Below are 62,928 nucleotides of genomic sequence, written 5' to 3' on the forward strand. Positions count from 1 at the left end.
CCAATCATTACACAGTCTAGTACAGCGCTGCGTGCACAGCGATAGATTGGCATTCGTACGTACGTGCCGTTTGCCAAAAAATAGACGTGAAATCAAGTCGATAAATTGTGTTTCGATCAGCAGTCTTCGTGTTTCTTCTACAAATCAGTTAATACAACTTTTTGTACTTTTCAAGTCATTTTATGGAAACGAGCAGTGGCCGTTTGTGGAATTCCCAGTTAATTTCTATTGGGCAAAAGTGTTAAATTGGACCTGATTCAACCTCTATTCCTTGCTATAATGATTCGATCGAGCCTTTTTGGACATTCAGAACTGCAATTTCACCCAGTTTAAGTTATGTGTTCTGCAGACTTGAATCGAGTCTGTATAGTGACGAGTCTAAATAGTATTATAAGGACATTGACGCGCATACATGTAATGAGAATTTAGCAAGATCAAAGTACGTTGTGTTGCGCGGTATGCTTTAAGTGCGTGATTGTTACTAAATTCTCACAACGTGGCTTACTACAGAAACGAGCGCGTGAATGCCCGGCGCTTGTCATTGCAACTACATGGTGTGTATTATGGATACGTACGTACGTAAACATACATACTGTACATGTACACACGTGTATGTACCGTCCACGTGTTTGAAGTATAGTCAACGCGGCCTTTTGAAAGTTCGTCTCGCAAGGTTTCACAGAGTAATTTACTTGGGAAAAAGGACGCATTTCAAGTTTTCAATCATGAAGAGAGCACTATCTACAGCCGATACTGAGAAAGCCAAGAGACGGAAAGTCAAGCATGATACTTTTAAGAAATGGGTGTCACAGTACGATCGTGATTCCCAGACCATGACGTGGCTTGACTGCGAGACAGAGGTCGAGGGAGGTGTGAAAGTTGTGACACAACTGAGATGCCGTATGTGACCTTCAAATTTGGAACGCTAAATGGCAGATCAAAACTTGACAATGGCAGAACACTTTTGATTGTGCTCGGATATTTTGTCTGACCACTTTTTTTGTCTAATTTCACGCACTGCAGATCCCTTTTCAGAGGATACCATCACCTTAGGAGAAGAGCTCATCTCCAGGATATCTGAACGACATAGGCAGATGTGGCAGCACAGATTGAAACGACAGACCTCAGACACAGCAGCAGGAAAGCATGGGCTACCATACGCAAGCTTGGCATTGACAACACCCGAGCTGAACAGCATTACAATGTTACAGCTGACCAAGTAGCAAACCAACTGTTGCTGAACGGAAAGGCCCCCAAAACAACAAATACAGACAGGCACAAGCTACCTGGAGCTGACCATAACCTGTCATATTTCACCAGACCTCTCTCTGCTGAAGAGCTACAGAAAGGTATCTCCACCCTACAGGTCAATAAGGCAGCAGGCATCGACGACCTAAGAACAGAGCAGATCGAACACATGGGCCCTGCAGCCCAACAATGGCTACTAGACATGTTCAACAACTGCATAGAGAACACCTGTGTCCCAAAAATAGTGGCTTCGAACCAAAGTCGTTGCCATCCTCAAGCCAGGAAAGGATCCAAACGAAGCAAAGAACTTTCGACCGATCTCACTCCTGTGCCAAACTTACAAGCTTCTCGAACACCTTATTCTCAACAGAATTGTACCCCATGTTGACAGCCAACTAAACTGTGAGCAGGCAGGCTTCCGACCAGGAAAATCCACCACAGGACAACTTCTTAACCTGACCCAACACATCGAAGACGGCTTTCAGAACAACCTCATCACCGGCGCAGTATTTGTAGACCTTTCTGCTGCATACGACACTGTCAACCACCAAAGGCTACTGACAAAACTTCATGACATCACAAATGACCTTAAACTCACCAGATTCATCCAGAAGATGATGCAGAACAGACGCTTCTTTGTCGAACTCGATGGACTGAAGAGCAGATGGCGGAAACAGAAGAACGGTCTTCCCCAGGGTGGCGTCCTGGCGCCTACACTCTACAACATCTACACTGCCGACATTCCATCAACTGAGAACACTCGAAACTTCATCTATGCAGATGACACCTGCATCACATCCCAGCATAACACCTTTGAAGCTGTTGAACACCACCTCAACAAAGCGCTCGCAAACCTGTCAGAATACTACCAAGCAAACTACCTGCGAGCAAACCCGTCCAAGACCCAGGTGTGTGTCTTCCACCTCAAGAACAGGGAGGCCAAGAGGGAACTGAAGATAGAGTGGAACAATGTGCAGCTAAAACACTGCGAACATCCAGTGTACCTAGGCGTGCAACTCGATCGCACCTTATCCTATAAGCAGCACATCCAGAAGGCAATAGGTAAAGTGGGATCTCGAAATGCCATCATCGGGAAGCTCGCAACATCACACTATGGTGTTGACCCCAAAACCGTACAAACAGCAGCTGTTGCCCTCTGCATGTCATCCGCAGAATACGCTTGTCCCGTATGGAGCAGATCAGCTCATGTGAAAAAGCTTGACACCACACTCAACAACACATACCGAAAGATAACAGGCTGCCTGAGACCAACAAAAGCTGAGAAGATATACCATCTCTCTGGGGTCGGATCTCCAGACCAAAGGCGCACTAACATCTGCCTAAAGGAACGATTGAAACAGTGCACAGATGACAGACACATGCTGTACGGACACCAACCGCCTCACAAGCGCCTTGTATCCCGGCACAGCTTTCTGGATTCTGTCCCACCACCTGAGCAGAATCCCCCACCACCAGTCAAGCCTCTACCCATCAGAGGACTCAACTTGAAGTGGCCAGAGTGGCAATGTCTGAACCGGCTGCGGACCAGAATGGGGCGGTGCAGGGCCAACATGGCAAGATGGGGGTATACCGATAAAGAAGATACCCTCTGTGACTGCGGACAGATCCAAACGATGGATCATGTTCTGGAGTGCGGCGGAATAAACTGCACGGACGAGGACCTGACCCTTGTCACTGAGACGGCCATCACAAGCATCCAGAGATGGAAGGACATTATATGATCTATGGAGGAGACACGAACGAACGATACCATACACATACATGTAAATCACGTTTTTCATTCATACCCACACACAATGAACATGTATCTCAGCTGTACGCACCTTTAAAGTAACTTCAGTATTAATGTACCATTGAACCAATGAGGTGGACTACATGTGTACATGTACGTAGTTGAAATCATGCGATTTTTTTTTATCACTGATTCCATACATTTTGTCCAAAAACATATATCAATTTATGGAGTTTTGTGGATGATGGGTATTGTAGAAACCTGTAAACTCCTTAGTGATGGGTGTAAGGGTGCATTGGGAGATTTACACACATTTTTATATCAATATTGTAACGGGCGCGAAATCACTGGTTCAAGTACTAAATGACTAGAGACTAGACAAGAATTCTGACTGGAGAGATCGTGTTGTTCTTCAAATAATAATAACGGTTTTATTGTCTTCCAATACTGTTGGCACACACCGTGCCCGATGCGTATTATCTAATGTCTATGTGGATAACGATGAGGCGGAGCGCCGATGTGCATTGCAATCGAACGTTGAGTACGACGCGCTCCTTATTCTGGATGAACTTCCTCACCGGGCCAGAACCAGTCACGATCTGAACACCGAGCCCTGACTTGGCTCGTCTTTTATAGCGTTTGGGCGCGTACATAACGCAAGGAGCTAGCGCATCATAACAAAATGCCTCTTGCAATGCTCTGATTGGCCATAAACCACTGCGCCAAATATTATTCTTAATCATAATAATCATAGCGTCTTGACCTATAAAGCTTGAATTAAACTTGTACAAGTCATTTCATTTAACAGTTATTCTACCATTAGTTTATCATAGGCCCTATTATCAGTACACAGTCAACTGTATTGGCATTAATTCTTCTCATTGAAATACAAGTTATTAACTTTAAACTTATCTTCTTATCTTCCGTAAGTCCTATCAATTAAGTTTATGAACGGAACCTGTATCTTATCAGAGTGAAGAATAAAGTGTGCTAACTGGAAATTAATCATGACTTGCATTTTCGTTACATTCTCCCCAACTTAAGACACAAATGCGCCCTCGCATTTAACTACGAATGAACCAAATAAACGTTAACGAAAATGCATGTGTAATTAAACTACCTATGACTTGACTGCACCAGGCAGTCTTACAATGTTCTCAATAAAAGAATCATATTTGGTTTCTTATGCCAAGCTCACGGCTTAAAAAGTCCTGTCACTTTAAATTAGAATTGTCCGCCACACTGAAAGTAATTTATGCACCCCAAGATATTCCAACAGTCGTCCTCAGCAATGTCCAAAATTATTTCAATACAATAAGTAGTCCGCAACAAATATCCTCAACATTAATAAATGAAACTAGAAATGGTCCGCAACAAGTATCCTCAACAATAATAAATAAAACTAGAGATAGTCCGCAACAAGTATCCTCAACAATAATAAATAAAACTAGAGATAGTCCGCAACAAGTATCCTCAACAATAATAAATAAAACTAGAAATGGTCCGCAACTCTGAATATCCTCAACAAAACGTTTACTTAATCTAAATAACTTAATCTCTATTTTTGGAAAAACCATTCTGATGTTTAAATCAGCAGCAGCATCACAGTTTTCAAACATCGTCTAGTTTCCGTAGTCTGTACAACTAACACGACAGTCATTATTGAATGCATGTACATGTACATTTATACACACCGTGCAGAACAATTTACAAATTTCGCACAAATATTTATCTTTGTCCTACATACATCAACGATACATGTCTTCTACAAAAACGAACTGTTCCTGCGTCTACCATACTGAACAGACACAGTTTCCGTCTGACGTTATTTTTTTTTTTTTTACTTCAAACAAAACGGCAAAATTTCTTACCGCAGTTCTACTCGAGCCGTATACACTACACATGGTACACAGGCCGAGCTATAGGGCGCTGCCATTAGGCTATTCGCGCCTCGACTTTTGAGGGCGCTACACACATTATTAAAGAAACATGCGTTTCGGACGCATCACGTCCAAAAGCGGCAGGCTACTTCTATTAAAATTTAAACTCCCCAAATTTGTATTTCAAGACCCATTCTTCACTGTGTTCGTTTTTGTACCAACTTGTATCTTACCAAATCTTCTCTAATGATCACTCTGGAACCTCTGAGGTTGGCGGACCCTGGTACCGGCTAGATAAGATTGCTCCATCGATGAACTCTATGCTGAGGGTGGCTAACCCTGGTGCGCTGGATAGCCGGGCTAGATAGCCCCATCGATGAACTCTAAAGCTGAGGGTGGCTGACCCTGGTGCGCTGGATAGCCGGGCTAGATAGCCCCATCGATGAACACTTGATTATCTTGTGCGGAATAACTCGATTGACTGAAATAGTTGAGGCTAACTTCCTGATGATGGTGACGACATGTCGATCCGCGCAGCTGCATTATTAGACTGGTAGACCCGGCATTGTATTTTACACCCCAAGCGACAAGGTGTGGTGGCTGACTTCAGATTACTCCTCAGTCGATAAAACCCAAAGGGTTCGGCGATGCAGGTACACCCCCCTGCTACACCTGGCTGGGGCAGTAGAGGGAGCTTAACCCCTCACTGGTGTTAAACTAATAACACCCCCTCACCTAAGAAGTATAACTCTCCTGAGTTATAGTGAGCTTTACAGGTTACCGGATGTGCCTGTTCACTGGTGCTAATTTCGATATCTTTCTGGTTGGCACCTGCTTCGCTGACTTCTTCGTAGATTAGTTTCTTGGTTTTCTGCCAAAGGTTTATCTTGTCGTCCAGTCCTTCGCCGCTTTGTTACTTGTACTTTCGTCGAACTTCTTTTGTTTCTGTCTTGTTCTGCAGAATCCATCCTGACTTCTTTTTCTTCCCGGCTACATTTCGTGTCTTGTTTATTGCTTGTTTCTTTCCAAAGCCATTTGACTTGCTTGCTTCCACAATATGGCTTGAGTCGGTTACTATGTACGACCTTTGGTTTTGTCTTCGGCCCTTTCTGAAGCCTGTAAGTGACATCACTCAGCCTCTTGGTAATCAGGTACGGGCCTTCCCAGTATCTCTGCAGTTTAGGACTTATCCCTTTCTTCTTCGTTGGGTTGTACAACCATACAACATCTCCTTTGTTGTAGCCACCTGCATTTGCTTTGTGGTCATAGCTTTTCTTTTGTTTTTCTGTCGCTACTTTCAGATGTTCTCTCGCATACCGTCGTGTGGTTTCCATGTGCTCGAGTAACTTCTCTGCGTTCTCTGTATGCTCACTGTACTTTTCTTCTAGGGGTCGCTCAATTAGCAAGTCCGCAGGTAATTTCACATCACGGCCTAACATTAGCTCACTTGGCGTGCATCCCGTGGTCTCGTGAATCGAAGTTCGATATGCCATCATGATATAAGGCAGACGCTGATCCCAATCACGCTGGTTGTCTGAAACGAACATGGAGAGCATGGCTTCCAGTGTTCGATTAAACCGTTCAACCATTCCATCAGATTGAGGATGAAGAGCAGTGGTTCTAGTTTTGTCGATGCCGAGTAGCTGACAAACTTCCTGGAACACATGTGACTCGAAGTTTCGACCCTGATCTGAGTGTAGTTGTAACGGGACACCGTATCTGCAGATAAATTCTTCTGTGAGAACGTTGGCGACAGTGGTTGCTTCTTGATTTGGAATGGCGTATGCCTCCGTCCATTTCGTGAAGTAATCTGCAACGACCAGTATGTACCTGTTCCCTCGATCTGAAACTGGCAGAGGACCCATCACATCAATGGCTATTCTTTCCATTGGTATGCCGACATTGTACGTCTTCATATGGCTGCGACGGTGCTTCAGCGGTTGTTTACGAGTTGCGCAGATATCGCAACTTTTGCAAAACTTGCTGACGTCACTTCGCCACTCGTACCAGTAGAACCTTTTCTGAACTCTGTCAGACGTCTTAGTCCGTCCCAAGTGTCCGGACGTTGGTTCACAGTGAAGAAGTTTCATCAAGTCTTCACGCATATTCGAAGGAAGGATTAATTGCCACGTTATCTTATCACCTACAGCTGATTCCCATCGTCTATACAGCACTCCATCACGTACTTCTAGACGCTCCCATTGCGTCCAATATGATTTAACTACTCTGCCCTCGGGAGAGACTTCTGCCCAGTCTGGTCGCTCTTCTCTTGACTCTTTCCATCGGAGTATCTGCCCGATGTCTCTGTCATCCAGTTGCGACCCTCTCAAGTCTTTGGCTGTCCATCCGAGGTCTCCTGACCTCCAGCCCTCTTCAGACTTTTCCTCTGGGGTTTCTTCTCCGGCCTCGGTAGTTCCAATTACGGAACAGTACGTTATTGGTACATCTTGCGCCTCCGTATTTGCGTTGGGGTCAGTGCTTACATCTTGTATCTCTTCGTTTTTATCATTTTTATTTGTGCACACGGGTTGGGCTGAGCAACCATGCACTTCATCATCATTGCCATTGCATGACGATTTTTCTTTGCCGATACACTTTTCTTTGTGGCTCATCACTTCTTCTTTCTCTTTGCAATTAAGCAAGACATCATTTGGTTCCGAAATATTAGTGGCTGTCGGCTTCGGTGTGATGACATGAACATGCATTTCATGGTCATTGTGCTCAATTCTTTCGCACTGTTGACATTCGTCACATGGCCGGCGAGATAAGCCGTCTGCATTACCGTGTTGTCTGCCGGGTCTGTGTTGTATGTCGAAGGTATAAGTACCCATCACTTCTAGCCATCTTGCCGTCTGACCTTCTGGGCTCTTGAAGTTCATTAGCCATCTCAATGCCCCATGGTCGGTACGTATCAGGAATTTTCTGCCGTAGAGGTAGTGATGAAAATGCTTCGTTGCACTGATTATAGCCAGGAGCTCTTTTCTCGTCACACAGTACTTGCGCTCAGCTTTGCCAAGTGTACGGCTGAAGTATGCAATGACTCTTTCTGTGCCGTTTTGCACCTGCGATAGCACTGCACCAATTCCATAGTTGCTCGCATCAGTATCCAATATGAATTCATCTTCTTCCGTTGGATACGCCAAAATTGAAGTGGAAGTGAGGGCCGTTTTAAGCTGCTGAAATGCTCTGTCACTCTCGTCTGTCCAGATGAACGGCTGTTGTTTTTCAGTCAGCTGATGCAATGGTTTTGCAATGCCTGCAAAGCCTCTTACGAATCTTCGGTAATACGAGCATAGGCCCAGGAAACTTCTCAATTCGGTGACATTCTTCGGTGTTGGCCAGTTCCTTACTGTAGCCGTTTTGGCATCATCGGTAGCTATGCCCTTTTCACTGATGGTGTGGCCCAAAAAGGACACGCTTCGTTGAAATAGATGGCATTTCTTTGGACTCAGTTTCAGCCCAGCTGTCTTGAGTCGGACTAATACTTCTTCAAGTCGCCCAAGTGCTTGTTGAAAATTGCAGCCATAGGATACGATGTCATCGATGTATATCAGGCACGTTTGCCATTGCAACCCGTTCAACACTTTTTCCATCAGCCGTTCAAACGTAGCGGGGGCATTACAAAGTCCAAATGGCATAACTTTGAACTGGTAGAACCCTGTGCCTGTTGCAAATGCCGTCTTTTCCTTATCTTCATCAGCCATCTCGACTTGCCAGTAGCCGCTCTGCAAGTCCAAGGTTGAAAACCACGTTGAACCGGCCAGTGTGTCTAGGGAGTCGTCTATTCTCGGCAAAGGGTAGGAGTCTTTTATTGTCACTGCATTGACTTTGCGGTAATCGACGCAGAATCTGATACTGCCGTCCTTCTTCTTTACCAGTACTATTGGTGATGCCCATGGGCTAGCAGACGGTTCGATAATACCTCTTTTCAACATCTTGTTTACTTCTTCCGCTGATTCCACCCTTTGATGAATTGGTAGTCGGCGGGCTCGCTGGCGAATTGGGGGTACATCACCAGTGTTTATTTTATGTTGATACACGGCCGTTTTTCCCAAATCTTCTGATGAATTCGCAAAAACATCATGGTGTCGCTGTAGTAATGTAGCAAGCTGTTGCCGCTGCTCAGTTTCAAGATGAACGCTACATCTCTTATACAGATCATCAAGGTGGGAGGGCATGTAATTGGTGTCATTGTGAACTGACTCTTTAGGTGGTGATTCCTCGGTGTGACAAGTTGCTGCTCTTACATCACAGTGGTCTACATTTGTCACCACTTCTTCTATTAGCTCGCAAGTAGCAACGTTGGTACCTTTGTAGAGTGTGGCATGTTTCTCTGTCAGGTTCAAAATGCGAACTGGAATCTTTCCACTGTCGGTGTATACCAATGACCTGGCGGTTATCATCTCATGTCTCTCTATCAAATTAGCCGTTGGTTCAACTACAGCCAGTCCCGTAAGACCTGCTTCTCCTTCCAGTTTCCCTGGTAGCAATACCTCTCCGCCTGGTGGAATGCTCACAGTAGTATCTGCAGTGATGCGGCATGATGATGCTGGTGCCCGTGCAGTGGCTGTGCACGCTATGGGTATGTCGTGCAATTTCATTTCTGCCCTACCCACATCTAGATTACAGTTGTATTTCATCATGAAATCATAGCCCAGGATACCGTCTAGGTCGATCTCAGCCACCCATACATCATGTTGTACCTGAGGGCTCTGCTTGCCGATTTTAAGTTGAAAACTCCCACGCCCAATGGAGAGTAGGGGCTTGCCATTTGCTGTTACCATGGTGATTTCTTTATTCTCTAGTCGCGGTCGCGTTGATTCTGGTATGGCGTAGTAAATCTCTGGCCTCACTATCGTTATGTTGGCCCCTGTATCTACCAGAAAATTCACACCCACCCCTTCTAGATGTCCGGCCACATACATGCCACATGCCCCCACTGTCGATCTGATGCGTGGCTTTATTGTTGTTGTTGTTGTTGTTGGGTCTGTTGGCCCGGGCCTGGGTGCTGTAGTCGATCTTCGGCCCACAAGCTCGACTGTCCGCCGTTTTCCTGAAGGGAGCTTGTATCATTTCTCCATGAACCGGCTTTTGGGCATTCTCGTCGGAAATGGCCGGTCTCGTGGCAGTTCCAACACTCCACGGTGCCTTTGTCTCCCTGACGAGCCCATCTTCGTTGTGTTGATGATCTGGGGTTAAACTTTTGGCCATTATCCATTTTCCCTTCCCCATTTAGTTGTTTCTGTAGATTGTTGAACCCTTCGGCAATAGCATTACCGATTGTAGAGGTAAATGCAGCCAGCTGTCGTTCCAGGGGTTGTGCGGCTGTTGTATCTGCTGTGTCAGAGGATATCACTCTGGCAGCCGGTGCTGACCGTCTTATTTGGCCCCGTTGTCTCTCTGCCGTATGAAATGCCTCAAGCTCAATGGCAACTCTCACAGCATCATCAATGTTGATCGGCCTGGATTGAAACACTCGCCAACGGATGTCAGCATCATCTAGAGCATCCATGAAATGCTCTCTCGCTAGTGTTTCTTGTAGCTCGTAGGGTGCCGTTGGGTATGCCCGTCGTGTCAACCGCCTTATGCTCTGGGCCAACTCGGGAAGTTTCTCATCTCGCCCTCTCGTTCGGTTCTTTAATTGAACACGAAACATCTCCGTCTGGTTGTCAGGGCTAAATCGTCGACTGAGTGCCGTGACGAGGGCGTTATAATCTCGTCGTCTAGTGACATCTAAGTCACCCAGCACGGCCTGTGCTGCGCCCCGTAGATTAGCGGCCAGGTACATCGCCTTCTCCCGTGCACTCCACCCGTTGAGCTCAGCCAATAGCTCAAACTGCACAAGGTAGTCTTCCCAGGGGCTCATACCATCATACGTCGCTGGCCGAACTCTCGGCTTATTGCCAGACAGGGCTGACATGTTGTTCTGTGTCGATCTCTGTTGTTCCATGTTGTATGGTGACGGTTCTTGTCGTTCCATGTTGTACGGTGACGGTTCTTGTCGTTCATTATCGGCAGTGCCCATTGCCGCAAGTTGCCGCCGCAACCTATCGTTTTCTTCCTTCATCAGGTTGATTTCTCGTCGTTCACGTTGAAATGAACCGTCACCATCACCGCCCAATGCCGGTGAACTATGTATGGTGTCATCTTCTGGCGTACTTGAACGGCCCGCCCCGGCGGTGGGTCCGAACTGGATTTCTTGATCAGAAGTATTCATCTTCTTTTGTCTTTCTGGTAGCGTGTACAATACCTCCGTCGAAGTCCGGTCACCGCTGCCACCAAATGTAACGGGCGCGAAATCACTGGTTCAAGTACTAAATGACTAGAGACTAGACAAGAATTCTGACTGGAGAGATCGTGTTGTTCTTCAAATAATAATAACGGTTTTATTGTCTTCCAATACTGTTGGCACACACCGTGCCCGATGCGTATTATCTAATGTCTATGTGGATAACGATGAGGCGGAGCGCCGATGTGCATTGCAATCGAACGTTGAGTACGACGCGCTCCTTATTCTGGATGAACTTCCTCACCGGGCCAGAACCAGTCACGATCTGAACACCGAGCCCTGACTTGGCTCGTCTTTTATAGCGTTTGGGCGCGTACATAACGCAAGGAGCTAGCGCATCATAACAAAATGCCTCTTGCAATGCTCTGATTGGCCATAAACCACTGCGCCAAATATTATTCTTAATCATAATAATCATAGCGTCTTGACCTATAAAGCTTGAATTAAACTTGTACAAGTCATTTCATTTAACAGTTATTCTACCATTAGTTTATCATAGGCCCTATTATCAGTACACAGTCAACTGTATTGGCATTAATTCTTCTCATTGAAATACAAGTTATTAACTTTAAACTTATCTTCTTATCTTCCGTAAGTCCTATCAATTAAGTTTATGAACGGAACCTGTATCTTATCAGAGTGAAGAATAAAGTGTGCTAACTGGAAATTAATCATGACTTGCATTTTCGTTACAATATTTTGAAAGTAAAAAAAAAAATTTAAATTAAAAAAATCTGATTTTAAATCAAATAAATCCGATTTTTTTTTTGATTTAAAAAAAAAAAAAAAAACAACCCTGCCACATTGTTATCCATTGTGTTTGTTCAGCGATGATTCCATAAAACCATAGAGTGTTGGGGAGGTTTGGGGCATTACAGGGAGTAATAGATGGGTCAGTGACCGGCTCGCAGTGAGCGAGGCCGGAAATATGAGTGTGCTGCCTAAGGATGATGGCTTCATCAACCCGCCTGTATTGAGGTTGGGTGAAAAGTAATCCTGTGCCTTGTTCCGTTCTTGTCAAAATATACCCGGCGTGAACTGGTTAAGTAGAAGTGGAAATTCAAAAGTCACCTGTTTTTTGGTTCCTATTTATTTTCCAAAGCCCTTGTGGTAGGATCGCGACCCCAGGAATCGCCAACCAAGCAGTTCCACTACTACGCTGGCCCTGCCTGCGCCCACCAGCATAAGTCCAGGAGTAGAACCACCCCAGCTGAAGAGGAGGACGATAGCTTGAAGGAGAGACAGAGAGAAAACAAGGTGCTAGAGTTGCTGATCAGGTCCCGGAGGAAAGCCCTAGCCAACTACAAGGCCAGGCAGGAAACACTGTATCCTTGCTTTTCACAGTAAATGTACATGTGATGTGTTGATTCAAAAGCAGGTATCTCCGAGCAGCTGGTAAAAAAAATAGATGATGTAAGTAAGTACTAAAATATAGATCTTACTCTTGACGTGATGTCCGGTTTGAATTGTTGCAGATTTGATGTATGTGATGTCGCAAGAAGACAACAGAGAAATTACATAAGGATTTTCCTCTTGCATTTATCATGTTTATTATACCCCATTTATCCTAAAAAAAATCACATCTGTGGCACAATTATTGTCTTCAACATTAAAGGCAGTTTATATGTAAGACATATTTAGGATCCAAAATTAATAAAAAAAACAAACAAGCTCAATCGGAAATATCTTGGGAGCTGCATGCAAACGAAATCTGTGTTTATGCGTGAGTCACGTGATTGTACCATGTAATTTCTGGAAGGAGTAGTGTTATGTTTTGAGTAAAACAAAATCAGTGACTCCATGATGACCTTTGACCCCAGTTTGGTCTTGTGACATATTGGGGCTTGGCTACTTATAAATGCTTTTGACAAAGTTTTGTTGAAATCGGTCCAAATATGTAGGAGCATAGACAATGTCAACGTTTATTACTAATGGACTAACGAGAGACATGATGATTTGTTGAGCTGCTATCCCGCAGCTAAAAAAACAAAACTAGAGATCTGTGTCTGTTTGCAACAGAACATAAGGCTTTTCCGCATTATGCTTTTTGTTTTTATCAGTAAGACGTCCCAGACTATGCATGTACAACGTTTCAAATTATACAGTACCAGAAATTTTTAATTTAGCATGTAGCCTCTGTGAGATATACATGTATTATCATCAAAAAGAAATAAATCCATATTAAATCAGACGTATCGGCCTCCCTTCATACGCAATTTTGAACCATTCGGACTGATAGTTTTCTCAATAAAAAAAAATGCACCATTATGATGACGTCACATGCCTTACGATGACGTCATCTTGATAACACTTGTCAATGCACATTTTTTGCATTGTGGTCTTGGTTTGTACCAAGCTTGAAGTCAATCCAATGAAAGGAAGTGTTAGATTTTGGAAGGGGAATGAAATTGTACATAGTAAAAAAATCATACAAAATCATGCGAAGACGTTATGGTGACGTCATTTCAGATTTAGCATTCTAGTACCATTATCTAGCTATCTACCACGTTTCATGACGGTCGGATTTTCCCTTATATGTGTTTTAAAAAATTGCATTTTTGATGACATCATGATGACATCACACATTTTTCAAAATTTTGTACATATACCTGTTACCTAACAAACATAATACAAAAAGAATTTTGCATCTTGCATTCGTGAGATATGGCTTAAAAGTCCAAAAATTCAAAAAAATCATATAAAATTGCACGATGACGTCATCATGATGTCACCTCAATTTTTACCTATAACACATCCCGGTCTACCTACATACAGAGTTACAACCCAATCGGACTTACAGTTCTGTAGATATAGGACTTCAAAATATGCACATTTATGATGACGTCACGTGACCCAGGATTACGTCATCATGACGTCACCTTCGGGGCACATCTCTGCTATAAGAACTATGACTATGCTTACTTTGAATGATGTATGACAAAGATTAATGGCAAGAGTGGCACTGAGAAAAAAACGTGTACAAAGTCTATGGGATTTAGGGGACAAAAAGAAGAAAAAGAAGAAGAAAGAAAACGAGAGATCTAGTCTGTTTGCAACAGGACATAGGGCTTTTCCGCGTTATAATTTTTTTTTATCAATAACATATCCCTGACTATGCATGTACAATGTTTTAATCGAATCAAACTTGGCGTGAACAGGTTCCTGTATTGAAAGAAAATGTGACAATTGTAAATTTATCGAAATGTTTTTCCTCACAAACTTTTTCTCTGTATGACCGAAAACACAAAGTATAGTATACAGATACATCTATACATGTGTTGTACAGCCTAAATGCACCATTTGTTGTCTAGTTTTCAAGTGAATTTTCCAAAATTAAACCAACTGTCTTCATAAAAAGCACACATTCATAGCTGGATATATCCCATCTATAAATAAGGACAATTGCAAAACAAAACATACAGAAAAAAAGGAATTTAACATGCATGACATGAAACAAATTAGCATCCTCAAAACGAGCCACCCCCCCCCCCCTGAAATTATATGTGTTCGTGTGCGTGATGATTTGCTGTACACCGTCCTCCGCCCGCGTCCAAGCTAATAGGCAGAAAACCTACGAAAATGTCGCCACAAGGACTAGCACAAGCTAATCAAACGAAAGCTCGTTGCTTTCTTTATCGATGTGTGGTGATCATTTTTTGTCCTAATCTAGTCAATTAGTCACGGCGAAGGAACTAAAAAAGAACAACAAAATTCATCCTCAAATTCACACCCCAACTTCTAGTGAACCAAATTCTGCCAAAATATACTGAATCTATTACTGAATCCACATATCATTCAGAAAAGAAAAAAAATGTTTGCTTTCAACAACCATGCATGCCATCTTGGAGAATCGCTACTTCTTTTGTAAACATGTAGTTCGTAAAAACAGAGCTGTCGAACACTCCGGCCGATTCGTGACGAAGCCCTGCAGATAAAGGTCGGGATTTGACCTCGGCAACACGTGCGCTGCGGGCACTGCTTCGAAAACTTCGAAATGTTTTAGACCTACCCTTAAATCGAATTAAATTAAAAATTAATATAAAAACTGTCATGGTTGATTTTCAGGAATTTTCAGAGGAAAAAAGGTCTTTTCTTTATAATTTCTGGGCTGATGACGTCATCATTTTTTTTTCGCGTACAGGTGTTGTCTGCATTGAGGTCATCATATACACCAATTTTGAAGCGATTATCGCAAACTTCGTCACAGACATTGACTGAAAATTATTTTTTTTTCACTTTTTTCAACCTGCCCATAGAGGGCGCTCTAACATGTTATGACGTCACCTGTGTTTTTTTCGTAAAGTACAATCTAGCCACAGACTAACATCGTTGCAAGCAAGTTCACATCTTTTTTCCAATTTTAAATTATAAGGCTATTCGAGTTACTTCCGGTTTAGACCGGAAGGAAAGGTCACATGATTTTGCTCACACGAGATAAAATGAAGATCCTGGATTATTCTATCGATTCCCGCAAACGTCAAGTTCGGGTCTCTCACGGCTGATTTTATACTGATTTCCAAAGATTTAATCTATTAATCTTTAACGTGACGTCACGTGACCCACGATGACGTCACGATGACGTCACTCTTCGGGACACAACTATGCTATAAGGACTATGCCTATGTTGACTTTGAATGATGTACGACAAAGATTATTGCCAAAAGTGGCGTTGAGAAAAAAAACGTGTACAAAGTCTATGGGGTTTAGGCGACAAAAAGAAAAAGAAGAAGAGGAAGAAAGAAAAATCTTAACAAAAAGAAAGGCTTTTCCGCTACTATGCGGAAAAGCCAATTAGTTTCTTAAGTGTGTAATTACTCCTTAAGAGCAATTTTTCCAGTCTTGACGAGAATACTAAGCTGAGAGAAGAGATTGAAGGCAAAGAGAAAGAAGTGGTGAGTCGTTCGTATGCAATCCAGGACGTTTCTTACTTTTAAGTTTTTAAAATCAATTTCGAGCAAGCTGTGCCAGAATTGAAAAATCTTAATTGTAATATTGTACAAAATTGAACAGTTATTTTGTTTGTCAACAAATTAAAACTTAAACAGGTGGGTTTTGCTTTTTCCAAATGTTGATATACTTGTTGAGTAATTGTCTTAAGATAAGGATGGAAAGGAAACAGATCCTATGATTTTTAATTTCATTCCTTTCATTATTTTTTTCTCCTTTCCTTTCCTAGCATGATGAGGTGAAATCATTACTACGAAAGTATGAGAGATTTAGGGTAAGATTGTAGTTTAATTTTACAAAGTTCGGAAATTATGTACAACTATGTACTTTGATGAAGAGAACTTCAAGTCGCTGGTCCAATATGTCCTCAATTAAGTGTGTGATCATATTTAAAATAACTGTACATATCTATTCTTTTTTTAAAGAATTTTTAAGGAACTTTTACTTTTACTGCTCTGATGTGGCAGAATGAAGAATCTATTAACCCCCATGCGAACATACATTCTGTGCCAAGTTGTGCCTTTAGTCAAAGTCGATCGAGTGACTGCTTGCAACAGTTAGAAATTCCAAGCCTTATTTCACAAAGCCGGATTGACTGGCTGTGACTGATAATAACTTTATACAGCTTTACTTTGACTGTGGGTAATTGATAAGCCAGCTGTGCCCACAACTTGCCGGCTTTGTCTGTTCATGGTCTTGGACTGAGTTTGACTAGTCATGGTGCTTGCTTGACATATGATCTGACTGCTGGTGACTGGGGGAAAGTGGATGGAAAATTTGACTGTCTGTGACTGTTTAAATAGCAGGAGAGTTAGCATGATTTTTAAAAATCTGTAAATTTTGTATTCATTTTTTCAGGGAGCTGTTTCAACACTGACTTCAAAGTTTGAAACTGAAAAGGTTCTTGCAAGAAAAGCTTACGACGAGGCAAAAGCGAAAGTGGCCAAGGAGGTCGAAGGTAAAATTAAACCCCAAACGCCAAAACAAAAAGTTGAAGGCATTATTCTTGAGAGCCTGTAATTTTCACAGTGTATGAGTTTATTACAGCAAATCTGGCATTTACATGTAATCCAAATTATAGCTGTTACTCTTAAGGGTACACAGGATCATTTGCATTTGTTGTAGTTTCGTGAAATAGACCGATTGGTGTTTTTTAATTGTGGTTTTGATTTTACTATGGAGGGGGAATCTTTGACTCTGTTTTCATTTATAGCCACATACCAAGATGCAGAATTCTCTGAATTACTCACACTTTGTCGCAATCCTGAGTAACATCTTCAAAGTTTGTTTTGATCATCTTGTCTTCAATTCTAGCACTTGAGAAGCAAGGCCAAGCTTTGGACAACAAGCTGAGAGAAAGAAAGACGGAGCTGTCTGTCCTGATGAGTTACAAGGACAAGGAATACCCAGTCAGAGCAATGAAGATTGCCGAGCTACAGAAGCAGATTCAGTATCTCTCCACAGAATATGAGGTATTAACCAGTTCGCGCCGGAAACCGTGATGTACACGCATTGGCTGTTTTTGTACACAGGCAAGACTGACAGGTTAAGACTTAGATTGCCTCGACTCGCCTCTGGGTGGCATCAAACTCGCTAATCCCTCATGCCTGTTGTACACACACTCAAAGTCCATGTAGTCTGTGGAGCGGACCGTGTGCTGACCATTGTGTGGGCCGTTGTGCATGGCATGCACACCCTGGAGTGTTGAAACTATGACGTTTCAAATAATGTTGAAATCACTCTTGCGAACCAGTATTTGTGGCGTGTGGCTGTATATCAGAAGTTGGCTGGAAATTTTGCCTTTTGAAATTTTGGGCAAAAATAAACCCTGCACGACGTGGTTAAATCGTTTACAGGAGGGGTAATTCCAGCGCTATGAAAGGAAGTGTAATGTCCATGACAGAGCCAATTAACCATAATATATATTAATGATTCAGAGAAATGATCCAAAACTCCTACTCCTTAATCTCCTTGAGTGAAACATTACTAGATGATGGCAGGCGCGGTTCTAGAACCAATATTTTGGGGGGGCTAGCACGGTGGATCCAGAATTTTTTGGGGGGGGGGGGGCTCATGCCGTATTTTCAATGGGGAGCGCCAATAAAATCCTAAAATCGTTCACACTATATTAACTAATGCACCCTTGTCACGGCTATTTCTTCTTTAGGGGGAGACCGTTCGCATGTACATCACAATCCTTCTTTTTGCTAATGCAATTTTTTTTTTACGGAATTTATTTTGGGGGGGCTAGACAAAATTTGGGGGGGTTACAGCCCCCCCCCCCCCCCCCCCCCCCCCCGCCCTATCACGGTAGAATAGCAGTAGAATCGCATCAAGGCAGCTTGTGAAATAATGTCCAATTACGTGATATACTAATGGACAGGGAACGCGCAAAATCTGAGACAAACAAAACTCAGCGTACAAAAATTCCATAGGGTTGTCTAAGGGCGTGGCTAACTCGAAAATGGCGATAGGTCAATTGGGTATAGGTTGCAGGATTCAATGACCACTGCAAGCCTGTTCGGTATGACGATATTTCACAATATTTCGATTAGATTTTTTTTTATATCGGAAATCGTATCGATCTCATAAAAAAAAATCGGCACATCGTGAAGTTTGATATGCCGAAAAATATCGCGATATTCTTTTGAGGTACCGCTTTTGTAACCATAGTCAATCCCTTAAGGTTTGAAACTGTCGCTAAAGCGCTCCCATGAAAAACCGCAAACCACAAATTCACTGTTACCGCATTGTACCGCGAGGTCTTACCTATTCAGGGGCGGAACCAACTGACTAATGTCATGTGTATTGGATTTTGCGTCTTCCACGCTGCACGTGGCAGTACAAACAACACAATTTCACCCCACATACCAAGTGCCAAAATCGTAATCACGTGCATGGAGTTAACCGAGGGGAAACAAGTCTCTGACATTTCCCAAAGCAAATACGAAGCCTGTTTTGTTTTGACGGAAATGTGAAGTTGTACAGACAAAACACCACAAATACATGTACTTGAATTGTAGATTACGACGTTGAGAAGTGAATGTTTCGTTTCGGCACGCGGCCAGAGGAGACCACGCCGAGCCCGCAAATTTTCTTTTTCCAGCCCAAACGACATACGCACGTTAAGCGCCCACTACAATACTTTTATAATACGTGGGCACTATATATTTATTAGTTTTCCACCTTTGAAGCAAGCAGTGCGACAGCTCAGTCGATAATACATTGTGTTTTACACCGCAAGGTTGCGGGTTCGAATGACAGTATTGCATATGATTTTTTTTTTTTTTTTCTAACCTGAGGCTTGGGAGGATTTTTTTAAAAAGGGAAATAAAGCCCGAATTTCATATATTTATATTTTTGATTTTCTTCTCATGTTTTTAGAAAAGTATAGTCCAAAACGCCATAGCGTATTGCGGATGTCGTTTGGGAGAGAACAAAAATCGCCGCTGGGCTGGGCCGACTCCGCGCAGGCGAACTAGATCAAATTTTCCTGCACGTATTTTCCTGACTCGTTCCTTCTCTTCCGTGGTTGTGCCTGGGCACTTACACTTGCTTAGTGCCAAAACTGTCCCAAACTTATGAAATCTGTTCATATTTTCAGCAACAAAAAACGTCGAAAACCAACTGTTCAGTCGTGCCTTTTATTTCGTTCACAGAACAGAAAATGCGTCACAAGAAATTGGACTGATCCATTAATTTTTGTAAAGGTGTGCTTCACCCTCATTTTGGAGTTAACATCGTTTTTCGAAAAAAATCTTTAGAAAAAAAAATATTTTGCTCTTTTGTAACGATGAAGAACTTTTTCTGAACCAGGAAATATTTCGGACTCCATTAAAAAAAATATTATTTGTAATTCTGAAAAGGTGGAAATACTGGTAAATTGTTTTCAATGAAGCACACCCTTGACTGCAAATGGTGTGGGCTGTACTATGAGTGCACGTGGGGATCAATGCGGCGTGCATTGCGTGCTAGTGCTTCATTCTTTCCTCGATATGGATTTCTATTTGCACATTTTTATCCAACATTTCAAGGTAATTTTGTTTTCGATATTTGAATGTGGAATCTGTTTTCTACCTAAATTGGCAAAGTAAATGAGACTCTAGTCAAATAAAATTTACGATTTTGTTCAGGACATATTGGGGGTTTTTTCGCGGCAGTGGATCGTGACTTCGGTCGTGTGTTTTTTGTTTTCTTTTGTGTATTTTTGTTATTCCATTGTTCCATGAATGGAAAAATGACGTCATCATGATCATATCGCGATATCCGATATTTTTTTCACGATATGCCGATTTAAAAATAAATAGATATCGAACAGGCTTAGACCACTGGGCCTTTACAAAAACACTCCAGAGTTGTAATGTTGAAAAACTGGGTGTCAACTGTTTTATAAGTCCAATGGGTAGGCTAGTCATTCACTTGAAGACCACTTGCAAGTGAATGCAGTAACTACATGTATCAGAGACCATGGGGCAAATTGGGAGATGTTCCAGTTTCTTCTTCAGCCTGTGTCACAAAAAAATGGAAGGCTTAATTGTTTTGTAAGGTTGGTTTTGTATGTCCAATTTCCAAAATCGTAAAGTGGGATTCAAACCGAATTGTAAAAAATCCGGATTTAAATCCTTCCTCTATGCTGAAATTGCCCAAAAATAGAAACAGCAAACAAATCAACAAATAGTTCTGAAACAATGATGATTGCGTGGGAAATTTAGAGAACTATGGAAGTATTTTTGTGCTTCCAGAAATCGGGCTTGTAAAACATATGTCTAGTGAACCAGCCAACAAAAAAATTCTGACTGACTTCATTGAAAAAGCACTAAGGCCAAAAACAAAATTATTCTGCTTCCAGTTACCCGACCGACCCTATTTTTAGGCCGCAACCCTAAAAATTTTATAAGCAATTCCAAAAAAAAATAAAAAATTAATGATTGAATAAATAAATATAAAATGCTGTTGTCTTTTCTGTCTTCACAAAATACCTCTCAACAACCCTTTTGCGTAAAAAAAATTTGTATTTATTTGTTTTCTTACTTACATTCGCTATTTTTTTCAAAAGAAGCCTCCGTTTTTTTTACAAATTCGCTTCGCGATATAACTACTTTGCAATTCGATGTCATGGTGACTATAATCACGTGTGTAAACCTAGCTCAATGCAGCGACGACTGGTTCCCGCTGCGCCGTGCAGGGGCCAATTTAGAAGACATGATGAAAATGCGGTAACCAGTCTGTGCATGGCTATGCGATCTATAGCGCTAGCATGGCTATGCATTGCAGGCCGGTGCACTGTCAACTGGTCGGATTTGACATCGTAAAAATGCCAAGAAAACACCGATGGAGAAAGAACCATTTGTGCAAGTTAATGCACAGAATTGATCTAGCTTGTCCGTGTATGTATTTGCCGTGTTCAAGAGTTCATTTTGTGATCGCACTACTCGTATATGGTGAGATACATGCAACGTGTTTCCCGAAATTTTCGACTGTAAAAAAGAGGTCTGTCGGCTGCGCGCCACACATGCACAGTGCATCACACACTACGGAGTTTTGGCCAGTGACTAGCGTTGTGCATATGGTGCGAACGACCTTAATTTTTCCATTATTTTTTAAGAATTATCGAACTTAAATTTATTGACAATAATTAAGGTAGGTTTTTTTCACTTTTTGTGGCCATTTTGTGTATATCTTTCGTAGTGCAATGGAAATAGTTCAGGCAAAAACTTCGCATATAAATGAATGCCCCATTCAATCTGCATAAAAAAAATTGGCCAAAAAAATAATAAATTCCGACCGACCCTATTTTTGTAAGGCATGTAAGCCTAAGCTCAATCACCCAGCAAACGTGAACACAATGAATTTTTTTGACAGCTCTGGATAAGAGCTTTGTGTCATTTTGTCGAAGAGGTCACACTGGTGTTCCAGAGGCTCACACAGCGCGACATGAGGTTTATGCGCATGCGCCAGTTTTTCCAGGCTGTGCTGTAAAATGGATATTCATGAGCTCGTTCATAAAAACAAGTCGCTGAGAACGGCCTTACAAAAAAAATGCTCATAAATGCACGAAATATGTCCCAAAGTAGGTTAAAAACTATATATCCTTAGCATCTACATCGAATATTTTAAATGCAATATAGTTATTTTCGCGAAATACACAAAAACGAAGGCCTCTTTCACTGAACGAAAGCCAGCAACAAGCGGAAGAAAGGGTCCAAAAGAAAGCATTTTTTCTGCAATCAAGTAAGTTCAGCTAGCATTAAGCCTGCCATGAAAACATCAATTAGACTTTAAATTTTGTATTAACGGTGATTTCAAAAGAGCAAACCCCTAAACTTGCTTGCACATGGGGGATTCCCTGGTGGGTTTACTGAACCTGGAGTGTGGTTTTCCCACTCAACTGCACAATATAACTCATAACTCGGGGTTTGCAATTCAAACAACCATGCCAACTAGTGATTGGCCTGTGCCCCGCGTGTATACATTTCACAGGGACGGGGATATACCGTACGCGTAGTGCCGCGCCTGCATGCTATATGGATTTGTGCACACATGGCGCAGTTTGTTTACATTTAGTGTACGTATTTAATAGCTACGTACGTGGCTCCAACAGGGTTTGCTCTCAAAAGTCTTCCACATTGGTATTCTCCTTTATTTACTCTTTCCAATGGTAATTTACTTGATTTGGAATGAATTCCCAGGATGACAAAAAATCCTACAAAACGTGACCATTATTTTCGTTCCGATTGAGACATCTATAAACGTTGCAATCAGAGGTAATTTTCCGGAGGTGTTTTCTCATCAAGTGTCTTTGTCAAAAGTTTACAGTCCCATCTGATAAAAAAATATAGTCCTTTTTCTGTCGATTTATTGTTATATCTCTAATAATATCAAAAACTTATTTGTAATATAAAAAGGTGATTAAAAAGACGTCCTCCGTTGAGCTGTTTGTTACGCAAAATGTGACTGGATACATTCGGTCCCAAGAGGGCATTTCATACGAGCTGAAGCACGGACATGCGCACAAACTTAGTGTCGCCCTGAAAACAGCGGTGGTCACAGTCAAAAGGGGTATTTTATGTGGGCGAGGGCATATATTTCTAAGTGTCAAGTCTCAATGAATTACTGGAACACAAGGAAGCTAGCAAAATGTTTTGTCTGGCAAGCTCAAAGATAACTTTATTGTGGTTCTGTTACAGGCCGAAATAAACAACCTGATCAGTATAACGGCCATTGAGAAGGACAAGTACTATCAGGAGAGTGAAGAGAGACTCCATGGCATCAAGGAGACGGTGACAGACAACGCCATTGACTCTATGCATGACAGCCTCAAGGAAATGGCCATGCAAAACATCGTCATGAGAAAGGTCAGTCTCTCTTAAATGCATATAGATAGGATCATTTGTGACCGGCTCCACAAAAAAGGGTAGTATGTTGCAAAAAAAGTAAAATGAGTAATGTACATGGTTCGGAAGCCCACAAGCTCTTTATTTGGTATGCTCCATAGCCTCTCCTGTTCTGGAGATATGACGTATTTGCGTCCTTGTCGTTCAATTACACAACTGAGAAAACAGGTTTGAAATAGCTGGCTCTTTGGTAGAACAACAGAATTTTGCACACAAAATGGTTGTTTTTTTCCACTTCAGTTGTTCATAAAAATCAACATATCTGTGAATAAAACTTGAAACTGTAGGTATTGAATATTTTATGCTCAGTGCGACTTTATACCATTTTTGGGGAGCCGGTAACATTTGCGTGTCATGTATTTTGTTCGTTTCCAATAATAGGGTACTTCAAGTTACAAATTGGTATATTAAACAGTTTGGTATATTCAATCATACATGTAGGTGCCGGTACATCATTCGTTTTTACCCCTCAGCCGAGAGGCTCAAGGGGTATTGTCATCGCCTAGGGCGTCCGTCCGTCCGTCCGTCCGTCCGTTCTGACCATACCACCCTTGTGGGGTGAAGTTCCTTTCAGGACACATCACCCCACTTTTTTTTACAATAGAAAAACATCACCCCAGAAGGGAATCTTTAGAAAAAGGGATAATGGGAACACAATGCTATCACCCCACAATTCCGTCTGGCTGGAACGGACGCCCGTATGTCAGTGTGTCCGTCCGGGCAGCTTAGTTTCCGGATGATAACTTGAGTTAGAAATGTTGTTTGGGATTGTAACTTCGGTAGGGGGTTGCCCTTGGGAGTAGGCAAGTTGGGATTGGTTTTGAGGTCAAAAGGTAAAAGGTCAAGGTCACTGTGGTGAGTTAAAGATAAATGGTTTCCGGATGATAACTTCAGTTAGAAATCAGATTTTGGTGTCAAACTTTGGTAGGGGGTTGCCCTTGGGAGTAGGCAAGTTGGGATTGGTTTTGGGGTCAAAAGGTCAAAGGTCAAGGTCAGTGTGGTGAGTTAAAGGTAAATGGTTTCCGGATGATAACTTGAGTTAGAAATGAGATTTTGGTGTCAAACTTTGGTAGGGGGTTGCCCTTGAGAGTAGGCAAGTTGGGATTGGTTTTGGGGTCAAAAGGTCAAAGGTCAAGGCCAGCATGGTGAGTTTAAAGGTAAATGGTTTCCGGATGGTAACTTGAGTTACAAATGAGATTTTGATGTCTAACTTTGGTAGGGGGTTGCCCTTGGGAGTAGGCAAGTTGGGATTGGTTTTGAGGTCAAAAGGTCAAAGGTCAAGGTTACCGTGGTGAGTTACATGTAAATGGTTTCCAGATGATAACTTGAGTTAGAAATGAAATTTCGGTGTCTAACTTCGGTAGGGGGCTTCCCCATTGGTACAGGCATGTTGGGACTGCATGGTTCTGGGGTCAAAGGCCAAAGGTCAAGGTCACCATGTTCAGTTAAAGGTTAATGGTTTCCGGATGATAACTTGACTCTGGCTGAGGGGTTTCAACAGCAACGCTGTTATTTTTAGTAGTAGCGTTACAGTCTGTAAAAAAGTGTTGCCAAATAGCTTCAAAAGTGTACATTTGGTGCATCAACATTGTGATGCAGGGATGTGTAGATTCCACAGAAGGATGAATCATGATTGGAAAAATGTACGTCTTCAAGGGGGTCTGGGGTGCACCTTATAGGTGCAATTTACCTTGTCCACTGAAGCTCAGTGATTACAGTCCATATTATGACGTGTATCTGTACTGTTTGCTTGGCAGGAGATTGAAGGGCACAATGGTCTGCTGGAGGAGTTAGAATCTACCATCCAGGACCTCACCCAGCAGGTGTCGCAGCTGAGGGTGGACCCCAAGACTAGCACCAGACAGGTCATGTTCCCGCATTTATTCAAAGAAACACCAAAGTGAGTAGAAAGGCTTCTTTGTTTCATTTCTCACTGAAACTGAAAGCATGAGTGTTGACAACGCCGTTAAAAACGTCACAAGTGAAATCGCAAGTCAGTCTGGAGTCACAAGTGACAGGGCATGAATTTATAAATGTAACCCAAGGTTTTCTTCCAAATAGCAGGAACCAATTACATTAATTAACTCCTTTTAGGAAAACAAACTCAGTTCAGCAATTCAAATATGCACACACAACAACTCTGTTTTATTTCATAAAGTAAATTCAAGAATGAGAAGCAATGCAATAATTTCAACACATGATTAGGATCCTGTAAATTCAGATACAATAGTGCAAATAATACCGGTATGTAATCTAATGCGCCATAAAAAAATAGTTCAGTCCTCAATGAACTTGTAGTGGTGGTCGTTCCCAAAGCAGAGGCTCGCAGGGAAAATGTCTCGACGATTACCGGAAGGGTAACGGTATACTTGCGGCAGGGTTACGGTGTAACGGTGTACTTGTGGCGGGGTTACGGTGACTACTTTTGTTCTCGGACGTCACGGAAGGGATGCTTGTCCTGTGCGCCGGAGGCAGTAGTGGATCTTGAGTTCAGCAGTAGCGGGTGGATCTCTGGGGATACTGGAGTCCTCTTTGGGATGCTTGGACGGCGGATCAGGAACGTCTAGATGGCCAGTCTAGTCCTCCTCGGAACCAATGCAGCCCAGTATTCTGATGCTAAAAGAGAGCCAACATTCGAATATCGTGGAAATCTACAAGTCAAGTCGTTTGTAGAATCATTCGTTTGCAGATTCTTGCACAAAGCAGTGGAAATGTGCTGACGAGCAGTTCAAATGATCAGTTGTTTGCAGTACGATGGCAGGGTTCGGAATGCCACATGTCCCAAAATTTGGACAGACTGTTACTACCACAAACAGGTGGTTCCCTGATTGGGCATCTCAGAGGAGAAATTAGGTGATGGAGGGTAAGCAGAGGTGCCAGATCCTCCCACTTCCTTAATCCAAACTTCTCAGAAGGAGGTTGTAAATCTTAAGAAGGAAAGGATGTCACAGTTTAGAAGAGCAGAAAGGAAATCACACCTCTATTGTGCAGGTAAACTCTTGGTGTTTATTTCACCACTGAGTCACCTTGGCTCACTCAACCATGGGTGTAACTCATAGTGAAAACAGCTAAACACAGCTTGGGCCAATGACCTATACAGACAGTCATCATTGGCAAACCAGGAAATATTTAGGAGAAAATAGGAAATATGAATAATACAAAAGAATACGTTCACCTAGTCAATATAAAACATAGAAACCTAAGACCTTAATGAGGTCTGGGTTACACAACAATCACTCACCTTTCTAAGGATGGACGGAGCACACTGTCCAAAACGTCGAGTTCTACACTCAACCAACTGGTTCGTTTCAGAACCACACTTCTTCCAAGAAGAGATTACTTTCCACATGGTGTTACCTGCAATCTTTCCACTTTATCTCATCCGCCATGAAAAGCATCAAGTCGTATATAGGGCGACCCAAATAAAATGCAACCCTAAAACATTTGCCTTTTAAAAACAACAGGATCAGTGGATTTTTATGTTTCAAATATTGAACAAATCATGTAAATAGCACTTTGGGTTGTTGAGAAATGCCAATTATGTAAAAGTAGTATTTTTCATCCTGTACACAAACAATTACCACAGTGAGGGATTTTCACTGTACCTAAATTTGTGCATGTCATAATCCTTACAAACAACACGGCACATAATATGACAAGATTACATATGAATTTGATGGAAATACCTTTTATTTGCCACCTGAACAGGTATCGCATCCTTTTTAGTCCTGTTTTAAAGGGAATGTACATCATTTGCTTTTGCTGGAATTTTCAGAAACAAATGGATTTGGAGGATTAGTATGTTAGAGAAAATATTGTTAAACTGACTTGTTTCACGTTTTGGGCTTGTAGATGCTGGAAAAACCAAGAAAACCGATCATGTTCTTGTAGTCTGGTTCCCTGACCCCACTTAAGATGAAACGGAGCAAGTAATTCACTTTGGGGAATTGTAAGGTCAAAGAATCAGTCTAGCAGGCTTGTACCCCTTCATAGGAGTGTATTCAATTGCAAAGAAAAGTCAGAATAACTAAATATGAAAAATTAGGAACAGTTGTTGGGGAAAAAAAACAGTTTTCTCCAACGCTGGTCGGCCGACCAGCGTTGGAAAAATACAGTTTTTCTTCAAAATGTCAGCACACCAGGAGCCACGATTTTAAAGGATGCTTTAGAATGTCAGTCCCTAACAATTCAGTAAGGTATTTCGTGATAATTTGATCATTTCGTGTTTTGATGTTTGCAAATGTTGTATCTTTCCTTTAAACCTTTTCAGCATCATAAATATGTCAAAATATTAAAGAAATTGCACAAATGAAGGATAATTGCATAGTAGGCTGACAGTAAAATGTTTCACTGTTTGAAGTACTTGTGTACAGGATAAAAAATGACTACTTTGAAATAATTGACATTTTCCCAGCAACCCAAGGTGCAATTTTCATGATTTGTTTTCAGTATTTAAAAGAAAAAGCTCTCAGCTTTAACCTGATACCCAAAACATAAAAATCCACCAATCCCTTTTTGTTTTAAAGGCAAACGTTTTTAGGGTTGCATTTTTTTGGGTCACCCTGTATTAATAATCACAATACAAACTTCTTGTCACGGTTTAAATTTGAATAGCTTGACAGTTGACTTGAGACTGAACGACAAGTGACAGACTAGCAAGGACTTGGAGACAGCTGCAAAGTAACTAGCGACATGTATAGACCATGCGCAGCACCATCCTAGAAGAATGAATATTTTTTTTACTGTTTAGAACAAAAAAAATCCATTCTTGATTTGTCATTTCAAATATTTGTTACACATTTTTAAAAACCTTTTGATTTTCACACGTTTGTCTTCTTTTTCTTCTTGTTCAGGTGCACACCAGATATGGACGTAGTTCTAGATATCCCAACCCAACAGTGGCTTCCAATCTAAGGCACTGCACTCTACAGATAGACACTTGATTCTTGCTGGACTGGCATACATTGGCCATGGAGAACTGATTTGGTTCCGTCTCCAGTAACACATGTGCAAGTCCACAGACTGAACAGAAGAAGTCCACCTTCAGCGTAATTATCCACAAAGCGTGCATAGTGAACCGTAAGCCCTGCCCACTTTTGGCTTGCTACCAAGTTTGACCGAGCTAATGAAAACACCTGACCAAGTCGTGATCTAATTGGTCAGTGGTCACTGTTTGATTAACAGGCAGGAAGGGTCCATTGAAATACCATATAAACTTGTGCAAAAGGTCCAAAAAGATCTTGGCAAACAGTGGGTTAACCCTTTAGTCACTGTGGCGCCCGAAACCGCCCCGCCTATTACTTACTGTAATGCATGAAACCGCCCGAGCACTCCAAGGATTCTTCAGTGAATAAACACAATGTAATTCACTAATGGGTTAATTAATACTGTACCTGTAGTCTGTCATGCAGTAATCAGGCTAAAGCCCTAAAAAGTACTGCAAAATTGGTTCTGGAGTTTGATGGTTCACTTTCAGATGCCCTATTTGCATGTTTTATCATGAAGGTGACCTTTTAGGAAGGGATTCAAGTTTTATGTATTATGTATATGTGTATATATACCATGAGGTTGCCTTTTAATTTTTTAGATTTGAAAGTCAGTATTTAAAGATGTACTGTCTGTGCTCTTCAACAAATTCATATTTGTTTTTTAATTCTAATGAATTTACAACTAACACTGTGATTTTGTCCCCTATTTTTGAGATCTTTGTGGCACACAAAACAGATAAGCAGACAAGTTACAAGTTGGTTTCAATGGAGAGGGGGAACAGACTGAGACTACCCTGCAAGAACAGAATTATTGTCAGCCGCAAAAAAAATGTTTGCTAAAAAATAGCAATTGAAAGAAAAGATCAATTTTTGGGTGGAACTAAAAATAGCACAGACAATACATTTTAAACAATTTCCTAGTTGTACTTGACACAGTTTCACATTATTCCATTTCTCATGCTTTTGGGATAGCATGCGAGATAGAGAAATAACATCCAGTCAAATATATAATCCACCAACTATACATTACTCTGTTAAGAACTTCTGTCTATAATCTTTGTAAATTGCTTGGTTCACATGTAAATATTTCAAAGAAAACCTTTTTAATAAGAAATGCTATCATGGAAAATTCACAAGTTGTCGAAGTGGTATTTTTGGGTTTGTAGTATTCATACATCTATTAATTCCTTGGTCAAATGGTTGGGATTTCGTTTCTTTCAACTTTTCTATTAAAGCTATAGTCCATCATTTGCAGCCATCCGCATGGGCGTCGCCAGGATTTTTTCTAGAGGGGGCAAAAAAATTTTGCCAAAAAATGCTTGTATTTCTCGACACATTTTCGATTTATCAGTTTTAGAGGGGAGCGGGGACATTTTGCCCCCCCCCCCAACTCATTAAATTTACACCACTTTGTCTTCGCGCCTCTTTTTCTGTTTTCTTTTTTCTTTTCTTTTTTTCTTCCTTTTTTTCTTTTTTTTTTCTTTTTTTTTTGCTTTTCCAGGGGGGGGGGGCAAGTGCCCCCCCTTGCCCCCCCTCGCGACGCCCATGGCCATCCGAAAAGTAACACGCGTAATTATTGCTGAAAAACATACTTGGTTGAAAGATAGTAAGTGGACTAAACTCCCTGTGAAATTATTCTTTCTGGCTAGCTGTCATTTTTAAGTAATCAACGAAAGAAGACCTTTCCAACGGTGCGTCTTAAGACACCGTAGGAAAATTTAAATTAGTAGTTTGTTTTCTTATTCGGCAAAGCGCAAGCAATGGCACGACGCACACGTGCGCGCAGTTGCTATAATTCGTCGGATCGGCGCACAACATCGCGTAGCTGCAATCGGCTCGGTGAGAACGCATCTCGGACGCTGAATTGCTGTTTTTCTCGGAATATACAGCTGAAGCTGAGCTGAAACTTCATCAGGTTAGTTGTTCAGTATCCTTCATTAGATTTTGAACACTTTTGTTGCTTCAAACGAACAAAATGTACAAATTACAAATGATGGACTATATCTTTAAAAGGAATCCTACAGGGCGAGTCAAAAACAAGGGCGGATCCAGAACACAATTTGGGGGGGGGGGCAAAAAAAAAATCGTCCCCCAAAAAAGTGGGTCTAAAAAAATTACGGCGTGGGGTTCGGGGCCCCGAAAAATGTTGGGATTCTAGATGCTCTGTGGTGCGATCTGAGGCAATTTCTGACCACTTTAACCAATTTATTTTGAGGAAAAGATGGTGGTGTACTCATTGCCTGCCTTTATTGCGATGTCACTTTAAAAAAAAAAATTGGTTTCGTTTTGGGGGGGGCCATGGCCCCCTTTGCCCCCCCCCCCCCAGATCCGCCCTTGGTAAAAAAAAAAAGCGGAACCCAAACCCCAAAAATTATATTTCATATTTAAAAAAATATGTAGCACCAAACATCATAATGACTGGAAAGCCAATTTCATAAGCTACTTTTAGATGAAATAATTACCAAAATCGCTCCACGTCCGTGGAAAAATGCGGAGGGTCGTCCTGATTTTCCCGTACGGACCGGCGATCCGTTTCGTCGATTTTTCGTGACTGCGTTTTTGCGCAGGAATTTGCCGTCGTGTGCGCTTTCACGTTGACTGCCTGGCCGCCCCCTGTGCTGGCTTTTCTGCGTGTCTAGACTGTGCGAGGTCAGCGGCTTCGACTTAGGGGTTGCGTTTACGTGTTCTACTTGGCTGTTCTGCAAAAGTGTTCACCAAACGGTAGCATGGGGTGACCTTGGCAAAATATTTTTTCTCCATGGTGCGTGGCCATCAAGTGTCCCTACTGTTTCCTATGCTTTGCTTGCTGCCCCTGCGCCGAGTGCAACGAATACTCAGAAGGACTACACATTAGTACGCCTTGCGCGGTCTGACCAATTGAAAGTCTACACTGCGTAGTACTTCCGGGCTATGCGTAAAACCGTCGATGGCAACGCGTACTGCAGCCTGCTCAACACCCTGGAAACGAGGTTGGGTCTACAGTGCTTGCTATTTGAAGCACAAGCGTGTGACGTGATATAGTGATCTGTTGCTTCCAGCATGTGCGTGTTTATAGCTTCATGCTTCCACCACCAAGGCTGAGCGTTGTGAGTTCGCTGCCCGCCACGTATAATTCAGTGTCGCGTTGATAATTTCGGGGGCCTGTTTGGGATCAACGAAGGATCGATGCATTGCTTCAACAATTAATATCGCGATCTTAAACGCAGTCACAAAAAAATCGACGAAAAAGTGTCCGACCCGGCGGAAGACACCCTCCACATTTTTCCATGGACGTGGAGCCATTTTGGCGTCGCGGGAGACCGCGGTCTCGGATCCTTTCAGGAGCAAACATTTCTCAGACTAGAAAAGGTCGAGTAAAACTTGCTCTCATACAGATGGTTGAACCAACTTGAATAAAAGTTGAATCGAATTTTTCCTCGCAGACGGTCTCGCAAATTGTAAGAAATTCAAGTTTACGTTTGTTGAAGAGTCCAATACTGAAAGTTAATTATGACCTTCCTCCACGATTCAGACTTTGTAATTTTATGGTAACACTCAAAATTTTCATTTCAAATGACACCTTCACGTTTTATTGCATTATGATTTATTGTCAAAACTGTACAATCAGGCTTCGCCTGTGTACTACGGTAACCTTTTCACTACGTTTTCCAAATGCGACTGCCTCACAAAATGCCAATTTAACAGACCAACGGGAACATTTACAGACAGTTGCCATGGTACATAATTATCATGTGCATAAATCGACGGGGGACGGGGACCCTCCCCCCACACACATTTTTCAAGCAGGGGACATTGTTTGGCCCCCCTTCCCCCACTTTTTCTTCCCCGAATAAAAATTGTAGCCTACAATAATGATCTACTGCTCAGAATACATGTAGCTGATTCAATTACTCCAAACTCAAAACTTTAAAAGATGATTTTCGCTGAAATTGATTTTAGTGGTCAGAATTTGCCTCAGATCACACCACAGAAATTGCTTTTCTATAACTGCATGTCCTCAACTATATCCCCCATTTACATTTAACTCCCCACATTTTTCATCCCCAACACAACGCCCTACCCGATCTATGATCGGGTAAATCAGCTTGTAAATCCTAATGCCCGGGTCATACTCCACGCAAAAGCAAATGGGGATGCGAATTTGTGACGTCGGGGCAAATTTTCACGCCCTAAAATTCGCATGAACCGGGCTTCACTTCCTCGGATGCAACCTCAACCCTGCAAATCTTCCAACTGCCTCCATGTATCAATTGCAAAGCCTCAATCCTGCAAAATCTTTCAGCAATCACTGTCAACTCAATGTGTTGAGGTAGAGCCGGTGACATCCTGGAGCAGTGCAGAGGATTTCAAGCATAATTTAGGCCTAAATTTATGCATGGCTCAGCATATACAACAAGGTCCGGCCCAATGTCTTGACACAGTGCATCCTCCAAAATAGGATTTTGGAGGAATTGGGAAGGTTACGCTTAATTAATATATTGTGTTTAACAAGATTCATTTTCAAGCCAAGACACTTCACTTATTAAAGAAAAACATCAAAAATGTAAGTTTTTGAACAAACGAAAACATTTTATTATGTATCGAACACTGCACACGTAAATAAAGTTAAGTGGTTAAAAGTGTATTGTGTTCAGGATGGATCAAATAAGGTTTAATCTCTGCAGTCAGTTGCCCTAAAATCAAAGCATGCATCCTTTCTCAAAAAAATGAAAGATTTGGTAAGAGAATTGTCATTTTGTTATGAAGTGGTGGCAATGAATTTCATCTTCAAGCTAACTTGAATCCTTGTTCCTGATCAATCCATGACAACCCCCCATGCTACATTATCCCATATACCACGGTCCACAGCTTATCATGCTATTCCAAGATGTGCATACCATTCTTGCTGCACGCACGTGTAGTATAACCGCTGAAAAGCATGCTCGTGTAAAGCGTGCTCGTTCCAACTTTACAGTGCGTCAAGTTTGCTTGAAGATAAATTCGCTTTTCCACTCTCGCTCGTGGAACACGGAAAATGTAGCGCGTCTGTGTCCCACACACTGACGCACTACTTTATTCTGTGCTCCATTCGCGGGATAAGATTCCAGTGCTAAATGCATGTACAAAACAGTTAAATATGTTTTGGGGTGACAGGTGTATTACAAGATGCAAAAACACGGTTTTATACTCGGAGTTTGAAATGAACTTTGCATCCCTACATAGTTTAATATCCACACGAGTAGCATCTCACATTCAAGGTACACTGTAGTAGGCCAAACAAAAACCCAGTTTACATTTGTAAATTTTGTTTCATATTCGTTAATGTCATCACAGTTGATTTCATAGTGATTTTAGAGGATATGAAAGCACAAGTCTTTTTCCAAATCTATTCAAATTAATTACGAAAAATGACGTGTTCTAAAATCTGTTCTAAACATTCAACACATTACAACCAGGATGCCCTATATAAAATCCGCTCATATCTGGACAGTAATTGTACCTAAATTGAAACTTATTCTTCCTGGGATTCTCCTGTCATCACTTCTTCCAGTCGTTCTTTTCGTAGTCCCATTTGGACGCAAGGCCAGTGACTGGGTTATTGCGGATGGCGATGTTGTACTTCATCTGGTCCTGCTGCCACTCTTTAGTCATCGTTATCGGCAGGGGCGGGGCAACTGCAGGGGGAGGGGAAACAGTAAAAAGGACCTGTTGATTGCACAGTACATAGCCCGACAGAAACACGCCACCAACATGATTGTGATCGATCAACGGCTGACTGTGCCAGTCAAGCTCTTAAGAACAACGTTATAGCCCACAAGATTATTGTCACCAAGTTTGGTAGAGATTGAAGTCTGACTTCTCATATGACAGCACTTTTCAGTTAAACAAACCAAAAACAACAATGACCTCATTTTGATCTCTAGATGACCTTCAATGTCTCAAGTGATCTGAATTCCCCCCCCCCCTACCCAAAGATTATTGTCACCAAGTTCGGTTGAGATAGAAGTCTGACTTTATATGACAGAACTAAACAGTTAACCTAACCAAAATGGAATATTCATACAAACGGACACACAGAAGCAATACACTATCGCAAGATTTCTTGGCTAAAGCCAGGGGCATAAAAATGAAATGTTAAAAAAGCATTTTTCATACTAAATTTTTTCTGTAGACCATAAAAGAAAATAGCGACGGAGAGCAGTCCAAAGACCCCGCCGATGATGTACTTCCATTCGCCAGTAGGCGCTCGCATCTCGGAGTAACTCTTATCAAAACTCAACCTGTACACTGATAGAATACAAACCAAAAAATAACAAATAAAAAAAAAATAAACTATGCAATTTAACTTGCTGTAATGTGATACTTGCTAACAAAACTGGCCCACGAAGAATTTCAGGTACAAGTAGTCCATTAAGGTAACATTTTGCGAATTTCTTTTGTATGCACATGTAACTTGAAAATGTAACTAAGCAAATTTTAAAGAAAAAAAATAAGACAACTTAAGAACTCAACTTTTGCACACAGCCCATACACTTTTATATCGCAACTAAAACGGCAGTTATGCACCCGTCAATTGTACGATGCACCCTCGGACCCCCGGGGCATGTGCGTCAATGTACACAGTACAGTCAAACTTTGGGGTCCAATGACGCACCCTTGCGTCTTGTTCATGACAAACCATTCCCGCATGTTGACGCTATTTATTGACGCACCATTTCTGGATAACAACTCACCAATGACGCACATGTGACGGACATAATGATCGACGAACAAATCTCGATAGCACGGCATGGAACACGCACACTGTGTGGACATGACTTGTGTGGGTACCGTATTGTTATAACGATGTTTAATTTCCATTGTGGCCCATGGGCACCAGTGGGGCTGGGGCGAGCGTCCGAGCGAATGCACCTCCAACTGAGTTGAGAAGAGGAAACCAGCGAACCAATTGTGGCGAAGGCTTTCAATGCGTGCAGCGCAAGCGCTGCCAGGGTGAAATTTCCTAAAATCCAAAGGGATTTTCCATTCTAGTAAGAAAACTCTCACCTCTGTTTACCTACATTTGCATATCAGCGCGCATGTGCACGAACATTCGCTGAAAAGAACCCACTTCATGTCCCTTAAATAGCCCTGTTACACAAAGAAAACTCCTAGTTTTTTTGGGGTTTTTGTTTTGTTTTTTTTAATTGGGAGGGATGGCAAACAGAGGTGAGTGTTTTCTTACTAGAATGGAAAATCCCTTTGGATTTTAGGAATTCCATTACAGAAAACATCTCACCTCTGTTTACCTACATTTGCAGAGTAGCACCGAAAGACTCTAGGGAGGGAAGGGACATGTTAGGCCTGTCTGTTTACGGTTTTGACTGGAACCGGGTACCCTTTCCCGGTCAAGGTCGGGTACCCGTAAAAGCCCCGTGTCATATGAAAATCAGACTCGTATGAAAGTCGGACTCTTTTTCCCTTTTATTGGTTAAACCCTTTCACGTGACCAGTCCCTCTCCTAATTATCTATGCATAAGCATGCGTAATACCACCAATGAGTCCGTATTTCATAAAACCTAAATTCATGCTACACCGGCACGGCAGTCAGTACTATAAGCGGTAAGTGAAAGCATGTGCAAAAATGGTGTCGTGCTTTATCACAGGGACCCGGCGCATGCGTCTTGTACTACGCTAATCGCTAGTCAAGTTGCACTTCTTACGTGCGTTGTGATTGGCCAGTTCCGCAGAAAATATGGGTGCGCGGTTATTTTTTTTTATTATATCATTTGTTGTTAAAGGTATATTTTTTATCTACACTTTGTTCGATCATAGTTATAAATGCCCTTAAAACTTTCTCAGACTTTGAGACATCGTACATCAGAAAAAAATTGGGTGTTTTGGGATGGATTTCGCATACGCGACATTTAACAGAGGGCGCTAGATACCCGGAAGTAAAGGGGATCGCGAAAACCACGTTTGTCAGTTTCGTAGAACTCACTAGAAGAAATCATTTAGTTTGTCAAGGTTTATAGGACCCTGGATCCCAAACTAGCGGTAAGGAGTTTCCCTTGTTTTTCTAAATGCTCTGTATAGTGGACATTTTGTAGTGTGGTAGATTTAGAAGGGAAATTTGGGAGGTAAAATTAGCTGTGTTTTGTCGTGGGATGGGTTTATTGTCAGTTATAAAACTAGTGCATTTATTGTATGCTTGCATCGTGACACTTTGTTAGACTCTGGTATAATTTCTGTCCTCATCGGGGCCTCACTTATTCTTTATCTAATTATTCCAACTCATAGGCCGAACATCTGTAGTAAATTTGTAGTGATTTTGGATAGATTTAATTATCATGGGGCTCAGTTCGTAACGTACGTTGCCGTTTTAGGCAACAGCGCCCTCTTGGGGTGGAGTTCCATACTTCCTTGCTTTTGGGAGCTTGTTCCTTGCTCTATGTTATACTAATTTTGGCTGTTCATTATACACTTATTGTTTACTTCTTTTCTGTATTTTGATTATAGTTGACGTGGCATCAGGCAGCTGTAGTGGCATTAAAGGGCAGTTGTATGTCGGTACCCAGAGAGAAAATAAACAAGTATTTTCATTTAAACCGACGTTACATTGGGTTAAAGAAAAATAATTAATTAATAAACAGTTTTGACTTTTTCTCAAAATGTGACCAAACATGGCTACTTCCTGAACGTGGCCTGATGATCACCGGACAGCAAGGTTATGAGACAGGGAATGTCAGGGACAAGAAATAATTTTATTGTTCGTGACTGCAATTAAAACGCCAATCACTTAGTATCGTTTGTTTATTCCGCCATCTGCGGTGCATCAAAGAAAATCATTTCCTGGCGGCCCGCTACGAGAAACTTATTAAAAACATGATGGGTCAACTTTCGTGCTTCTGGAGACACATCAATTCAAACTTCAAAGATAGTCAACAAAACTGAATACAAACTAAAAACCGCAAGATGGAGTTTTCAGTGAATGATCGGTAATTCACTTTGAACTTTGTAAATCTTAGGTAACAGACTTGTTATGGGTACTACCCGCCATCTGCGGCGCATCAAAGAATATGATTTCCTGGCTAGCGGCTACAAGAAGCTTTATTACAAACACAAACAATGGGTTGATACTATCGTGTTTCGCCACTTTCGGGCTTCTGGAGACGCATCAAAGATAGTCTAAATAAAACTGAAAACAAAATACATGTATAAACCGCAAAATGAAGTTTTGGAATCGTCGGTAAACTCACTCTGAACTTTGTAAATCTTCTGTTGGTGATATTTGAATGCACGTACTTGTGGTTTTTTTGTCTCGGACGTTGCGTCGAAATTTATAAATTCGGTTACGGGTACCTGACCCGATAAAATGGAACCGGCTCTTGGCCTCCGCGGGCGGGTACCCGGCTTAGGACATGTAGCAGCAACGGCAAAGTCTAAAGTAGGCCTACATGCAATTCTAAATGGCATGAAAAGGTTGCTGCCTATCATACCCGGGTGCTGCATATCTATTCTAAAGGAGCTTTGCGGGCTGCTGATTGTGCAGTTTCCTGGAAGAATTTCTGCTAATGCAACCCTCTGCTTTGCACAACAGCTATAAACAAGGTGTGACAGTGTAAGGGTTCTTCCAGCAGTCCGCTTTTCTGATACCTGAAAAAGAGAGTCCTGTTCCCTGTATCTGAAAAGGAAGCTCCAAGCAGTTGAGTTCAGGAAGTTGTCATGCTGGGTGTTTCCTGAGCTTGAGATTTTGATCCTCGATTACGGGAGGTCACTCTATGGTGGCACCGACAATCGAGCGATCATGGTCACAGAGGCTTGAAGATGATGCTAGATGACTGTACGAGCATTTGCTTGATGATGAAGCCTCTTAAAGGCTCAGTGCGAGCATTGTAGTTCTGCAGAGCTCACATGGGGCACCACCATATCCTCTGCTACTAAAGAAGAGGATGTCAACTTGGCCGGAAATATCTGGTCTGGAAATAAGTTGATTTATTCCATGTGTTGAACTTCACCTATGGAATAAAGTAAATGCGGTCATGTGCCAATGGCTATGACCAGGTAAATTAGTGAAATTCCCTTCTTAAGGCAAGCTCCTGCAGCAGCCAGTAAGAATATGGGTTTCGCAAGCTGACAGAAAGGAGAGCTTCAATGTACCCGTTGGTTCCAAACGGGGCTTAGGCGAGTGACCCAAGGATGGTGCTTGGATCCAAAGATGGTAGGCCTATCTACCGGTACTTCACAGTAGGAGGTCAACTGATAAACCTGGGGTAATTTTGGTTCGACGACTAATGCGAGCGCGGAGCGCGGAGCCCTTACGGCGTGGGGTCCGGGGCCCGCTTAAGGGCCCAGGAAAATTTTGGACTCTAGATGCTCTGTGGTGCAATCTGAGGCGATTCCCTACCACTTTCCCCTAATTTTTTTTTAGCAGAAGTGTTTAAAATTATAAGAAATTTTGTTTTATTTGTTTCAATGATTGATACTCTTGCTCCTGTAAAGTTTCTCCTGTTTTCAATTTTTAGAACATGTTTACAATGTATAAATTGTTCCAAGATCGATGCTTTCTGTTTAACCATTTTTAGTAGTTCCTCAATGTTTTATAAAAAATTGAGATTTACTTTGTCAATATTAAGTGTGAGAACAAATCGCATGAACATTTCATATTCATGTAACGATTCATTGAATTCAAGTTTGAAGTCAGTGTAATTTAATCAATCTAAAACTAAAACAGGGAGTAATTAGGCATGCGTGTACAAGGTTTTACATGGAGGAATAAGAACCATCTCATTCTCATGAGACACTGACAGCCCAGTTTCAATTTCAAGAAGCCTTGTGTTGTGTAGCGCTGCCGTAGTAGCAGTAGTTCCAATTTTAAATTTGTAAATTATAAAACCATCCAGCATCCGATCGGCAGGGAGAGAAATTGTAAAACCATGGACATGATGGAGGTGTCAGACAGAAAAAGTCGTCGGCGATTGCAATTTCAACATGCTACAACACAATGTGAAGGAGAAATGTCATTTTTGTTGTGTTAAAAAATATAATTGTAGATAATGACGATGAGAAATAATCACCGGGAATTGCTTCCTATCCCGGCCGCGGCCGGCCCAGCGTGCGGGCGCGGGCCAGCCCACGCTGGCTACGTCGGCGAACTACGCGACCAAATTTAAATTTAAAATTAAAGCACTAAAAAACTTGCTTTGTTGCAATACTTGCTGATTGGTTTTGTCCTAAGAACAAACAGATCCGTTTTTACTACCAAACTTATCGAACTGTTATTATCAGCAAAGAGTAGTGTAGTCAAAAATCCAAATTTTCGACAGCGACATTCTTCGAGAAGAATTCTTCACGTGCGGCCATCTTTGTGGACGGATCCATTGATATCATAGGTGTGCTTAACCTTTCTTTGGACATCGTTTCTCGAATAAATCCTTTACGAAAATTATGTTCCGACGTTGAAGAACTTATTTTCAAACAGTAACATGTTTCGGACTTGATAAAAAGTGTTATTCATAATTTCAAAACAGTTGTAATGCTTGTAAATATTGACCTTAGGAAAGCACACCCGATACCGCAAAATGGTGTGGTCCACAGAGCGTTCTGTACATGACATGTTGGTGACACGTACGTCCGTACGGAGCGCTGTATCTACGCAGCACAAAACAGCACGTGCTAATTGCTTTCATAGCGAATGCGTGTGGCGCAGCATCACGGTAGGGGTATTGTACGGGGTACGTGCGGTGGGATCGTTGTTTATTTTTCGCTGTGTCGTACGGCCAGTGCGCAATGCTCAAAGCCGCTGCGCTTGTATACGAACACACGGCAGATTTTTTTTTTCGCAACCAAAATTTATAGCGTAGCAGTAGCGTAGCGGCGCGATTTAAGAGTAGCGCTTATTTCAGAAAGCGTAGCAGGTGCTAGCGCTATTTGATGCCTGGCTAGAACACTGACTACAATTATGGCTCATCGGTAACCCTGGACAGTAGTATATCTGTAATTGGTGTGAAAGATTGTCAGCGAAATCCCAAATGAAGGTGCAGATGCAGATCGGGGATTGGCAGCTTCTATCATACCCCATGGGGAATCAAATAGCTTCTGACTGTAAAGACTGTAGCTTTCAGATAATGATAGCATCCAGGCACAAAGATGGAGAGTACATGTAGCCGTGTCTGCGTGTAGAATTATTGTTGTGAGACCAAGGTGGTCCAGGAGTAAAGGGATTATGGCTGCTGTGGCCAAAAAGGAGCTACATGTATGAGTGCTACAATTATTTTCATAACTCTGTCTATCAAATGCATGAGTTCCTGTCGCGTTGAAGCTGAAGGATTCTTCTAGACCAGAGGACCATAGGATGAGTATAAACTTGGCGAAAGACTGGAATTGGAAGCTGGTAGCCTGGAAGGGATGCAAATACATGTAGATAGGTGCAAGTACCGGTAGCATTCTGAGAATGTTGAGGACCTTTATCTGAATACTGATGGGAGAAGAAATCATTCTGTTGAAATGAATTCAATACCTTCTTTCTGGCCAGGTGGAACGTTAGAAGGAACAGCCAACTGGGTGGCTCTGAAGTGGACAGGCAGGAAGAAGAGTGAGTTCCTCGGACGAAGCATGTAGTACACTACGTCTCAACTGTGGAATTGTCCGTCTGGACCAAGACAAGCTTGATTAGGACTCTGGATATGAGCAAATGCAAGGCCTTGAGCACTGTCAAAAGCTCTGGTTGAAGGAATGCAACTGGCTCTCTTTAGTTGGCCAAGTGCTTGGTACTAAATGACCATCCAGATGGAATCTCAAACCCTGTCCGAGGTACCCATTGCGATGGTAGATGTACACATAGTTACCCAGTACATTGTCCTGAAAAGGCCATCAGTGCAGTAGGTCATAGCTAAGATGGGTAACTGGAATCCCTTTGGAGATGACTCTTAGTGTAGATGGGAAGACAAAGGAAAGGCTGCACAGAGCGTCTGTGTGTCATGCACTAGGGAACTAGGTCTATCATCAAGATGCCAGAAGGTTCTGATGCCATCACGTTGTGTCTAACGTTCCCCAGTAATGCCTGAAACAAAGTTGCAAAATGTTTCGAGGTAGGTCAGCTGTCGTGAAGGAGCTTGATACTGAAGATGAAAAACAACATCAAGTGCGAGTTAGGCAGACTGTTAAAGGCTATACTGGAGATACATGTATGGTCTGTTATAGCCTATTATCTAAGTACAAGAGCAAATTGATCTGTTTTGCTGTAAAAAGGTGACAACGGTGATTCTTATAAAGACCCAACGGAGCTGTGAAAATCCAAAAGATCTGTAACGAACCCCTGTAGGTATGCGAAACTCCAACTTCTGATGATCCACGTATGGGTACTGTACAAGGACATTAGTATCCCAATTATTGATGGAAGCAGCAAACCAACCGTCTTAAGAGACTGGAGGGAAGTAGAAAGCATTTCCATCTGAATTCCTTTGCTGCGTGTCAAAGTTTGATAATGGGCCGCCATATGTCAGACTGCTACCGACTGGGAAAAGGGTGAAGTAAGTCAAAACCCGATCCAGTTGGAAGTATCCTGATCTAGTTCATTCCTTAAGGGAAGATATCCTTCTCTAAAGCAACAAACAAGAGTATGTTGAGGCAGAAGCTCGTGGTCAGGAGAACCGAGGTAGATAAGAATTCCAGACAATGCTTTGAAGAAGTGTCTGACAAACCCCTTATGTATGAAGTTATATAAAACCTCATCTGGCCGGATTCTGTAGGACAAATACTTGTTCTAAAGACTCGAAGCAGTGAAGATATGTCAAGATTCTGCTGTAAGCTAAGGATGGGTCATTCCGTGTCAAATCAACACGCTTTTGGACCCGACCCTCACAGATTGAAACAATATTTGGTGTGATGATTGGCCTATATGAGAAACCCCCAGAACTGATTTTTTTTGTAAATTGACTCGTTAGTTTTTGAGATACGGGTCAACGAACTTTTCACTAATTAGCATGACCTCCGAACTTTAAATACTTGTATCTCAAAAACTATAGCGCCTACAAAGCCAAGTTGTACATCATATTAAAGTTCTTTGAATGGCCTCCATTTCATAAAATAAAACCAAAATCGTAGCATGAAGTGCAGAGAAAATGCGTAACAAAATGACCTTTGACCTCAAATTACGAAAAACAATATGCTTCAAATTTTGTAATTTTTTTTCTCAAATGTTAGTTTATGATGTCAGCAACAATCTTAAGAAAAAATTGGGATGGGCGCTTTCAAAGTTTTTAAGTTATGATTTTTTTAAGAAAGCCTGTCCATGAAAAAGTATGCATAATATTAAATGTACATGTACAAGTAAACATGTACATGTACACTTGTACTGTGTACATGTACATGTGCACATTTTACCTGTGCATCATGTTTGCCCTTCACAACCGCATAGTCTCAGCTCATATATATTAAGGGCAGAACAAAATTACTTATAAAAAATATGTTATACCGGTCTACTTTCATTTTTCGCTCAACCAAAGTCTGTGTTGCAGTGTTCATCTCCTCGGCGAGAGATGAAGAATGAAGCGGATATTCTCAGGCAAAGATTCCAAATTGCACGTACCATTCTAGGAACACAAAAGCTGCACTGTTTTTGTCCGATGTCTAAAGACAATATTAAGGTGCTTGATTTTTCCTCCTCCTCAGACTCAAGGGAGGAACCAGTTTGCCTCCAAGTCCATGGACAAACTGCATGTATTGATTTTGCAGATATCAAGGGGTATGTTACAGTGATGTATGACTGTTACTGGTGGCTAGCATGTGTTCAGGAGATCCTTCCAGCATCCCAAGAAGTGGAACTGAGTTTTCTTCATCCCCATGGGCCATCTCCATCTTTCAAGTTCCCCTATCGACCAGACACACTTGTAATTCATGGCAAGGATGTACTAACAGCAGTGGAACCGTTCACTGAAACAGGACGCGTATACAAGATCTCCGCCGAGGAGATGAACACTGCAACACAGACTTTGGTTGAGTGAAAAATGAAAGTAACGTAGACCAGTATAACATATTTTAACATATTTTTATGCCCCGCGGCGAAGCCGAAGGGGCATACTGTTTCCGCCTTGTCCTTCCGTGGGTGGGTGGGTGGGTGGGTGTGTGTGTCTGTGTGTCTGTGTGTGCTTGTCTTACATACGCAGTGTGGACTTCCGAACAAAAGACGTCCACATAATGTAGGTAGCAGCGACGAAGTGTGGACTTGCCCACGTCCACACAGTGTTTCCCCATTTCTGGAAAACAGGTTTAGAGGCATTTTTGGGTTAGGTTTATCTGTAGCAGAATGAAGAGAAACACTAAAGGGAATCATTGAAAAAAAATTGGGTTGTAAGAGTTTTCACAGTTTGAGAAAAATGAGTTTTTCCACTGGTGTTCCTTAACTACACGAAAAGAAAGGAAAGTCCACACTAGGTATGTGAAACAAGTCTGTCTGTCTGTGTGTGTGGGTGGGTGTGTGTGGGGGTGAGTTTGTCTTACATTCCCTATGTGGATTTGTGAACAAAAGATGTCCACATAATGCAGGTTGTGTTTTTATTATGTGGACTAAGCCGTGTCCACATAACGTTTTGCCCTTTCTGAAAAACAGGTATAAAGGCATTTTTGGGTTAGGTTTATCTGTAGCAGAATGAAGAGAAACACTATAGGGAATCATAGAAAAAAAATTGGGTTAAAAGAGTTTTCACAGTTTAAGTGAAGTTATTTTTTGTACCGAGTTTTCTTAACTACACGAAAACAAAGGAATGTCCACATAGCGTATGTAAAACAAACGTGTGTGGGTGTGTGTGTGTGTCCGGACAAATCTTGTCAGCGCGATAACTTGAGAAATACTTTACATATGAATTTCAAATTTGGTTTGTGTATTGTTCTTGGTAATCCTAAGAACCCTTTTGCATTTGGGGCCGAAAGGTCAAGGGTCAAGGTCCCAGTGACTAAAACCAGTGTTGTAGGTCTCGAGACCGGTCTCGGTCTCGAGACCGGTCTCGAGACCACTTTTTGCTGGTCTCGGTCTCGGTCTCGGTCTCGGAAGCTGTGGTCTCGGTCTTGGTCTCGGTCTCGGCCCCCTTTGGTCTCGATATTTTGGCTGGTCTCGGGTCGAGACCGGTAATATGTAGCTTTTACAGCTCGATCGATTACTTTGTGTTCACTTCGTTCTGTACCGTTGTTATTTAAAACATTTGCTAGCCCGTAGATCAAGCTTGTTATATATAGCGGTCGGTTTGGACTCGACTGCACGTTGGAAAGTACATGTAAAGCTGCAGCAGTACCAGTCACTGAACGATTTGGAACAAGTTCGGCATTTATCTGTTGAGTCGGCCACATAAAGCAAAGTATAAACTTGTAACAATTTATGCAATAAGGGTCAACCATTTTCGGGGATTGTGTAGTTTAGCCCACCCCTGTGGGCGTAATCACTTGCATTTTGTATTCTGATAATAAATGAGGTGCTTCAAATTAGTTATATTTTCGACCCCACACAATGTTCTCTTTAATTTGGGACAGTATTTTGAAGCAAAAGTAAATTTTTCTACCTGATTTTCCAGCTTTGAACTCACACACTCTTACCAGTTACCACTCACTGTTGCCATGATAGTGTATGATGAGACCCCATTTTATATTTTGAAGTACCCCATTATTCCTCAAAAATTAAAATCCCGTTCAGAAAAAAATTAAAAATCCATATCTGGCACATTCTGGCTACCACCTCGCAACTTGTGGGTCTACATTTACAAGTCCACATTCTATGACAGAAATTTAAAAATTAATTCAACATTTTCTAGCTCCCATTTTTTAAAATCAAGTACACAAGTCCTAAATTTATTTTAGGAAAAAAGAGGCAATGTAAAATTAAAATTGCATCTTTAAATATCCGTTAGAAGTCATAGCTGAAACCAAGGGGTGACTGTGGAGTTTAGGATCCGAGTTCCTATAACAGATGAAACATCTACCTTTAACTTTTTACTTTTGTCACGATTGGGTGCAGACAACATGTCAAAGCCCATATTTCTTAAGTGTAACTACTTTTTGCACAAGTAAGGTGTTTTGTTTCAATTTGTCAACACTGCCACTGTTCAAAATTTTGGTCTGTATTCTTTGTGAATAGAAAGGTTACATTTTTCAACTATAATAACGTGTCTTGTTTTTTTTATTTCGACTATTGTTATTTATTATCAGCGGTCTCGGTCTCGGTCTCGGACCATATTGGTCTCGGTCTCGGTCCGCCTTGAAGGGGCTGGTCTCGGTCTCGGTCTCGGTCTCGGTCTCGAATCTTCAGGTCTCGGTCTTGGTCTCAGTCTCGGACTATCCGGTCTCGACTACAACACTGACTAAAACAAAAGAAATTTTGTTAGTGCGATAACTTGAGAAATACTTTACATGTGAACTTCAAATTTGGTTTGTGGATCGTTCTTGGTAATCCAAATAGGCCTATCGCATTGGGGTCCAAAGGTCAAGGGTCAAGGTCACAGTGGCTTAAACAATAAAAATTTTGTATTTATTCTGAGATCATAGGGATTAGGGATTAATTCATATAAAACCTACAGAAGACACTAATGCTGTCAATGAACGTTCCATGTGACCAAGGTACGTACGTGTAAGTTGATGTTAAAAGAGTGGTGTTATGTCATGGGAACAGTCACGGTTGCGGGGCATTTGTGTTTGTAAACACACCTGACTTGGATATGAGTTGAGACTATGCGGTTGTAAAGGGCAAACATGATGCACAGGTAAAATGTGCACATGTACACAGTACAAGTACAATGTATACATATACATGTACATGTACATGTACATTTAATATTATGCATACTTTTTCATGGACAGGCTTTCTTCAAAAAATCATAACTTAAAAACTTTAAGACCGCCCATCCCAATTTTTTTTTAAGATTGTTGCTGACATCATAAACTAACATTTGAAAAAAAATTACAAAATTTGAAGCATATTGTTTTTCGTAATTTGAGGTCAAAGGTCATTTTGTTACGCATTTTCTCTGCACTTCATGCTACGATTTTGGTTTTATTTTATGAAATGGAGGCCATTCAAAGAACTTTAATATGATGTACAACTTGGCTTTGTAGGCGCTATAGTTTTTGAGATACAAGTATTTAAAGTTCGGAGGTCATGCTAATTAGTGAAAAGTTCGTTGACCCGTATCTCAAAAACTAACGAGTCAATTTACAACAAAATTCAGTTCTGGGGGTTTCTCATATAGGCCAATCATCACACCAAATATTGTTTCAATCTGTGAGGGTCGGGTCCAAAAGCGTGTTGATTTGACACGGAATGACCCGGATGAAGAAGAAGACCGGCCTCCAAAACTCATGGCTGAAGAAATTAATCTCAGTCAGTTGAATCATGCTGGTTTGAGACCCGGTAGGAGACCGACGTAGAATATGTACGTGCATGCTAAGCACGGATGTGGATTAACTTATCTCAAAGTATGGAATCCTGCACCATAGTCTTGCCATAACCAAACATTATGCAAGAGAAACATTCATCCAAGACAAGAATGCCATATAGCCAGAATTTGCAACAAGTCCCAATGCAATTCCAACAATCTAGACAATAAAGCAGAATGATAAAATCTCCAATAAAAACTTCATCAGTGAAGAGAGATATCATGGCAACTTGCAAGGGCACCAGACAAAAGAAGAATATTCTGTGAAGGCCCCGTGGCATAGATGGATTGAAAAGTAAGGCAGTAATATTGCAATTGTCTATTGTAATAATCAACAAACCATCCCAACAGGCTGATGAATATAAACAGGCCAGCTGAGCAAGTTATTCAAGTGATAGAATATCAAGGAATCTGTAGAAGGAATCTGTAGAAGGAATCTGTAGAAGGAATCCTGGAAGAAGCAGAGAAAGAATGCAGCATCCAGATGCCAGTAACGTTTGAGTACAAGTCTATGGAGAGTCAAGACTATTTTTTTTTTTTTTTTTTTTTTAACAATCTTGTTAATGATATCAAACCAAAAGAGGCATCAGATTGCAACATACTATCCAAAGGTAGCTTGAGCGTAGATACATGTGAGCCTGTATTATGAACATGTTCAAGAGGACCAATCCACTGTCATAGGATGGAAAAACTGAAAGCTTACCCTTAGCCGGTCGAGTGCTGCTAATGGAAAGGCTGTTATCACATATTCACTGAATAAATGGAATTAGAAGAGAAAACCCAGAAGGCAATCTCAAACATGGGAGACGACTCCAATGAGTAATAAAGTAATCACAATCCAATCGGCCCGAATGTCCAAAGTGAATCCTCCATCAGATTCCAATTGAAATCGCAAGTTGGAACCAAAAACAGGCTGGGCTTGGGAGGCGGTCCACGCCGGGACGATCCCCCGGCGCCATGGACAGTCGAGCAGCTGGCGCCATGGACAGTCGAGCAGCTAGTTAGATTAACCGGAGTCATGTTGAGAAAACATCACTATGATGCGTACATTGGATGAAAAATCCACAGTAGAATGGAATCTTTGTCTCAGAGTTAAAAAGGAACCCCAAAAATCCTTTTAAGAGTGTGGAGAAATCCCACGACGATTGACGAGTACCCATCAGTAACGCAAGGTCGCTTAACTGGTTTAGAAAGTGCGCCCTCTGTTGGGTAAAAACCACGTACGTGTGGTGACTCCTTGGGATTAGTTTTCCATTGTCTTGGGAATTCTTGGGAATTTTCCATTTTGATGTGTGGCCACGCTGCACCATGTGTCGATATCGCGTGGCGTGGCATGGCAGTGCAGTGCATGCAGTCCTTGTTAAGTTTCTCAAAATTTCAGTTCATTTAAATCCAGTGTTCACAATAAAAGCACATCAAACCTTGTTACTTGTATTTTTAAAGTCAGAACATGATAAATTATATAAAATATATAAAATACACGCAAAAGTCCACTTGGTGCTGAAGGCGATGGAGAAAATCTCGGGCTCGCCCGGAAAGCTTGATCATAGTGTGTCCTTGCGTGTAGTGTAGATGAAGCTGGCGGTGGTCGGGTGGTGCCCCGCCTCTGTGACCGGGCGGGCAGGTCGAATTACCTAGGGACCTATGGGTATCGAACGCCAAGCCTTGCCTACCCGCAAGCACATGAGTGGAAATCTCTGATTCTGCTGCTTGCATGTGCTGTGTGCGGGATTTTTCGGGAATCTTGCAGTGACTCTCGCTGGAGAGAAGTGCCTGTTCCCGGGGTATTTCCTACTGTCGAACCCGTGGATTAGACCCGGTCGTAGTGGCGGAAATATCACGCTTGTATGAAGCCTGGGAAGGGACAGGGTGGAAATTTGTTTTGGAATTTCCTAATTTGTTCGCACGAATTACTAATTCGTTCGCACGAATTGCTAATTCGTTCGCACGAATTCCTCTTTCGTTCGCACGAATTCCTCATTCGTTCGCACGAATTCCTATTTCGTTCGCACGAATTCCTAATTCGTTCGCACGAATTACTAATTCGTGGGAAGGAATTAGTAATTCGTTCGAACGAATTAGTAATTCGTTCGCACAAATTCCTATTTGTAATTCGTGGGAACGAATTAGTAATTCGTGCGAACGAATTACTAATTCGTTCCCACGAATTACTAACTCGTTCGCACGAATTCGTAATTCGTGGGAACGAATTAGTAATTCGTGCAAACGAATTAGTAATTCGTGCGAACGAATTAGCAAACTCCCCCAAAAAAATTCCACCCTGTCCCTTCCCGGGCTTTATACGCTTGGAGTGTTGGATGGTAGGGTGATTTAATTTCCTTCGGAAGAACGACTTGAGCTAACAGTAACAGTTTTACTAATTTTGGCGGAGTCTGCCATGTTTTTACAGGCACAGCGAGTACGGTTAAATTGTACGTGTTGGCGCTACGCGTCGCTGAAAAAACTAGGAGTCTTGTTTGTGTAACAGGGCTATTAAAGGGACATGTAGTGGGCGCAGAGGGTGAGGTTTGGGCGCTATTCTTTTCAGCGAATGTTTGTACGCATGCGCACTGATATGCAAATGTAGGTAAACAGAGGATGTTTTCTGTAATGGAATGCGAGTTGTGTTGCGATGCTAAAACTTGATGATCATTAATTTGGAAGCATTTAAGAATGATTTGTTCCCTCCTGTGATTAATATTCTAATCTGAATATAGTGACTCAGAAATCTCCGAGCTTAACAAAAATGTTGTTTGCAAAATTTTGTACACCCAAAAAAAAAATGGGATGTTAAATGGGTTGGCCATAGGGTTAGGAATGTACATGTATGTAGGCTCAAGAGATTTTCGCTTTGGGGAAAAAACAATTTGCTATTCAGCTCGTGACTTTTCGGGACAAAGTTTAGCACATTGTTTAATTTTGAAAACTTGTTTAATTGGCATTAATTAAAATAGAAAATGTTAATATTTTTTGCTCACACTAATGAAATGAATAAATACATTTTGTTGTAAATGGGGATAGACGATCGGCCTTGGCAAGTCAGCTAGGATTCCAGGAGGGTTGAGCCAATTGTATGCACAAATAATGCATACATGCCATTTCTGTTACTTTCAGGTTGTTTGACTTGTTTCCTCCTCGCCATGGAAAATCAAAGATGTGCTTGCAAAATTTTGACCGAGTCGGAAATATATTTGACAAACATCAGACTTCAGGACAAATCTTGCCAAATTTCCGAAATTCAAAAAGGGACCCTACATGTGTATTCGGACCAATTTATTCAAAGAATCTGACAGCAGCAGTTCCATTCTTGAAATCATTAAAGTAAAGGTTGCTTTCAAGCAGGCCGCATTAATGTCAAAGGAAGCTTATTACCATGGTGTATGCATGTTGGTAGAAAATTGTGGGTTTTTGTCCCCTCCGAGTGCATGAATCCGGAGGCTTAGGAAATCATGGTCGCAAAACCCTAATCCTAATCCACTGCGATTGGGGCCTCATGGCTGCTATTACGTCAAAAAAAAAATTCATCAGGACAGCACCAACATGAACAACATTTCTCATTTATCAATCAACGTACTTTGGACATGTGCGTAACTGGCACTGCATTGACAAACCCTCAAACGCTACTCGAATCCCCACGAGCCAGCAAGCACTCTGCTGTGTCCGGAAACTGGACGCAGCTATATCCATAAATGCATCCGATGCTCATGGTTAAAATATAGTGATTTGGAAAATGTGGCCATATTTATTTATCAGCAGCAATGTGAACAAGCTGAAGGTTATCGAAGATTTGGGGTGAAAAGAGTTGAAAATAGCCAGCAAAAAAATTAAGACAAATGCGAATGGTTCCGGTGTCCTATGAAAATCGGACTTGTATGAAAATTGGACTATGCATGAATCTATGCATGAGCATGCGCAATACCACCAGTGAGTCCGTATTTCATAAAACCTAAATTCATGCTACACCGGAGCGCCCAGGATTTGTCCGCACGTACGTAAGTACGTGCTCAATGCCAGGCTGTACTTTGTGCATATTATGTGCCGCATGCATGCAGCGACCTGCAGCTCTAGATCCTACACAAAAGGAGGGTGCATGTACATACATGGTACACACTGAACGTGCGCTCATAGGCTGTACACCGTACCGGTGTACATTCATCGGAACGGTAAGTTCCCGGTCCGATCGGCTTAATACTGGAATTGAAGATTTAATTACTCGACCTATACAAAAGCAACACAAGTACACGTCTGCACTCAGCAGTTCGTTTTATTCAACAAAACATCACTATCTGGGCTAAAAGCTTTATTTAAAAATGGGCCTATAAAATGTTGACAGCTGAAACTGATACGTTGCAATTGCATGGTGACGAAACATGACGCACCCCTACGCATCTCATGATGTGTTTGTGTCACACCAAAATCATACTTGACGCACCCCCTTTGTGGCGATTTGACTAAACCATTTTAGAGACATGACGCACCTGCCCCGGGGGTCCGAGGGTGTGTCTTACAATTGACTGGTGCATTAATTTCCTGTTTATTTTTGTTTTGCTTGAAAAGTAGTAATTTAAAAATAGAACGAAACCTGAAAATGAAAAACAACTTGAACAGAACTCACAGGCTCTCTTCTCGTCTACAGACAGGCTCTTCCAGTCGCCTTGCTCCTTGGCCTTCAGTGACTGCATGTCGGCCGAGAGGTCTACATCATCGACGAAGCGACATGGCGGGGCCGGGTAGTCCAGACGATCAGCGTAGGCCAACGTGGAGCTCGATCGCTGGCAGGCAGAGGCCACAAAGCGCCTGCTAGTTACCCTCAGCATGTTGACAGCCATGACTGAACCTTCACAGCTGGAAGTTAGAAAAATGCAATTAAAAGGGCCATGACATGAATTTTAAACTTAAATATAATTGTGCAAATATCCATTCCTCTAAAATGTATTTACAAATTCAGATGCAAATGCGATAGGAAACAATAAAAACGCCAAATGCAGACGTCTGTTCGGAAATTGGACCCAATCATAAATTCATATGCTGTGCAGCACGCACGGCTAGCCCCACTTGTGTGGCCTCCGTTTTGCTGCGCTGTACATGACACACGTCTGGTTTTTCAACCTACTGAGGAGTTCAGCCCAAACACTGGCGCACCCTTTTTTTTGATTTTTTTTACATAGGGCCTACCACTGTCATGACTGTATATGGTTGTATTCTAGCTGGAGTTACCCAGCCCTAAATTTTATCATTGGGTTGTCATTTGGGGCTGGAGGAAGTTTTTCACTTGAACCAGCAGCATTGGCAGGTCCCAAATTTTTTTTTCGAAAACGTGCAATTTTGTCCCCGTAACACACTCATTTCAACTGGAACTCACACAAACCTTGCCTGGCATAACCACTACACAGGTCCTTGAAGTAAAAAAACGATCCACGATGAAGATTCAGCCCACAATTGCAGTGAAAAAACGAGGGATAACTGACAACCGTGATGATGCCTGGAGCTAGATTTGTGCACAAACAAAACTGCGTGTACATGTACAATTAAGGAATGGCAATGCGCGGTCGATTACCATGCACAGCGCGCGAACCAGTAGCTCTTGCTAGCTGGCTGCTGGCGCATGACGTCACGCGGAAGCGTAACACCTGACTGTTTCATGCACTAATATGAGGTTTACCACTCGCATCACAGCTGCGGTACTGGAACGGCAGCCGAAGTTGGGCGGTTATCATGCATTCATAGTGCAGTGTTATTTACGTTCATTTAAAGACAGGGACAATAAATAGTTAGTTCCATAATAAAAAGGGGGGGGGGGGAAACAGAGGAGTGATAAATGATACATGAGATTATGGAACTAACTATTTGTTGTCCCTGTCTTTAAATGAACGTTAATAACACTGCACTATGAATGCATGATAACCGGCCAACTTCGGCTGCCGTTCTAGTACCGCAGCTGTAATGCGAGTGGTAAACCTCATATCAGTGCATGAAACAGTCGCCGGGTGTACGCTTCCACGTGACGTCATGCGCAAGCAGCCAGCTAGCAAGAGCGTCTGGTTCACGCACTGTGCATGGTAATTGACCGCGCATTGCCATTCCTTAATTGTACATGCAGTTTGTTTGTGCACAAATCTAGCTCCGGGCATCATCATGACCGCACGGTTGTCCGTTATACCTCCTTTTTTCACTGCAATTGTAGGCTGAATCTTCATCGTGGATCGTTTTTTTTTCTTCAAGGACCTGTGTAGTGGTTATGCCAGGCAAGGTTTGGGGGAGTTCAAGTTGAAATTAGTGTGTTACGGGGACAAAATTGCACATTTTTCGAAAATATTTTTGGGACCTGCCAATGCTGCTGGTTCAAGTAAAAAACTTCCTCCAGCCCTAAATGACAACCCATGATAAAATTTAGGGCTGGGTACCTTGTACCTTGTAGTTCAAACTCCCGAACGGTCCACCAGGGACTAAACTTGAAGTTGACAAGAGTGGATTAATGTCTAGCAGGGGCTGTGATGTTTTTGTTGGTTTTGGATGGAGCTTTTGAAGGTTACAGAGGAAGTTGTGTTGACAGTTTGATGTGGTAGGGTATTCCAAAGTAAAATGGCTTCAGGAAAAAAAGACTGAATAAAGGGGGTAGATGTATGATGGTAGACTTCAAACTGCTTGTTGTGGGTTCTCCTGGATCTGATAGTTTTCTGAGGTATAAGTTGGCGTCAATGTCAATGTCCTGGTTAAGAATTCTGTGGAGTGTGACTAGTCGTTGCGTCGCCTGGTTTCGATGGATCCCAATTGAGGTCAGTGAGCATCTTGGTCTCACTGGTTTTGGCTCTATAGTCGCCACACACAAACCTGGCTGCTCTTCGTTGGACTTTTTGAAGACTGTCCCTGTTTTTCTTGGTTCCTGGGTTCCAAGCGGCAGAGGCATACTCCAAATGTGGTTGGACGATGGTTTGGTAAAGGTTTTCTTTAACAGTCTTTGAGCACTGGTAGAAATTTCTTTGCACAAAATTTAGCATCTTGGTAGCTTTGTTTGCTGCATAATGAGATTGTTTGTCCCATTTCAAGTTATTTTGAATAACAACACCAAGGTACATGTATTTGTCCTCAGAGACTTCCTGCAGGGTTTCACCGAGCATAGTATATTTTGGTGCTCCTGCTTGACGTTTCCTAGACATTCTCATTATTTTACACTTTGAAGCGTTGAATCTCATACCTCACTAGTTTGACCAGTTAACAAGTCTGGTAAGGTCTGACTGAAGAGAGACTTCGTCCTCATGAGAGTTTATGGTTTTGTAGATGATGTAGTCGTCTGCCAAAAAGCCTTGTGGTGGCTTTTACAGCTTCAATGATGTCGTTTATGAAGAGAATGAAGAGATGCGGACCTAGTACCGTGCCCTTGGGGACGCCACTCAGAACTGGTTTCCAAGGTGATGTTCTCCCATTGACAATAACTCTCTGGGAATGATTGATGAGGAACGATTCAATCCATTGTAAGCACTTGCTCCTGATGCCATAGTAGTTCAGCTTCTGAAGCAGGCGCTGATGTGGGACAACGTCAAATGCCTTGCTGAAATCAAGGATGGCAATGTCTGTAGTCTGGTTACTATTATGATTTGAAGCCAGGTCGTGCAGTGTTGTGATGAGCTGGGTGTCACAAGATCTAGATTTTCTAAATGCGTGCTGTGCGTCAGAAAGGATGTTGTACGCAGATACAAACTTCATGATCCGACTGTCAATGATGTGTTCCATGAGCTTGCAACAGACACACGTCAGTGAGATAGGACGGTAGTTAGCTGGGTCGGATTTCGAGCCTTTTTTGAAGATGGGCGAAATATTTGCTTTCTTCCAGTCTTCTGGGAGTTCACTCTGGTCTAAACTTTGGCTGAAAATAAACTGCAAGACAGGTGCCCATTGGACTGAAGCAGTTTTCAGGGCAGCATTTGGTATCTCGTCTGGTCCAACAGCCTTGTTGACTTTGATGGAGGAGAGTAGTTTCTCTACACCGTCAACAGTGATCTCCAGGTCTGGAATATCTGGGTAAGGACTGGGCGGCATTGAGGGGAGAACTGGATCTTCACATGAGAAAACACTTTGAAACTGGTCGGCGTGCTTGTTGGCCTTGGTTTGGTCGTCGACAACTGTCACATTACCAACTTTCAAGGTCTGGATACCAACATTATCCTTTCGCCGAGATCTTACGTAGTTCCAGAATTTCTTGGTGTTGTTAGAAGATGATAGATCAGCTACATACTCTCGGTTTGCCTTACGGAGTTCTTTATCAACTTCATTTCGGATTTTCTTGAACTGGATTTTCTTGAACTGACTGAATTACTATGATTGTAACATATGTATTTTCAACAGTTTAAATTCCATAAATACAACGATGTCAAGTTCAAAAGTTTCAATGATACAAAAAAACATGATCCATTTTTGCGACCGATGTGTAGTGCAATGCTGCGGCATGCGCTTCCAACCACGCAGCTAGTGTGGAGAATTTGTCAAGACGTACAACGATTTGATTTACACATATCGCGGGGCCACTATAGCAATGTATTGTTGGAAGTCTACAAATGCAGCGGACATTATACGATTTAAATTCTCACTACGTGGCAATATCTTGTCGTATAGCGTACGGTGTGAGCCAGGATCAGACATCGACAGTGTGCGAGTGGTCCGGGAAAACAAATCATAACTTTTTTGTTATGAGCCAAAAAAGCTGATTTAAAACTGAACTAATTGGGACCACTCAGTAACACAAAATTATCCCCTTAACTTAAGAAAAAAAGAATGTGCAGGACAACTGACCGACCCTAATTTCCTACACGCCCGAACCAACGGTTTCAGTCTAGTCTATACTCACGCGTACGAGTTAGCTCGCGTACGAGTAGGTCCGCGTACGAGTTATCACGCGTACGAGTTGGCCCGCGTACGAGTTTGTCCGTGTACGAGTTGTCCTGCGTTCGAGTTGGTCGCATATGAGTTGGCTCGCGTACGAGCTGGCCTGTATTCGCCTAGCCCCATAAATGTGGCCTATTTACTGGACTGCCTCCGTAAACATAGGCCACACATCCACATGTACAAAAAACGTGTCGACTTTGCCAAATTTTGATTTTCACATTTAGGCTTACTTTGTAGATTTTTTTTGCTTTAGAAGCATTCTCACCCTCTATATAGGCTAATCAGAAAGTGCTGCCTTTTTCAGATGTTTAATTTTTGTGAAATTTCATGTTGAAATTTTGATACGCAAACGTGTGCAAATGTATCTGGAAATTTCACGAAAAATAGACATCTGAAAAAGGCAGCACTTTCTGATTAGCCTATATAGAGGGTGAGAATGCTTCTAAAGCAAAAAAAGTAAAAAGTAAGCCTAAATGTGAAAATCTAAATTTGGCAAAGTCGACACGTTTTTTGTACATGTGGATGTGTGGCCTATGTTTACGGAGGCAGTCCAGTAAATAGGCCACATTTATGGGGCTAGTATTCGCCATGGCATGCATGCATGGCAACTATCTAGCTGAAGTTACCCAGCCCTGAGTTTTATCATTGGGTTGTCATCTAGGGCTGGAGCGAGTTTTTCTCGTAACTTGTAGTATAGGCAAAAAATTTTGGAAAATGTTCAATTTTGTCCCCGTTACACACTAATTGCATCTGCAACTCAACCCAAACTTGCCTGGAATAACCATTACACAGGTCCTTGAAGTAAAAAACGATCCACGATGAAGATTCAGCCTACAATTGCAGTGAAAACAGGAGGAACAAGTCAGGTGTGTTTACAAACACAAATGCCCCGCAACCGTGACTGTTTCCATGACATAACACCACTCTAACATCAACTTACATGTACCTTGGTCAAATGGAACGTTCATTGACAGCATCAGTGTCTTCTGTAGGTTTTATATGAATTAATCCCTAATCCCTATGATCTCAGAATAAATACAAGATTTCTATTGTTTTAGCCACTGTGACCTTGACCCTTGACCTTTCGACCCCCAATGCGATAGGCTTCTTAGGATTGCCAAGGACAATCCACAAACCAAATTTGAAATTCATATGTAAAGTATATCTCAAGTTATCACGCTGACAAAATTTCTTTTGTTTTTGCCACTGTGACCTTGACCCTTGACCTTTTGGCCCCAAGTGCAAAAGGCTTCTTAGAATTGCCAAGGACAATCCACAAACCAAATTTGAAGTTCATATGTAAAGTATTTCTCAAGTTATCGCGCTGACAAAATTTCTATTGTTTCAGCCACTGTGACCTTGACCCTTGACCTTTCGGCCCCAAATGCAAAAGGCTTCTTAGGATTGCCAAGGACAATCCACAAACCAAATTTGAAGTTCATATGTAAAGTATTTCTCAAGTTATCGCGCTGACAAAATTTCTATTGTTTCAGCCACTGTGACCTTGACCCTTGACCTTTTGGCCCCAAATGCAAAAGGCTTCTTAGAATTGCCAAGGACAATCCACAAACCAAATTTGAAGTTCATATGTAAAGTATTTCTCAAGTTATCGCGCTGACAACATTTCTATTGTTTCAGCCACTGTGACCTTGACCCTTGACCTTTCGGCCCCAAATGCAAAAGGCTTCTTAGAATTGCCAAGGACAATCCACAAACCAAATTTGAAGTTCATATGTAAAGTATTTCTCAAGTTATCGCGCTGACAAAATTTCTATTGTTTCAGCCACTGTGACCTTGAACCTAGACCTTTCGGCCCCAAATGCAAAAGGCTTCTTAGGATTACCAAGGACAATCCACAAACCAAATTTGAAGTTCATAAGTAAAGTATTTCTCAAGTTATCGCGCTGACAAGATTTGTCCGGACACACACACCCACACACCCACCCATACTTGTTTCACATGACTAGTGTGGACTTTCCATTGCTTTCGTGTAGTTAAGAAAAACCAGTGAAAAAAATCATTTTTCTCAAACTGTGAAAACTCTTTCAACCCAATTTTTTTTCTATGATTCCCTTTAGTGTTTCTCTTCATTCTGCTACAGATAAACCTAACCCAAAAATGCCTCTAAACCTGTTTTCCAGAAATGGGGAAACACTGTGTGGACGTGGGTAAGTCCACACAACGTCGGTGCTACCTACATTATGTGGACGTCTTTTGTTCGGAAGTCCACACTGCGTATGTAAGACAAACTCACCACCCACACACACACCACACACCCACCCACCCACCCACCCACCCACCCACGGAAGGACAAGGCGGAAACAGTATGCCCCTTCGGCTTCGCCGCGGGGCATAATAACCGCTAACCTGACAACCTTGCTGGCATGGCCAGGACCGCAATTGGTTTGTGCACAAAAAAAAATTGTGTACAAATGAATGGCGGTCGATTATCAGGCACAGAGCGCTGTCAACAACTCGTTTTTGCCAGCTGCGCTGGCTGTTGGCGCATGACGTCACCCGGAAGCGTAACACCCAATGACTGTTTCATGCACAATCGGTTGCGGTTCCAGTACCAAAGCTGTGATGCGAGTGGTAAACCTCATATTAGTGCATGAAACAGTCATCGGGTGTTACGCTTCCGCGTGACGTCATGCGCCAACAGCCAGCGCAGCCGGCAAAAACGAGTAGTTGACAGCGCTCTGTGCCTGTTAATCGACCGCCATTCATTGTACACAATTTTTTTTGTGCACAAACCAATTGCGGTCCTGGCCTCCATGGGCCAATCCAGCAAGGTTGTCAAGTTAGCGGTTATTCCTCCTGTTTTCACTGCAATTGTAGGCTGAATCTTCATCGTGGATCGTTTTTTACTTCAAGGACCTGTGTAATGGTTATTCCAGGCAAGTTTGGGGTGAGTTGCAGTTGCAATTAGTGTGTAAGTAACGCCTAACGGGGACAAAATTGAACATTTTCCAAAAAATTTTGCCTATACTACAAGTTACGAGAAAAATTCGCTCCAGCCCTAATAGACAACCCAATGATAAAACTCAGGGCTGGGTAACTCCAGCTAAACATTTTCCAAAAATGTTTGCCTATAGGCCTACTACAAGTTACGAGAAAAACTCGCTCCAGCCCTAGATGACAACCCAATGATAAAACTCAGGGCTGGATAACTCCAGCTAGCAACTATCTAGCCCCACTAGTGTGGCCGTCGGTATGCTGCGCTGAACCAAAGGCCACACACCGTGGTACCGCGCGCTACTGAGGACGAAGTTTCATAAAATCTGCGGTCCGTTTCTTACATTCTCAGTTTCTTACTTTCTTATGGTTGTATTCTATGATGTCTCACCTATCACTTCTGGGATGCTTAGGTCTCTAATGATGTTCCATTTTCCGAGATATTCTTCAATCTTTCTGGAGCCTATATGCACTCGTGAAACGTCTGGTGATGGCAGCCATTTTGAATGGGACAAGAGATGACCTCAAGTTGTGACGTCGCGTTTATGCAAATTGCTTGTCGAGCACGCGAGGGCGCGAGTTGCAAATGCGACGGCTGTTTCCTGTGCCGTAGATCCTGAGGGGAGATCGGTGCACGTGGCCCCCTGACGATAAATGCATGGTACAGGAAACAGCCGTCGCATTTGCAACTCGCGCCCTCGCGCGCTCGACAAGCAATTTGCATAAACGCGACGTCACAGCTTGAGGTCATCTCTTGTCACATTCAAAATGGCTGCCATCACCAGACGTTTCACGAGTTCATATGGGCTCCAGAAAGATTGAAGAATATCTCGGAAAATGGAACATCATTACATCTAAGCATCCAGAAGTGATAGGTGAGACATCATAGAATACAACCATAAGAAAATAAGAAACTGAGAATGTAAGAAACGGACCGCAGATTTTATGAAAACGTCCTCAGTAGTGCGCGCACCACGGTGTGTGGCCTTTGGTTCAGCGCAGCATACCGACGGCCACACTAGTGGGGCTAGTTATATTGAAATACCTTTATTGTTATTCACATCAGTGATACAATAAGCACATTAAGAAATTACATTTATTTATAAATAAAACCATCTACATTTTGTTCATTATCACACAGAAAACGTCAAACATGGACAAATTCACAAATGTACATACACCAAAGTAGCAGTAAAAAAAAAAAAAAAAAGGAAGAAGGGGGGAACCTAGGACTCAGGCGTAGGAACAGGGGGGGAACCCTGAAAGGGCCTGGCAAGGTAAAAAGGGGAAAATTCCACCATCTAGAGGGGGACAAAGCTATAAAAAAAGGCAATTTGGCGGGACATGTATATTGAAAAAAAAAAAAGTGTTTTTTTTTTTTTAAAAAACGGGAGAGATTCAACATGCACAGAATACTTGCAATAAACACCTAAAACCCTAATGTCTGGAAATAAAAAAAAAAAGGAGAAAAAAATTGCACATTCAAAGGCCTTACTTGATGCTCAACTATCACGACTATCCAAAATGTATCAAATTAAACTGGAGAAAAAATGTGTCACGAACAAATTTATACGCCCACTTATAGCACAAACTTGTTAAGTATTCTCAAAATTATTGAAATCCCTTGTTTTAAGTACGATACAAACTACAATCTACCGAATAACAGACGTATTAACAGAACATACTTGCCGGTAAAATCACGGTGTTCGTATGGAAATGGCGTACGTGACGCGTGATCGATCATACACTTTCCTGTCAGTAGAGGGCGCACCAAGTATTTTTTTAGATAGTGGATATTTTGCCGGAGGTAATGACGGCAAACTAACGTTTACTAAAGGTTTGCCGGCGGCAATCCATATCAACAGAGGGCGCTGTACTCTTTAAGATAGGGCTGAAATAAGATATATTAAATTCCCACCATAAGTTGTGTAGCACGTTTGGTGTAGTGGTTAAGCAAAAGCTCTAGTGAGCTGAGCGGGATGACTCGGGTTCGATCCCGATCCCCGCCACATTTTTAAGGTTTTTTTTCCCATCCCCAAATAAATAAGGGAAATAAAGTCCGAAATTATAAAATGGTTTGAATCCCATCTTGTGAATACGAGGTTACAACGATAATATTGGCATGGAGCCAGACTAAAATTTGTCACCGAAAAAAGTACAAAAAAAACAGTAACTGCGCATGTTCAGTGATATCCGGCAAATTAACGTTTACTAAAGGTTTGCCGTCTCCGGCAAAATATCCACTGCCTATTTTTTAGCAGGAGCTGGCTCGCAAAGTTGGTGGCGCGGCATGGATCATAGTAGAGGACAAATCAAATCGAGGCCGACCTTGATTAGAAAATGTGTACAAAACCAATGAGAGCTGTTGCAAACAAATTTAAGGAGTCTAAACAAAAGATCGAAGTTGAAAAAAATCCTCGATTTGCACCATAAATAAATCTGTTGGAGGACCGTCACCGCGTTAATGGGAAGGGGTTTTTTTTTATTGTTAGGCAAAAATATTAGGAATGATCGAGTTCTGCTGTCATGTAATATATTTGTTCCCATGTTGGGAATATTTTTTTATTATTTTATTGTTTGAAAAGTTTAAGATGTTATCATTGTTCACATGCTTTTCCATAAGGTTTTAATAGGGTGACTGTACCAGTAAGCAACATGGTGAATTTGAAGTTCATCAATAGTTCAACAAATAATGGGAACAAATATATTAAACGACGGGTATTAAAGATTATTTTCGGATTCAGCACCCCCAATAAGGTGAAAATAGCTCGATTACCAACTTCTACTAACAAAAATGCCTCGTGTGAGAACATCAGACCTAATTCGTAATAACGAATTAATAATCCGTAATAACGAATTAAATAATCCGTAATAACGAATTAATAATCCGTAATAACGAATTAATAATCCGTAATAACGAATTAAATAATCCGTTATAACGAATTAGTAATCCGTAATAACGAATTAAATAATCCGTAATAACGAATTAATAATCCGTAATAACGAATTAAATAATCCGTAATAACGAATTAATAATCCGTTATAACGAATTAATAATCCGTAATAACGAATTAATAATCCGTAATAACGAATTAATAATCCGTAATAACGAATTAAATAATCCGTTATAACGAATTAATAATCCGTAATAACGAATTAATAATCCGTAATAACGAATTACACAATCTGTAACATATATACTTGCAGTGGCGCTAATGGGCTTTCGTAGCTATGCGTCTCTGTTATCCTCTAATTTTTTTTGGGGGGGGGGATTTTTTGGGTTGGCCGCGCCAATGCAAGGTGCGGAACTTCCGACCAAAGTGCGTCAAGGGTCAACATTTTAATGTGATAATTAATGTGATTTGATTTCTCCTACGATAATGATGATTCTTTGTCGAATGCATAGGCGTAGCCAAGGGGGGAGCCAAGGCCCCCCCCCCCCCCCCCCCCCCCCCGCTGTAAAAAAAAAATGTCATACAAAAATGGTAAAGACATTTTACCAAAACCCGACGCTAATTACGAATACGAGTACGAAATGCGAGTACATGTATGTGTATTTGGTTGTCCGAAAGTCATGTTATGCCTTTTCCTCTCAAAAAAGTCTAAAATAATTGCTCAAATAATTCAGGGGGAAAGGGCCAGGAATCACCTCAGAGCACAGAGCACGGTAGGATCAACAATTTCCCGAGGCCCTTAAGCGGGCCCCGGACCCCATGCCGTATATATAAAACACGTTCTTGACCAAATTAAATACAAAGAAAAAATCTTATATACTGTATACGGAGTAAAATCAGGCAAAAACAAAGGAATACAAAAACATATAAGGCAAAAGAAAATTTTAATTCGCAATTAACAAAGTCCAGACATTTCCAAAGCAGGCAACAAGATGTTCGCTGGTAGGGGCGGATCTGGGGGCGTGGGGCGTTGGGCGCCTTTTTTACTTCAAAAAATAAAAGCAAGATGTAGAGCGGGAGTGAGACCCAAAAAGTGAAGAAAGGGAAGGGAGAGACACAATTGGTACGACAGTTCACGTCAGACCATAGCCTGCTAGGATTAGTTGCATACAAGACAGCAATTATTATTGGGGGTCTGTCATACTTTTAGTCAGTTACTAAAATTAAAAAACAACGGGATCAAGAACTGTGACAAGACAGTGCGCGGCGACGAAACCTATGCTAATATGTTGTACATTACATGAAAACTGCACCCAGACCCCA

General features: G+C 41.8%; 2 protein-coding genes across 4 annotated transcripts in view; one reads left to right on the plus strand and one right to left on the minus strand.

Moving 5' to 3' along the window:
* LOC119719229 (uncharacterized protein C20orf96-like) overlaps positions 1–29,632 on the plus strand; it is a 41,996-nt gene extending 12,364 nt beyond the window's left edge. The window contains exons 2-10 of one of the 2 annotated variants that reach the window (XM_038188601.1): positions 1,024–3,032; positions 12,273–12,495; positions 16,008–16,062; positions 16,347–16,391; positions 16,976–17,075; positions 17,432–17,589; positions 23,305–23,472; positions 25,269–25,411; positions 28,365–29,632. In XM_038188601.1, coding sequence (XP_038044529.1) covers positions 2,972–3,032; positions 12,273–12,495; positions 16,008–16,062; positions 16,347–16,391; positions 16,976–17,075; positions 17,432–17,589; positions 23,305–23,472; positions 25,269–25,411; positions 28,365–28,425 — 1,014 coding nt within the window. In that variant the 5' untranslated portion in view covers positions 1,024–2,971 and the 3' untranslated portion in view covers positions 28,426–29,632. The remainder of the gene's footprint in view (positions 1–1,023; positions 3,033–12,272; positions 12,496–16,007; positions 16,063–16,346; positions 16,392–16,975; positions 17,076–17,431; positions 17,590–23,304; positions 23,473–25,268; positions 25,412–28,364) is intronic. The other variant, XM_038188600.1, reaches the window with a different exon arrangement.
* A 3,411-nt stretch (positions 29,633–33,043) lies between these two features.
* Positions 33,044–60,552, minus strand: LOC119719337. 2 transcript variants are annotated; one of them, XM_038188750.1, is made up of 4 exons: positions 60,397–60,552; positions 51,492–51,721; positions 34,635–34,766; positions 33,044–34,153 (listed from the first exon to the last, which is right to left on the minus strand). In XM_038188750.1, the coding sequence occupies exons 1-4, from the start codon at positions 60,453–60,455 to the stop codon at positions 34,017–34,019; spliced, it is 558 nt and encodes a 185-aa protein (XP_038044678.1). In that variant the 5' UTR covers positions 60,456–60,552; the 3' UTR covers positions 33,044–34,016. The 2 variants fall into 2 exon arrangements, with proteins under 2 accessions (XP_038044678.1, XP_038044679.1); XM_038188751.1 differs by having other exon boundaries at positions 60,401–60,544.
* Positions 60,553–62,928: the final 2,376 nt, after the last annotated feature.

This window comes from Patiria miniata, unplaced genomic scaffold (genome assembly GCF_015706575.1).
Source record: "Patiria miniata isolate m_02_andy unplaced genomic scaffold, ASM1570657v1 HiC_scaffold_8, whole genome shotgun sequence".
NCBI classification, from domain to species: domain Eukaryota; kingdom Metazoa; phylum Echinodermata; class Asteroidea; order Valvatida; family Asterinidae; genus Patiria; species Patiria miniata.

Bases quoted from the DNA above. Each gene is read 5' to 3' on its own strand.
- LOC119719337 (XM_038188750.1), bottom strand. From the start codon at position 60,455: ATGATCGATCACGCGTCACGTACGCCATTTCCATACGAACACCGTGAT. The intron at 51,722-60,396 runs GTATGTTCTGTT...TCTAACTTCCAG, and splicing joins CACCGTGATTTTACCGGCAA to CTGTGAAGGTTCAGTCATGG. The intron at 34,154-34,634 runs GTATGAAAAATG...CTCCCCCTGCAG, and splicing joins TGGTCTACAGAAAAAATTTA to TTGCCCCGCCCCTGCCGATA.